The sequence below is a fragment of the Pteropus vampyrus genome, unplaced genomic scaffold (genome assembly GCF_000151845.1).
Source record: "Pteropus vampyrus isolate Shadow unplaced genomic scaffold, Pvam_2.0 Scaffold300, whole genome shotgun sequence".
Taxonomy (NCBI): Eukaryota; Metazoa; Chordata; class Mammalia; order Chiroptera; family Pteropodidae; genus Pteropus; species Pteropus vampyrus.
The window spans coordinates 2,144,059-2,211,081 of NW_011889081.1; the positions used below are offsets into that span (position 1 = coordinate 2,144,059).

The window sequence follows — 67,023 nt, forward strand, 5'->3', positions numbered from 1 at the left end:
TTCCCCTTGAGGACCGGGAGTCTGAAAAGGTTCTGGCTACAGGAGAAGAAAGCCCCAGCCAGGAAGCCTGGTTATTCCTACTGACCCCTCCTGGCCTCGGGGTCTGGAGAGGCCTCTCCTGGCATCTGAGTGGGCCCCAGTTCTGCACAGCAGACCCATTTTCTCAGGAACTGGAGTCAGGAGGCATAAAAGGGGCACCCAGCACCCATGCTCAGCTACCCTAGCTTAAATGGAGAAATGCCAGACAATTTAGGTCAGAGACAAAGGCCCATCAACCCCCAACTCTGTGATTGGGATCAGAAAACTCTTTCCAGATTGGGATCCCCCAAAATTCCCACCAAAGCCTCAGTCCTTGCCTGTATTAGCCATGTCTTTTATTTTCTGTATTCTGATGTTTTGACTGCCTCTCCCAGGGTTGGCTAGTTGTGGAGATAGCAAACAACTTCTCCATTAGCAGGTATTTCAGATGCAAACCAACCAATCCAGAGTCCACAGACCCCAACCAGCTCTTTTATCTGGCTCTCACACTCCAGGCCACTGTCCACCTGCCAGACTCACTCCGAGGCCAGGAAACAGACAACTCAGGACAGCACCTATGCCCCGGAGACCTCCGAAATTTTGTGAACTAGCCATTTTAAACCTGTTTAAACCTGTTTCACCTTCAGTGAAACTACAATAAAGTCTCGGGGCCCCGGTGTTCCCCTCATTCCTTCTGCCTCCTGACTGACCCTGGTGCTAGCCCTGCGGCCCCCTGGTGAAGCGCATCCCCCAAGCCATCATACCTGAAAAATAAATACTGTTGTTATTCCAGTGTGGAGAAAAGAGAATCTGTGTCTGGGGCAGCAACTCAGGAGGCGGGTGGAAACCCAACGCCCTTGGCAACTACTCCAGCACTGAGGAATGCTCAGTTTCCACTGTGGTTCCCGTCCAGCTCCTCAAACTTCATCAGTACTCCCATGTCAAGTTACATGGTCACCCCAGATCCTGCAACTGTCTGGCACACACAGATCTTCCTACCTGCTACCAGAGACCTGTATAGCCGAAGGGTTTGCCTCCCTTCTCGGGTTCCGTTTCCTCAGCTCCAGGAGGAAGCCTCGGGCTTGGAGAGGGCAAGGACTGTCCATGACCCAGGCAGGGAAGGCGACAGTTGGTACATTGGCCTGAGTGCAGCAGGGCAGGCAGCAAGAAACAGCCAGGCAGCAAGAAATAGCTAGTTGCTGGGGACTCTGTGGAGTCCTGGGGCGGGTAACCTGAAAGTTGGAGTCTGAGAGTCTGAGCTGTTCGGAAATTTGAACCCAGGACTCTCTCGCACCCGAAAATAGACCCATAACCTGCAATCCAACCTAGACAGTGCTAGCCTCGGAGTGCTAGCCTGACGTTTATGGTTGGAGGCCTGCTCCCTCGGCTTCCGGGTCTCTGGAGAGGTGTAGAAGGAGAGAAAGGTGCAGGAAGAGGGCGAGGTGGGGTTGGGGTTGATTCCGATTTTAGAAGGGGAGGGGGAAGTGCGGCGCTGCGGCAACCTGCAGAAATGAGGAGCAGCGGCCCATCCAGCCCCCGGGCCCGCAGAGCCTGACTGCCCCCCCGACCCCGCCAAGGACACTAGCCTTAAGCAGCTAAAGGAGGGGGAAGGTGACAAGGCAGAGGAAGAAAGGTTGCGTGGCCTGGGTGAGCGTGGAGGTCTCTCATAGTGGACCCCAACGTGGGACACAAGTCCAGGCCCCTAAGAATGAGGCTCTGACGCCCCCAACCTGCCTGCCCCGGCGATCCTTGATCATCTCAGGGTTCCGCATTGACCCCGGGGCTCCTCAGACAAGCCCCCTCTTGGCCTGGCCTTGGCCCCAGAAGACCCTCGCAGCTCTGGAACTCCCATGCAGGGCTCAGGGCTGGGGTCGGGACGCACTTCTTTTCCAATGGGCAGCTGCTCCAACGCCCCAAACTTTTCTTCCATCTTGCTCTGGCAAAGGACCCAGCATCCATCTGGGAAGAAAGGTCTCACTGTCTTGTCCCCGCGGCGAGGCCCTGAGCTTTCCTGATTTTGCTTCATGTTGCACGCCCTTAACAAAGCCGAGAATTTGAAAATAAGGGATTGTCTGTATTTGGAATCTGGCACTTCTCACACCCTAAGCAAGGATCCCACTACGTTCCTTACTGGGTCATCTCTAGCGACATTCATCCTGGTGCCCTTCTTTGCCCTCGACTTTCCAGCTCCCTCGAGTTGTTGGGGTCACAAAGACCCACGACAGAGAGCAGACAGGGGCCTGGTGGCGCCCGCGCTCCACCCGGGAATTCAGAGCTCCAAAGCCCGGGACGCAGCATGCCCAGAATCCAGGGCATGTCCTAATAGTTTTAGGACAGCGAAGTTCTAGATAACTCCAATTAGTTTATGGCCTGATGTTCCCCAAGGTAAGGCCCGGCTAGCTCAGTCGGTAGAGCATGAGACTCTTAATCTCAGGGTCGTGGGTTCGAGCCCCACGTTGGGCGCTGCTTTTGCCTCGTTGGCTAGAGGAGAATAGACCCATATAAACTAAATCTCTCTGAAGAAGATTCTGTTGCTGTTCCACGAAGGCCGGCACGGGGGAGCTGACCTCTAATCTCACCAGAGGAAGTTTCTTTCGATTGATTAGTGGTTTATTATCTACATTTTGTAATTTAAGAAGTTGATGTTGACCCAAAAGTTCCAGATACAGCACATTGAGCAGCGGGGACTTTTGCGTAGTCAGTTCATGACGAGAACACTCTCAGGAGAAACGCGTAGGGAAGTGGGAGAAGCAGGATAGGGCTGTTGCACCAGTTATTACACTCCTACCTCTATGCTTCAAATCCTTCCTTCTAGACCTTCCTGAGACTGCTTTGCCAACTGATTCGTGTAGGTTTTGTGAAGAAGATGAGCTAGAGATTATGAAAGGCTGCAGGAGGAAGAAGGAACTGTTTCCTGCTTCCTGTTCCTTCTGCCTCCTTCTCACTTTTTTAAAAATCCATGCAGCAACAATTCATTCCAGAAATCACAGCTGAATCCAGGTTGAAGTTTTCCCAACACTCACAGAATCAGCCACATTATGGCTCATTAGAGACACTGGCACAAACTTGTAACTTTTAATAATCTCACCTCTTCCCTTATTAAAAGAAGTTTGGAAAGGACCTTAGGGAGCTTGAAAGCAGACCTTTGAAAAAGAAGTGGCACTCAGCTTTCATTGGTGCCTCTAAGCTCAAAGGAAGGACCCAGGAATCCATTCTCCTTAGGCCAGGGATGATGGTGGGAGATACTGTATTGAGATAAGATCTCTGATTTCAGAGGGGATGATGGGGCCCCAGATGTTTCCATAAGTGGGAGAAGTAATGCCAGAGCTGGAGGAACAGAGGAATCCCATTCATGGGTTTTGAAGGCAAAGAGAGCTATGTTTTTATATGTCTGTATGACAAAGCTCCAGTGGTCATCCCCTCTACAGGCATGTGGTCTACTTAGGAGGCTTCTGATCTTACTGTACACCAAGTCCTGTAGTTTGGGAGACTTACTTTGAGGATGAAGACATGGATTGCATGGATTTCAAAAAAGAGAAAAACGTTATCATGGACTATTTCAAACACGCACTAAAGCAGAGAAAATAATGTATTGTGCCCTCATGTTCCCCAGCTTCAGCCATTATCAACTGATGATAAGCTTGTTTTATCAGCCCATTATATTTTTTCCAGCTTTATTGCGGTATAATTGACAAATAAAAATTATATGCATGGAAGCAATACAACATGATGATTTAATATACATATACATTGTGAAATAGTTACCACAGTCAAGTTAATGAACACATTCATCAGCTCACAGTTACTTTGTGTGTGTGTGTGTGGTGAGAATGCTTAAGATCTACTCACATAGCAAATTTCAACTATACAATACAGTATCATTAACTATAGTCACCACCTGTAACTACCCTACTAACCCATTATTGTAAAGCAAACCAGTTGTCATAATTTAATCTCTAAATAATTAGGTGTGTTTATAAAAGATAAGGACTTTTTAAAATATATGTAACCACAAAACAATTAACACACCTAGAAAAGTGAACAATTATTCCTTTATGTTCAAGTAGAATGGATGGTTATTAAAACGGAGTAAAAGACGCCAACACTCTTTTCGGAATTGAAAACGCATACCCTTTGTAAGAAAACAGGGCTTCGCTGACTTAGGCTGAGGGCTGCGTCTGGCTAATCTAAGTAAGGAAGGCTTACTTTGCTTTTTCAAGTTTTCCCCTCTTGGAAGGGGGTCTAAAATTCTGACTGTTCTACCCCGGGTGGGACTCGAACCCACAATCCCTGGCTTAGGAGGCCAATGCCTTATCCATTAGGCCACCGGGGCAGACAATGAAATTACTTCCCTGATCCCCGACCAATCTTTCAATCACCTCCCGGTGGTTCCTGCAGGTTACATACAGCCTCCCGGTTCCATTCCGGCCTTTTTCCCGTTCCTCCACACCGGTATTCCGTCCGCATTACCTCTCAGATCTCGCCTGCTCCTGAGCATCCTCGGACCAGGAAAGATAGTGCTTGCGCAGACAGAATTCAAAGACCGGGAGCCTTAGGTGTTAACTCGGTCCAGGATGCGATCTTCGTTTAGGGTGAAGGAGATCGGGGAATCAAATCCCGGGCGAGCCCTTTCTCCATCTTGTTAGAAGAATCCCGGTCTGGGAATAACTAGCAGCATGAAGGCGTTTGCTAAGCAACATGTGGGAGCGGAGGTGAATGGGGCCCCGGCCGAACGCTTGGGGAAAGTGCGGGTCCCTGCCTCCAACCGCCTCCCAGCGTTGCCCCTTAGACCCAAAGTGTTACCTGGGCCCAGGTCTCCGCGGGTTTTTAGCAGAAGCCAATGGCCTTAGGTTTTTGTCCTTAGGACCCTCTATAATGGCTCTATATCTGCCCCGCTAGCTCAATCGCAGAACTTGAGACTAATATCATCAGAGAACTCAGTGTTTCCTTTCCTACTATAAGATGGCTCTTCTTGCCCATCTTTACCATGAAGTTTTTCTTCTTTATGTTTATGAGCCCTCAATAAACCATTGAAATGTCACCAAAACGATAAAGGAGAAAGTGACACTCCTCATGACCCCAGGTGATCTGCGCCCACCATCCATGGTGCACACTCCAGCTGCCATTCCCCCAGCCTTTACCGTAGTGGAGGGATGTCCCATCCCCTTGTTTATTCGCTTAGCCAGAATCCTTTTGAGAGAATTCCGTTCCGCAGGCAGAGATTTTTTTTTTCTAGGTAAAATGATAACTCAATCTTGGGCATGCTCTTCATATTTAAATTTTAATATATACATTCACTATATATTTAATATATACGGTCATTTAAGGGTACATTCTCAGTGCAAATTCTTGAAATAATCTATTAGATTTGTAAAAACATTTTTATTATGGCAAATAACCATTATCGCTATTTCCGAACCTTTTTCATCACAATAATCTGTATTTTTTAAGTGCACCCCGGGCAACTACCCTACTTCCCCCGGCCCCTCAAAAAAGCCCAACACTTCATCTATTACAATTTTCTTCGTCTGAACTGTATTTCATGTAACTAGTTCCCAGCAGGCTCCCAGTGGACTCCCGGAACGCGGGGCCGGTGACTTCAGGGTCCGCAGTCCTCCCGGGTCCAGCCAGCATCAGTACCGCCGGTAGGGCCCTGGTAGTCGCAACTAGCGCCATCCTGAACCTGGGTCCCGAGCTCCGCGGTTGTAGTGGCAGGGATGACTGACAGTGGCCGGAGGGCGTGTAAATGGTACTGGGTCTTACAGCTGCGTAGGGAGCAGTCCTGAAAGGGAGAAAATTACCAGCGAAGGGAGGAAAACCGAGCTCTGCCGCGACCACGAAGGGACTTGAACCCTCAATCTTCTGATCCGGAATCAGACGCCTTATCCATTAGGCCACGCGGCCTTGCGACAAAGAGAAAACCAGTTTTTCTCATAAAGCTTCTTCAGGAGCCCACGAAATATGCACTGATGCGCATGTTCAGACTGGAGGGGAACCCCGCCCCCTCGAATTCTGTGTGGGCGGGGCTCTGAGCTGAGCTATTGCGCTGAACTGAACACAGACTGCTGCAGGAGGACCGCCCTCTGGCGTCTGCGATTACGAATTCGAGCCCCAGTGAGGACGTCCAGGCCCCTCCCTCTCCGAGAGGCTCCTTAAGATCTCTTTTCCCACGTGCTCCCAACCTGCGTTGAGTCTGGAGCTGCCCACTGCTCCCTCAGCCCCAGCGCGTCCACCATCCAGCACTGCTAAACCTGCAATGCTTTGTTGCAGATCTGTGTCAAGGCAGAGGCTGCATCTCTTGCATTTCCATGGCCCAGCACGGGCACAGGTGGGGGTCGTGTGCTGAAAGAGCGATGTGAATCCCGGGCTGCCCCTTCTCAGAACATCTAGCCCACCCTAGCCCATATTGGGTTCCTTAATCTTGGATGCTGTTCCCCCATCCCCTGCAGGCCCAACCTCTGGTCCTCAAGGGCACAAAAGTACCCTTATAAATTCCAGGCACTTTGCATACTATATCTCACTTATTGTTGCACCTCCCTGAGAGCAGACACTATTCACGGGTGCAACGATCATCGATGGAAGTTTATTGCATGGCAACTGAGCCCAGCGCCCTGCTGTGATGCCCCGTTTACAAGTGAGGTAACAGAAGCGGATGGAGTCAGTCAGTGGCGGCACTGGGGTGTGGCTGCCCATTGTCAGCACTAACCGAGTGGCTGGAGGAAAAGTCAGGCCTGCAGGCAGAGCCGGTGCCTCAGCGAACTGTGGATCTCCAGGCACGCCTTGCGGCGCTCATCGCAGTCAGGACCCAGCACATCCAGCTCACACACCCGACGATTGACCTGTGAGAACCATACTCAGTCTGTGCCGAGGACTCCCAGGTCTCCTGGGGTCCAGCCTGGCACCAAGTGTATTAAAAGGCCTAAAATTTCAAGTACTGCCTTGGCATCTTTGGGACTCACGGGTCCCCAGAAAACTAAGCATGAGCCCCCCTGCTCTCGTTAGAATGCCCTCCACCCAGCAGGAAAGGCTCCCCACCTAACTAGTTCCCCCACCAGCCAGACCAGCTGCACCCCACCTGTTCTCAATCTGAAGGGTTTAAATTCCCTGCCAGCCTGCAAAACTATTCAAACAAGTCAATCACCTCCTCCTGCAACACCCCGTTACTACAAAGCCTACAGCCCATTGCCCCTGCTTTACCCTGTTGCCAAGTGCACCTCCTAAGTGGCCCTGCCTGGTGTACGGTGTCCTCTCCCCAGGCTGTGAGTACACATGACTCAACTGCTGTGGGTGTCATGTGTTCAGCCACCTTATACTAGTGAGGGCAAGGGATCCCTCCCTCACCAACAGGGTGCACAGGAGGCAATCAGAACACCAGGGCAGGGGAGAAGGAGGAATCTCTCCCCCGGTTGCCAATCCACATCTCCCAACACACCTCAGTCAGCAGTTCCAGGAGGTCTCCCTGGGGGGCAGTTCTGAGGACCTCCACCAGCGTCTGGATAAAGTCTGAGCCCTTCTCATCCCGATAGGCTACACAGCCTAGGCCAGGGGACCAAGGCAAGAGCATCAGACTCTGGCTGACCAGCTGCCTTCCAATCCACAGGGGCCTATTGGAAGTGAGGGGCAAGTAGATAGGAACTCGGGGGGTCAGGCAAAGGGATGAGGCAGGTATTGGAAACATCTTGCTTCTGGAACAAGTCATTGCTTGATATTTGCGGAGTGATTACAGGATGGATTCAATAGTGGTCAAACATTCAATGTGAACCGACTAGGTGCCAGGCACTAGGCAGGGCCCTGAGGCAGACAGAACTGCTCTGCTCTCATGGCACTTACAACCTGCAGGGAATGATACAGGTACAATACTTGGCAAAGTCAGCCACAATGCATGCTCACCGGTATTACTATTAATATAAATAATAAACGTGGAAAGAAGATGGCCTAACTGCAACCAGACTGGTGCCCCTGTGACCCAAATGCCAAACCCTGGCTGCTCCTAGAGCCACTCCAGATCTCCAGCCAGGGGGCTGGGCCCTGTGTAACAGGGTTTCTTTATGGCCTGTCCTCTTACCCTCGGCAGCTGCATAGACAGTCAGGATGTCTGCCTGGTTAGAGCTCCCTGGAGTGAGGTCCCTGGAGGAGCTGCCTGAAAGAGGGATCAACTCTATTTACCCAACATCCAAGCACTCCACCAGCCCCAGGGGGCTCCCCGAAGTCTAGCTCAAGGGCAGCACAGGGCAGTGGAAAGAGTGCAGGGCAGGAAAGACAGATCAGAGTTTAAATCTCATCCCCGCTACTTACCAGCTGTGAGACCTCAGAAAAGCTATTTCACTTTCCTGACTCCAGAGTTGTTTCGAGGCTCAAGTAGGGGAGAAGCCCTTGATTTTTCAAAGGCCCTTATAGCTTAAGACAGTTTCCTTTCCCATCTTCTTGGAAAAGAAAGGATAGATGTGGCAGCAGGACTCCAGCTTAGAACTCTGGAAATGTGCTCCAGACAGCTACCCCCACCAAGCCTGCCCAAGCCGAGGCTCCAGAAGGAAATTAGAGACACCTTGGTGATTCACATAGATCTGGAGGATATCGGCGTGAGAGGGAATGGCTGGTGGTGCCTGTAGCCAACGCCAGAACCAGGGGAGAGCTGTGGGTCCCATGCCGGCATCCCTGTGTCCTGGTGAGGGAGGGGACAGGCAGGTTATTTTACTTAGCAGACACCTAAGGGTGCCTCCAGGTGTCCAGACCCCAGCCTTCAGAATTTCTGGACAAGCTTGCCAAGCTGGAAACATTCAGAGTGCCAAATGACATGTGCTGAAGATAAAGTGCTCAAGTTCATGGACTTGATTTCTAGGGGATGCTGGGAGAGGGAGTGGGGAAAGGGCTAGTGCTCAGGCTTCCTGGAGAAGGTGGACAGCAAGTTCTGGGAGGCTGAGGGCTGGGTGAGGACATCTAGGGCAAGCGGATCCAGGCTAGAGGCCAGGACCTGGCTCGGCTTCCAGAGAAGGCCCCACACCCCACTCACCCCCACGACAAGCCTGAAGTAGGAAGATCTTGGGGCAGCCCCGCAGGGCTCTGCAATGACTCAGCTCTTGCACCAGTGCTTCTGGCTTCACTTCTTGCCCATCAGCCCCCAGCAGCTGCCCTTGAGGCCCCCCATGAGCCATCAGAGCCACAAGGGCACAGCTTACAGGGCCCCTGTGGGTATCCAGCTGCTCCCGGAACTGAGCCAGCTCCTCCTGGAAAGCCTGGAGTAGGGACAAGATTGAGGCCTGAGCCAGGGCCACTGCCTCACCAGTACCTGGAAGCCCTCCAGGCAGGCTTCTGCAGCCTCCACGCACCCTACTTCCCATCTCCTGCCAGCATTAGTCTCAAAGAGGAAGTCCTTCAAATCCTCCTGCAGCAAGGCCTGACATGGCCTCATTGGAGGTGACATGTGGCTCTAGCCTCCTGCAACTAGTTCTCCAGCACCAAAATATTAAGAGGCATGACGGGAGGGCAGTGAGCTGACCAGTGTCAGGGAAGAAACAGGAGATCCTTCCAGGAAAAGCCTGAGGGTCCAGCTGGGGCCTTGAGCAGGATAGCAGAGAAATGGCCAGTGTGAGAGGCCATAGGAGTCCTGGAGACCAACCTTCCAGAGGCAGGGAAGTGGGTTCCCAATGCTTGCAGAAGGGAGGATGGAGGCTGGACTTGAGGGTTGCACTTCCTGCCCTGCCCACCATAGGTGAGAGGCCTAGGACAGAGTCCCCAGGATCCTGCGGGGGTGCCTTCCTTTAGAGCAGGGGTCCCCAACCCCTGGGTGGGGACTGTGGCCTGTTAGGAACCAGGCCTCTCAGCAAGAGGTGGGTGGCGGCCAAGCAAAGAAGCAAAGAAGCTTCATCTGTATTTGCAGCCGCTCCCCAGTGCTAGTATCACCACCTCAGCTCCACCTCAGATCATCAGGCATTAGATTCTCATAGGACCACCAGTCGCTGGTGCCAAAAGGTTGGGGACTGCTGCTTTAGAGCACCACCAGAAGTTCTGGGCTTCTTCTCACCTGGGCTGTAGGGTTTGTCCTCAGGGTAGTCTTGAAGCCCAGGGCCTGGCACAGGCCACCCAGTGCCTTCACGTCATGCTGTGCCCCAGACCGGTCCCGGATCACCGCTAGGAGGAGGGCGGCCTTGGCCCCAGATAGGTCGTACTGAGTGCTAGGGCTGGGTTCTGGCTATAGACAAGTTAAGGTACATTAATAATGGTCTAAGGACCTCCCAGCTCCTCACCTCCCCTACTCTGGGTCTCCCTGAGCCTCTGTCTCACTTGCTGCTGCCACAGGGTTGGACATCTCTTTCTGTCCCACTCACCTCAGGTCCCCAGGGCTCCACATCCCCTAGGCACAATGCCCCCCGCAAGGAACTCCGAAGGACTGGGCAGTAGGTAGCCCCTGCATACTCTTCAGCCGTCCTGCAGAAGACCTAGGGAGGGTAGGACCACAGGACCCTCAGGGGGCTATTCCATGGGAACATGGTGGGGCACTGGCTCCGAAGAATGGCTTGGCCAGACTCATAGCTACTACTCTCTTTGGGGTCCCCTGCTAGATCAAAGAAGGAAGAGACAGATGAAAGAGGGAGAGGGTACAAGGGGGAATCTATTTCAAATTATAGGCTTCCTTGGACGTGGATGACACAGTGATCACATCATTAACCATTGCCTTTCAGGGGAAGGCACCAGGCTAGGGAAAGTAGTGGAGCAGAGCCAGGGTCCACTGCTCACCTGCAGGATCACCCAGGGCCACCCAAGTGTCCAGTGAGACCTTTGGACATCGGGACCAGACCTGAATCATTCCCAACCCTGGCATCCAGGGAATTGCAGTCTGATGGAACAGTCATCACCTGAGTGAGTATGAACAGGAGTGGGCAGAAGTATAAACGTTGATTCTGGGAGCGCGAGGAAGGACATCGCTAATAGCCTGGAAGAAACTCTATAAGGCTGGCTGGTATGACAGGGAGGGCAAAGCAAGCAAAGGGGAGTAGGTGGGACAAAGGCATGGAGTTGTGAAGATGTTGGAGTGTCTTGGGGATCCTCAGTGGGTGTGAGGAAGGGCATGGGGTGGGGGGTGGGAGGTGAGGCCCTGAGGCTGACACCACCCATGTAAACAATGAATTGAAGAATGGTATTATAGAATGAATGGACAGGAAGCATGTGAATGAATTTAACTGTACAAGGGGCTCAGGGAAGGCAACCAGTACAGCCCCCTCCCTGAGATACCCCATTTGAGGCCCCCACCTCTGTCAGCAGCTGCAGCAGGGACCAGTGAGGACAGCGGCCACAGAGTTCATTCAGGCCAGTGAGAAAGGCTCCAGGCTTGGGGGCAGCTGGGTGGAGAATCAGAGTGTTGGAGGTTCTCAGCCTCATGCCCACCCCACCCTGCTTTGCCCTATCCCACACCAGGATCCCTGTCCAGCCACTCACCCCCAGGAATGCTTGAGAGTAGTAGGAAGACTTTAGGGCAGCCCTGCAGGGCCCCACAGTGGCTCAGCTCCCAGACCAGTGGCCGGAGCTGCTGTAGCTGCCCGCTGGGGGCCACCAAGGCCACTAGGGCACAGCCTACAGGGCCCCTGTGAGCATCCAGCTGCTCCCGGAACCCAGTCAGCTCCCCATGGAAGTCCTAGAGTAAGAGTAAAGGGCAGGCCTGGGTCCAGGGAGGCACCAGGTGGGGCTGAGGGTGGAGGTAGTGGAGGTAGGAGGTAGCTGGGGCTCACCTGGACGGAGGCCTTCCTTCTCTGGCAGCTCTGAAAGCCCAGGGTCTGGAACACACTCTCCAGGACAGCCACTGTAGAGGCCGATACCTCAGGACTGCTGAGAGTCAGAGCCACCCTTGGACCCTGCAGGTTGTACTTCCCCTGGGGAGGCAAGGTCAGAGTTGGGCCAGGTAAGACTCAGCTGGAAGCCAGGAGAGGACTGGGCCAGGCAGTGCCTCCTACTACCTTTCTTCGCAGGCTCTCTCGAGCATCGGCCATCTGCGCAGCCACCTGCAGTGTCCCAGACACCAGGAAGGCCATGGAGGCCAGGTGTGTGCTTCCTCTGAGCACAGAGCTCACCTCCTGGCCCGTGTCAATACCCTGGGTCCCGACCCTTGCCCTCTCTCTGTGCCCCAACCTATCAGCTCTGTTTATGAGCTAAGCCGGACTCTGTCCCCTTCCCTGGATCCCCGCTCTCCCAGTCCCTGCTCAGCTCTCAGGGTGCAGCAGGCTATTTCTTGGCACGCACGGACAAGCCTCCATCTGAGCCAGGAGCCTATTCTTAGCTCCTGGGCTACTTCTTATCTGATCTCGTTACACCCGAGTGTCTCCCTTCTTAGCCAGCCACCAGCACTAAAAAAGTCTGTGCACTGCTCCTGCTACCCGTCACTACACTCTCATGCAAGGTGCTCACACATGTGTACACAGCAGCCTCAAGCAGGAAGACACAGGGAGTAAAGGGTATTGCTCCAGAGGCAGAAGCCCCCAGTTGAAGTCAGCTGTCCACGATGAGACCCTAGTTGCTTTATATGGGAAGTGGGGTATGTCACAGCAACCTTGGGAGATCAAGTATTAAATGGGAGGCTGTCTGAGGAAAGGCCCAGGGGGCAGAGAGGCTGGCATGCATACCAAGGGACAGCACATCTTATCTCAGCCAGCCCCGTCACCCCTCAGGGAAGCCACCACCAGGTAAACTGGGAAAAGCTCAGCTCTAACCAGGCATCCAGCAGCTTTATGCAGGCCCCAGGCTGGGGCCTGGGCAGGAGAGGGGTCAGATGTCAAGGGCTACATGGGGAGTAGGGACAGGGCCCATTTTGATTCAGTAGCCCTCTCTCCCTAAGAGATTTGAGCACAAGGATCAACATGAGCACACCACCGCCCTGACCAGTCACCCCATCTCTGAACCTGTTTCCTCATTTCACCAATGGGGAGAAAAGGAGTGGCCTGGCAAAGACTCTAAGTCCTGCTCAACATCCCCATTCTGCTGGGGTAGGAAAGGATGCTACCTGCTCTCCCATCTTGAGCTGCCCCCAGACCAAGCTGACATAGGAGGATTAGTTTTGAGGCTCAGGGTACCCCTTGGAGCCCAGTTCAACTGGTGACCACCCAACACCATATGCCACTAGGACTACCAGATCAAGAGGCCAGAGAGTGTGAATCTCAGGTCCCTCCACCTGGCAGCCACCTAAAGAACAAAATAGCCTGGAAGAATTTTCCACATTTATTCAAACTCTTCTGCTGCCCTTTTGAGGCACAATGGGTGGAGCTCCTTTGGAGAGCCTGTGGTGTGTCCCTGTGAATGCCAATCTGCAGATGATGCAATCCCATGGAATGCAGTGCCTAAGGAGTCAGTGAGAAGCGCTGACAGTGCTAGTGTTAAGTACCATAAACCCCATGCCTCTGCAGGAGAGGAGCATGGGAGCCAGCCCTGCTCCTGGTCTGTATGGCCGGCCTCTGTCCTGGAGCCACCACTACCCTCATCAAGGGGTGGTTCTGAAGACTCATGCAGGGGCATGTTAGCAGAGTGTGGCAGCAGGCAACTTCCTTTGGTGTCACCAGGTCAGGGCACAGTGGTCATGGCCTGGAAATGGGAAGGGCTGGATGCCAGAAAGCCCTTCTGGCCACACCCAGGACCCAGATCCTCACAGGTGTGGGTTGACTGTGCCTCCCAGAGCCTGGCAGCCCCTGGTGATCAAGGCCTGTCCTCCACCCCTGAAGGCAGGCACAGGTTGGCAGGGCAGAGAGCCTGGCTCATGGGCCCAGCTAAGAAGGTAGGGAACAAAAAGCCATGGGGCAAGCAAGACTGAGAAGCGGGGGTTCCTTGAATGGGGGACCCCAGGCCCTGCTGGAGTTTTCACACTTCCTTGCTGCCCCAGTCTTTCCCCCATGCTAAGGTCATGGGCCAGGAATGTGCTAGGGCTCCAGGAAGCCAGAGGGCAAGAGAAACCCTCAGAGTAGGAAGAATGGTAATGAGGTCACAGGGGATTTCCATTCCTTCGAAGTGCTGGCCAGGTCCTGGGGCACAGAAAGGCAGGGCAAGCAGCAAGGTGGTGGCTACAGATAGTGGCAGTGGAAGAAGGTGGCTATGCTGCTGCTTCATCCTAGGGGAGATCCCTCCAATCCTCACCGCACCCCTCATCCCATGGGCTGGGCCATCTTGGCATGCAGGCTCTGGTGGGCAATGAGGTGGGCGCGTTGCTTGAAGCTCTTATCACACTCTCCACAGCCAAAGGGCCGTTCGCCGGTGTGCACACGCCGGTGGTCCAGCAGGTAAGAGCGCAGCGAGAAGCTCTTGCCACAGTCGCTGCAGCCAAAGGGCTTCTCGCCCGTGTGGATGCGCTGGTGGTCCGCTAGGTAGGCGCTGCGGCTGAAGCTCTTTCCGCACTCTGAGCAGGAGAACGGCTTCTGGCCCGTGTGCACGCCCTGGTGACGCACCAGGTCTGAGGAGCTGCGGAAACTCTTCTCGCACTCCTGACACTTGTGCGGCTTCTCGCCTGTGTGCGTGCGCTGGTGGCGCGCCAGGTCTGAGCCCCAGCGGAAGCGCTTGCCGCACTGGCCGCAGCTGTGCGGCTTCTCAGCCGCCAGATCACGGAACTGCCGCCTGCGTGTTGGTGGCCGCCCCCGCCGCACGCCCGCTGCCCGGCCCATGGGTGCCCCCAGCCGGGCCTCACTCTCCCAGGCCTTGGCCTCCTCAGGGTTCCAGGCCACAGTCACATCAACGCCAGTCTGGCCTGGGAGCGCTGTCACTGCTTCCTCCAGCTGGGATCGCTGGCTTTGGCTCTTGAGCCCCAAACCTGTAAGCAGAGAGGAAGCGGCCTCTTCAGTCCTATCACGTTCTGGAGTCAGTGCTGAGGCAAGGCAGAAATTGGGCTCAGGGGCAAGTGCCTTGGCTGTTAGGTTCAGAAAGTCCTGGGCTGGACAGACCGGAACCTGTTGCCTCATCCATCAAATGGGGACGTGATAAAAGGCTGGCAGAGAAACAGTTCAGAGGCAGAGGCAAGGAGTCCAGCTGATCCTGCTGTAGAGGCACTTACTTATTATACACCTACCCAATCTATGCCTCCCTTCCACACAGGGATCCAACATCCCACTTTCTGAACCCTGGCTATTCAAACTCCAAAACTGAGTAGATTCAGCTAAAGTTCATAAATGATCCAAACTCTCACTATTCATTATCAGAAACTGAGGAACCACATGGGTTTAGCCGCAGTGGTTCCTCTCACTCATTACACAAGCTCTTGTCAAAACTCAAGAACGAACAGGGTTGGACCTGGAGAACTTCTAGCCCACTCCATCGGGTCATGTGAATTAAATGAGATGATCCTTAAATTGTGCTCAGAAAGGCCCTGGCTTGGAGAGGGACCCTGGGAGTGTGACTTCTAATGTACAGGGCCCAAGCCCTGGCACACAGTAAATGTCAGCATCTCTTCACAGGGCAGGCTGGAGGCCTCACAACCGCTATCTGCACTGAGTCCCAGCTCTGTCCCTTTGGCATCCATTGACCTCACTGAGTCTTAGGTCCCTCATCTGTAAAATGGGGACAGCACTTCTATGCACTGGGTTGTGAGAATCACATGAGAAAATGTACATAGGAGCGCTCGACACAGTGCTGGTATGTTGCAAGCACCCGTCGTACATTAATACATGCTCACAGAGAAAAATGAACATTAGCACACAAAAAGAAATCAGTGGGGCTCGAGAGAGCCAAGGAAAGCCCATTTTGAAACTAGCTGAGGAGAGGGTGGGAAGGAAGACTGCGGATTCCAGCAGGACATGCAGGGAAGTGTGGCCTGCCTAAGCCCTCTCTGCTGCTGGAACCTGCAAGGAGACTGCCAAGGACCTCAAGGATTCTGGCTCCATCCACTGCTTACCCAGGGCAACATTCCGGGAATTCTCTCGCTTTATGTCCCAGAAGAGATCCCGCTGAGCAAGGTCCAGGGACCCCCATTCTTCCTGGGAAAAATAGAAGGGAATGTCTCCAAATGTCACAGGTCCCTGGAATGAGGTGAGAAATCCTGCTCAGGGCTGCCTTGCTCAGGACGCCCTAGGCAGCCCTGGGCGGGGACAGGAAGTAGGTTGGGATGGGGAATAGGATGGGCCCAGGCAGCAGCAGGATAGATGGAAGAGGCCTCATGGAGAAGGCAAGGCCCATTTTAGGGACTCATCAACACTGGGGGCCTCAAAGGGGACAAAAGGACTGATAACTCACATGGACCCCAGAGGCAAAGCAGGTATTCGTCATCTGTTTGGTACTCCCCTCTTTAAGAAGAGCACGAGGCTGGGCTGAAAGAAAAGAATGAAGCCTCAGAGAGGACAGCCCTAGCCAGGAGTGAGATGCTACACATTCTCCTGTGCATGCACCCACACACATGCCTAAGCTTCATAGAGCAAATATCCTTCCTGCTACCCTTAGTGCAATGCCCTGAAAGGAGCCAGGCCCCTGCCCAGCCATTCTTCAGCCTATAACCTTACTCACCACCATGGCTGTGATGCTCCCAGGGTACAGGCGGCCGGCTTCGTGCCCCTATCTTCGGGGGAGGCCTCTTGGCCTGGGATCCCTGGACTGTGGCCTCAGGTTCCACCTCCTCTGAGGGCACATCCTGTGCAGGAACCACAACATGCTCATCAGCATCGCGACCAGATGGGGGAGACAGAGTTTAATCCCTGGGAAGGAGACACAGGACAAGTCCCTCAGGAGGCTGGGGTTTGGGGAAGGAGGTTAATATGAGGCCCCAGGAAAGTCCAGAAAAGAATGTTACACCAAGCAGTGCCATGTGCCCAGGGACACTCCTAGGTCAAGCACAAGGCAAGAACCAGACCCCAAAGGATAGAATCACAGTGCCACTTAGAAAGGGTGAGAGGGGGAGACCTTCTTGTGAAGGACAGAAACCCATACCCCAGCCACTTATTAGCACCTCTACAGATGCTTCCAGTGTCAAAGACCCAACACCCCACAAGACAGCAGAGTTCACACGGACAGCTCTACCTTCTCATGCCCTCTCTGGTGCTCTCACTACGCACATCACTGTATCCCCAGGGCCTGGCCTAGAGCAGAACACGAATAAATGTTTGCAGAACCTGTGTGGAGCTAAAACCTGCCTTCCTAGAACGTGCCCACTTTGGTCCTATTGCTGCTGTCCAAAGCTACCAAAAAGAAACGAGATTCATTTGGACAGTATCTCTCAGAAAGGTAATACTTGCTATGACATGCTCCGATGGATGCTCTGTCTGGCTCTGCATCCCCACCACCCCTGGAAGACTTGTTTTTATGGAGATGGCCACCTCTTTTCAGCTCTAGTGCCAAACAGGTGCCCCTGGACATGCGAGGGGCTCCTCACCTTTGGCCATGCTCTCACTGGCTGCTTCCGCAGGTCCTCCACCAAGGCAACAGCTTCCTCACCACTCCGTGGGCACTGCTCTCGCACCCAGTCCCGGACACCCCCAGGCAGCACGCTCAGGAATTGCTCCAGCACCAGTAGCTCCAAGATCTGCTCCTTGGTGCGCAGCTCAGGGCGCAGCCAGCGACAGCAGAGCTCCCAGAGCTGGCTGAAGGCCTCGTGGGGTCCACCTGTATCACTGTAGCAGAACTGCCGAAAGCGCTGGCGGCAGGCCTCGGAATCCCTGCTATCCTCTTGCTGGGCAGAGTCCTGATCCCAGGAGGAATCTTCCACTTTCACGATTAGAAGCCCTTCTCCCTCCCCAGGGGCCTGGTCCTGAGGCTCTGGGGGGGCTGCCATTCTCCTGGCCTAAGGCTCAGGGATGGTCGGCCTCAACCTGGGCCTGGTGCCTGTCTTTCAGTCTCCCTGTGGCCGCCAGGCCAGCATCTGAACACACTCCTGGGAAAAGAGCAAAGCAGCGAGGAGGGAGTGGTGGGGGCAGGAGGCAGTACATAAGCAAACACCAGCCTGAAGAGCTATCCAGGGACTTCAGCTCCCATCCTTTCCTGTTCCTGAAGATTTTTTTAGGTTCCCCTTTAATGCCTTGCTCATGTAACATTCTCTTACCAACACAGGTCTAGAGCCTGCAATCTTCAGCTCTGACATCTCAAACTCCCAGGTTTTCACCACCTGGCCTAATGATAACAGCAAATCTGTAATCTTCATTTATCCCACCTAATGTAAATATTCAAATGTTATACAACATAAATATTAATGTATTTGATCAGTTTGTAAAAATTCATCAAGCAGTTCTTACCATGCATATTTTTGTGTGTATTATATATTCTTCAGTAAAAAATTAACACGTTTGATTGAGTGTTGCTCTTTTCTGTTGTCAGGTTACTGTATATCTTTCTCAAATTTGAAAAATTCTAAATTCTAAAATATGTGGCCCCAGGGTGTCAGCAAAGGGATCAGACACCACCCTAAGCCATTTATCCAAGGTACATATAAATACCTTACACTGCTACTCTTCACAAAAGTCCTGAAAAATGTGTATTTTGGAATTCTGTGGTTTGTTTGTTTCGATAAGAAACACCAAGTCTCTTGCAATCGTTAATAAATTGTAATTAAAAAGTGGGATTTACACATAGAAGAGAAACTGACTTCCACATTGTAGTGCACCCTCCCATTAAGTTTGACATATAACCTCCGAGACCTTTCCCTGTGCATTTACTAAAAATATATCTATAGAAAAGAAAAAGTGTTTTATGTGTGTTTTCACAAAAATGAAGTCTTACTGCACAAACTATTTTGTAATTTGCTTTTCCACCTAACAATACTTCTGGGAGATTTCTCAGTATGTGCTCCAGTTTCGTAACCAATATCCGAGTGAGACATTCAGATTGGTTCCAGTCCTTCTCTACTATACACTAGGTACTTTATTCTTGTACTCCTCACAACAACCCTGAAAGGTACGCACTCCAGTCTCATCCTCTAGTGACAGAGAAGGAGACTCCGCTCGGATAGGGCCAGGGACTCACCACTGTCACTAGGCTGGACCCAGAAGGCGGGAAGGCGGGAACGCGGACCCGGCAGGAGGCCAATGCTCCGTCCCCCAGCAGCTTCGCCTGCGCGGAGCTGAGAAGCGGCGGGGCAGGCAGCAAGGGCAGGTGCCCCGGGCTCTGCCCAGCACTTCCTATAAGTCCGCGCCCCCTTTGGCCTCTGCCTCAGGGCGCGGGCCCCGCCCGCCCAGCGTCCCGCGCCCGACTTCAGAGCACCGGAGCCCTAGTCACCGGTCCCACCCCCGCCTCCGCCCCCGCCCGCTACACACCGCCACACCCACTCAGGCGTTCCCAGTTCCGCCGCCAGGTCCTGGGACCGGAAGTTCGCGCGGAGTTCGCCGGGAAACGGCGCGGCACAGGCGCTGCAAGCGCTCGGAACTACACCCCCCAGAAGGCCGTTCGCCCATGGACCCTGACTCCGCTCTAATCGATGGGGAGTGGACGGGGAGAATGGGATGCGCTTGGGACGGACTCGTTTCTCCGTCTCCGGCTCTTTCCACTGCAGAATGGGTTGAGGACCCAGGGGACCACGGCCCAGGAGCTGGAGCTCAACCGCAGGAGATCGGTTTCCAGCCTCTAGGATCCCGCCCTCGACCGCCTTAAGCTGCTCCAAGCTGGGCGCGGAGCTTCTTGGGAAATGCAGTCCAGTGAGAGGCGGAGCCTCTTGCGGCGATTCTCCTTCCTTCAGCGTCGGCTGGGGTCACTCATCATTACGCAGCAGGCGGGGACGCTAGCCGCTGGGTAGTCCTACACTCTCCCACCACCAACTTCGTCTAAGGGGCGGCAGGGGTCCCGGGGGCCTGGGAGAATCTAGAGCCGGCGGGCTATGTCCGGGAAGCTCTGGGTTCTCCTTTCCACATATTTGGATCTGTTCCCACCCTCTCTACTAAATCCTAGACCTGGAGATCTGAGGCTTCAGATCTTTTTCTGAAATAGAGCTTTCTTGTTTTGATTATGCAAGTATTGCACGCTTAGTGTCAAAAAGAAAATGTGGAAAATTATAAAGGTATCGATATCCACAAGGCTAGCTCCCTCTGCTCAAATGTCACTCCCTTAAAGTGGCTTTTCTTGTGTAAACAGCGTGCGCGCACAAACACACCTACACCTGCCATGGCTTTGCCCTTATTTTTCTTCCTAAATTTTATCAGTACCTGACATTTGTGTAATATTTGTCTCTTACTACTCAACTAAAAGCTCCATGAAGTCAGACCGAAAGTTTTCACTGCTCTAATCCCAGCAGAATTTTTCTGGCACAATGGCCTAATAAGGCCATTCAGAAATAAGCACGATTAATATTTTAGCCTGTTTTAACAGTTCTACATCTGTGAATATTTGTAATATAAACCTGGAATTATTTTATGTAAGTAATGTTTTGTTGACTCAAAAGTCTATCAGGGGACCTGAACAGACACTTCTCCAAGACATACAAATAGCAGGCAGATATATGAAAAGATGCTCAACTTCTTTAGCCTCTAAGGAAGTGCAAATCAAAACCGCAATGAGATACCACCTAATACCTGTTAGAATGCTATTACCAACAAGACAAGTAGTAAGTGCTGGAGAGGTTGTGGGTAAAAACGAATCCTCATACGTTGCTCGTGGGAATGTAAATTGGTATAGCCACTATGGAAAAACAGTATGGAGGTTCCTAAAAAAAATTAAGAATAGTATTACCATATGACCCAGCAATCCCTCTTCTGGGTATCTATCCCTAAAATTTGAAAACGTTTATCCACAAAAATATATGTACCCCTATATTCATTGCAGCATTTTTCACAGTGGCCAAAATAAGGAAACGACCAAAGTGTCCTTCGATAGATGATTGGATAAAGATGTGGTACACATACACAATAGAGTATTACTCAGCCAGAAGGTGAAATACTTCCATTTGTAACAACATGGATGGGTCTTGAGAATATCATCCTAAACGAAATGTCAAATAGAAAAAGTCAAGAACCATATGACTTTACTCTTGTGGAATATAAAACTGAAAGCAATGAATGAACAAGACAAAAACTCATAGACACAGACAACAATTTAGTGGTTACCAGAGGGAAAGAGGGGAGGTAGAAAAGGTAAAGGAAGTCAAATATATGGTGACAGACGTAGGTTTGGGTGTGAACACAATGCAATACGTAGATAATGTATTATAGAATTGTATACTTGAAACCTATATAATTTTATCAACTAATATCACTCCAATAAATTTAATTTAAAAAGTCTATCAGGAATATTTTTCCATATCATTATATTTTTCCATTATATGGAAAAATTATAAACAAAATTCATGTTTTGCGAGCTGCATTGTATTACATAGCATGGAAGTTCTGTATTTAAAGTCCCTTACTCTTGAACACTTAGATTGTTTCCATTGTATGTATTTCTACATATACCTTCTTGCATTTGCTTGAGCAATCTGCTGGAGGGCATGAGCCAAGACTGTTCTATGAAGACTTACTGAAGTGGATGCTACTGGGCCCCTCTCCTCCCTCTACTGGCCCCAGTAGAAAAACACACTGGGGGAAGAAGGAACTTGAAAGTCCCTTTTTTCAAGTGTGGCCTTAATAGTACTCTTCTGACGCCCTCTATTGGCAAAGACGAACATCAAATTGACTAGCAAAGGAGAAATGTCCACAGGGTCCAGCTTCGTTATCACAAAGTGGGACAAAAATAAAAATGTAGTGGGGGCTGAGACAAACTAATAATTGGCACACCTATCATATATTGGACATTGCTGGTAGACGATAAATTATTTGTATATAAGTATATTAAAATTGACAATCTAATTGCACTTTCATTTCCTTCTGATGGTGTTTTATTTTTCTAGCTAGAAAATAATCTACAAATAATAAAAGTAAACATTTGCTTTCCAAAAAATTTATATTCATTTCCAGAATTAATTCTCATCATTTTCTTAGTCTTATATTATTGTCCAGAACTTCCTAAACAATGTCAGGACAGCAAGCATCACTGTCTTGGTTAATGAAAATATCTTTAATGATTTATGATTAAGTGTCTACTGTCTCTGATATGTATATCCATGCTCATATTAAGAAGCATCTATTCTCATTTACGACAGAAACACTGCTAGTTGTTTGCCAGTATCAGTTTTCTCCTTCTATAGTAGGAATTTTTCAATGGGCACATGGCCATTCAGAATAAAGAGCATATTTTCCCAGCCTCTCCTGCAGCTAAGTATGGCCATGTAATTAAATTGAAGCCAATGAGATGTGAGCAGATATGATATATGCATCTTACTAGAAAGGGATGGTTCATGGCTTCCTATTATCTTTTCACCATACCATGGTCCATGGTATGGACCATGCAGATGAGAGTCACACCCATGGTCTCAAAGCAATCAGATGCAAAGTGCCTAGCTTCCTGACGACCGGAGAGCCACCAAACTAGCCCTGGATTTATACCCAGGCAGGTGATATGACAGAGAAATAGATACCGTGTTTAAGTCACTGTTGTTTTGGATCTCTACTACAACCAGAATGTATACCCTATCTAGCACTACTGCCTACTAAGAGTTCATTCATTAAAAAGAAAAATAGAAAAAATTTTTTTTATAATTTCTCCTGTGGGATATTGAATATTCAGAATTTCTATGTCTTCTTGACAGTTTTTGTTTTTTCTAGGAAATCATCCCTTTCATCTATAATTTCAAATTTATTAACAAAGTTATACATAGTGTTCTCATTTAATTTAAAAAAATTTTAAATGTCATGTATGGTTAAATCCTACTCAATTTGGGATCCTGAGCAGGCACTTTTAAAAGTAGTGGAGCAGCAGGCTAGGACTCTGGATCTCTGTTGCCATAGGCTGCCTACCTCTGGCCTACCTCTAGACATTTTCTTGAGAAATACACTTCCATCTTGTTTAAGACCCTGTTATTTTGGGTCTCTGTTATTTGGGGTTGAACTGAATCCTAACTGATTCACTACCTCATAGGGCTGTTATAAAGATTAAATAAATGAGACGATACACAAAGACCACTTAGCCCAGTATTAACTCTTAAGACACAATAAGAGCTCAGTAAAGAGTGGTTAGTTCCAGGGAATTACAATCACAAGGAATCTGTCATATGGGTATGCCCATAGGAACATAGGGTACATAAGAGATTGCAGGAGTTAGGCCCTCCAGGCATCTTTTCCACTTTGCCCTGAATATTTCAGCACAAATTGTGCTGGTCAGTGGCCTGTATGATTGTATTAATCTTCATGGCTGGCCTGGAGCTTTGTTAGTTGAGAAAAGAAAAAATGGTGGGCCCTAGGACGTGACTGAGACACAGGCCATGGAGTGCTGCATCTGCAACCCATGCCTGTCTGACCAGACCTCACAGGTTGGACCATGAGCATGAGCATGAGCATGAATGAGCAAGGTTAGATCATCCTCATAACTTCTCATTCTCTACTCTCCATGGAACATCAAGGAGAAACCTCAGGCCACAGCCCTTCGCAAGTGTCACTTCTTTAGCCTCCTTTCCTTCCCACCAGGGTTGTCATTACAGCTCCTGGGACACCAATTTCTTCCTCATGACAAGGCCTTTATTCATTTTGTTTTCCTAGCTTGGAAGGTTCTGCCCCCAAATCCTTATAAAATGGCCTGTCATTCTTCAAGTTTCAGCTTAAACGTTCCCTCCTTGCAGGGGCGTTCTCTAAAGGTAAAAGGTAAAGGAGGTAAAGGAGGTCAATCAGTTCTTAATAGCCTTCATTGCTTCACCCCAGTTCTTTCTTTCTGGCATTTGTCACTACTTTAAATTATGTGTCGTTTATCTGCTTGCAGTCTCACTAGGGGGCAAGGATCGTGTCTGGCTTTTTCAAGACTTATTCCTCAACATTTAGCAAAGAACGTGGAATGCATTCATTTCGTATTTGAAAAATGAATAAACGAATGCAGCAAAGCCTCTATTTAACGTTTCCCTACCCTGTACCACCGACCAATGCACCACCCAAAGCCACGCTACACCCCCACCCCACCCTCCGCACTGGCCGCCTCAGTTTACCCGGCTCCTCTAGAAGAGGACCGCGGTCTCCCTCCAAGCCGTTGCCGCACTCGCGCCCAGCTCTCCCTAGCAGCACCGTCAGGCCCTGCTCCGGGCTCAAAAGTTGCTAGAGTGCCCGCGGGAGGTGTCTGGGATGAGGCCGGGACGCCCCCAGCGCCGCTCACCGCCCGGCCACCGTAAGGGATCGTATTACCCGGGTCTCGGTGTCCGTAACTACACGCCCGAGCTCCGTGCGCGAAGCCGGATGTGGCCCTGGCCTTCCGTCTGCATCCTCTCTAGGCCAGCAGGAGGCTTCGCATCTCGGTGGTAGGCCCAGGGCCGACTCTGAAGGGTCAGGGGCTGGTGACGAAGCCGAGTCCAGCCCGGGTGGTAGGTTCCTCCCGCAGTCGACGCGAGAGTAAGGGAAAAAACCAAAGTTTCAAAGCCGGGAGCATCTGACAGTTGCCCCGGCAATAGTGCGTCTTGGGGGCGTGGAAGAGCCCGCTCCGAGAACTCCAGCCATAATTGGCCAGTTTTGCTGGAGCCCGCCCCTCTCCGCCGGGACACTAGACTGGCTAAGGGCAGCAGGGGGACGGGGCCTTCCGGAACCGATCCTCCAGGCTGCGGGGTGACCTCGTGTGGCTGGTCCCCAGAGAAGACCCTGGCAGGTTTCCAGACCTTACCGCTTGGCTTGGTCACTCGAACTCGCGAGGAACTGTCCGGAATAGCGCTGTGCTCAGGCCTACGTCTCCGCATGGGGAGGGCAGCGCGGCCATCTGGGCCCAGAGCGCTTTCAGCCAGCACCTGGGCCAAGCCTTCAGCCACACGGGAAAGGTGTATGAAGCTTAGTGGGAATATTCCCCGCTCCGCCCTCACCCTCCTTCGAACGTGCAGGTTTACCATAAGCAACCTGGTTATGTTCTCCAGTGCCCTGAAGCTGGGATGTCAAGTGTGAGAAGCCAGGAGAAAGCAGGCCACACTTCTGAGCCTCAACTCCTACCCAGAGACACCAACAGTGTGGTATCCGCCTGCTACCTCTCAGTGATGCTCCATCACTCACCAAATAATGAACACCCTCCACCGTGACATTCCAGGCCCTTCCACAACGCCCCAGCCAAGTTCCACTCTTAAAATGCTTTTGCTAGGTCTGTCCCAAAATGGACTCTGGATGGAGATCTAGGAAGCAGAGACCTATGGGGTTCTTGGAACCACATTCCTCTTCACTGTGCTATGAAAAGGAGAAACAGTTTCTCCTGGATACTGTGATCTCTGATCTCAGAGGGCAGAGTGAAGTTTTTAAATGACTCCTTGGCTCACATATCACCAAGTCACTCAAGCCCCAACGTGCTGGCAATGCAGCCCAAGGAAGCAAATAGCCACTGTTCAAATGAGTACTCTGTGCTAAGCTTGGGCCAAGTGATGACAACCTCCAGTGTTGTTTTAACAAGTCTTCTTCCTGCCTCTTTTTTTAGGAAACAAGCTCCTGGGAACAGCAAGCCTGCTTTACGTGCATAAGCTCCCCCCAGCCCCTCACACTGAGCCAAGCAGAGAAATTCCATTTATAGCTGTGATCAGAGGCAGGAAAACAAGCTGAGAGAGGAAACTGCTTGCTTTCTTGCCTCTTTGTGAAAGAACCATCTAATTCAACCAGTCCTGTCAGCAGGCTAACCCTAAATCCCACTGAGACCTCCCAGATACCACCAAGTCCTGCCTGGGCTCCCACTAGTAAGTATTTCAGCTGAGTCCAGAATCCAGAATGTCAAATCTACTCTTACTCTTTTTAGACAGCCCTGCCTCATAATATCATGCACTAGACAGTCAATAGCTGTTGGGGTGCATGGAAATGGAGATATTTTTAACATGGTAAAATCCATGGCCCTGAACCCCAGCTTCTAGCTCTCTGGGTGTATGACTTTGGGCAAGTTATTGAACTTCTCAGCTTCAGCTTCCCCATCTATAAAACTGGGATAAAACCCACTGCTCAGCATTGGGAAGAGTAGAGGTGACATATATATGGTGCTTAGCCCCACACCTGGCAGGGCAGCTGGCAGCTATTATACTATCATCAGTCTGCTATCTTGTTCAAGACACTTTGTACTTTAGGAGCTGGGAGCCAACTAGGGCTGCAGCCATACTGCTGGCCTCATGATCCACAGAGCCAGGTGGGATCTCAATGGCCTTCCTGATGCAGATGTCCTCAAGGTTAGAAATGCATATTATCTTGGGAGCTGAGCTGAAAATCTTGGATAATAAGCATGCTGAGTCCACCCCTCCCAGAAAAAATAGTAGAGAATAAGAAATAGAAAGTACAGAGACAAAAAAAAACAAAAGCCAGGAGTAAAGCAGCCAGGCAGGGGTAGATAGGGCAAATCACAAAGGACATGTACGAAGAGGCCATGTAGCAGAAGGAGATGGCAGCAGCCTCAGAAAGGACCAGGAGGGACAGTGGTCCCTGGTAAGTGAGCAATTCTCACTGGATTACAGTTGGCCCCCAGTGGAAGCAGATGGAAAAAGGCCAGTTACAAAACTCGGCCCCAGTGCCCGAGAAGAAGACAGGGCAGACAGGAGACAATGAGCATGAGTCCTCAAGCTGGCTCTGCCCAGCTCCCAGCTCCTAAAGAACAGAGGGAGGGTCCAGGGCTCAATGGGCAATGGCCCTGGGATGAGAGTGATGACAGCAGCAGACCACCAGCCAGAGGGCCCACAATTCCAGAAGAGGCTGGTTGGCTTCAGGTCTTGAAACTTCTCTGTGCTAAGAAGCCTTTGTCTGGAGACTTATGATCCCAGCCATCTCTTTGTCTGGATTGAGCCCTAAGGCAGATCAAGGCTGGGAAAGAGGGTGCCCAAGCCCTGAGAGTGATGACTCAGGGGTACCTGAGTGAGGACATATGGTTGACCCAAGAGCCTCCCAGTCTGGGGTCAGCCACCAGGGCCCCCCAAGACAGAGAAATAGGCCGTGGCTTGAATTCCAAGGCCTTTAATTTGCAGCTAGCGTGCCTGTTCCTTGCCTTAGTTCTTCCCGTTGCCATGCCCCATCCCAATGCCAGCACCTCCCCAACACCCTTCCCTTGCCCTTGTTCCTCCTTGGGGGCCTGGACCCACCTTCCTCGCCTCCTAGGTGGGAGCCGGTGGGGGTGCCGCCAGAGCTCCTGCTGCCCCCAGCATCAGCATGGCCAGGGCCTTAGGCCCCGTGGTGTGGATCTTCTCATGCCGGTGTAGGTTGGAACGCCGGCTGAAGCTCTTGCCACAGAGGGGGCAGGAATAGGGCCGGACGCCACGGTGGGTGCGCTGATGGGCCGTGAGGTGTGAGCTGTGGCTGAAGCTCTTGCCACAGTCGAGGCAGTGGTAGGGCTTCTCGCCAGTGTGTGTGCGGTTGTGCGCGATGAGGTTGGAGCGCTGGCTGAAGCACTTGCCGCACTCGGGGCATGGGTAGGGTTTGACCCCTGTGTGGGTGCGCTGGTGGGTGACCAGGGCCGAGCTCTGAGTGAAGCACTTGCTGCAGATGGGACACTTGTGGGGTTTGGCACCTGTGTGCGTGCCCTGGTGGGTGACCAGGTCCGAACGACGGGTGAAGCGCTTGGCACAGCGGTCACACACGTAGGGCTTCTCACCTGTGTGAATGCGCTGGTGCTGGATCAGTGTCGAGTGGTGGCTGAAGCTCTTCCAGCAGGAGGGGCAGGTGTAGGGCTTCTCGCCCGTGTGAATGATCTGGTGCTGGATGAGGTGTGAGCTGCGACCGAAGCGCTTGCCGCAGTCTGTGCAGGCATAGGGCTTCTCGCCTGTGTGCGTGCGCCGGTGTGTCACCAGGTGGGAGTGCCAACTGAAGCCCTTGCCACACTGCTCACACTTGTAGGTCTTCTTACTGGCGTCACCATCGCCATCAGGGGCCAGGCCCTCCTCACTGCTCTCAGGGGCCCCGGTTTCCTCCTCACTGGATTTCTCTGGGAGACCGGTGTCGAGTGGAGCTGGTTCTGGCTGTCTCTCCTCCAGGGGACTGGGCTGCCCATCATCTTTGGCTGGCCCAGGGCTCTGGCCTCTAGCTGCTTGCTGCCCACACTGCAGGCTGTCCCCATGGGCTCTCTCTGCCCTGGTCCTGAAGGACTTCACATCCCCATGGGATGCCGGGCATGGCATAGGCTCCTCCTTTCCCACCTCCACCGCTCCTGGAGAAAGGGTTTCCAGCCAGAGAGGCTTTTGTGAGGGATCCAGGGGAATTCCAGAGATGGAGACAAGGGAAAGGACCTGATGGGAGCCCTTCCCCCAGGAAGGGCCATGGGTCTGCACCCCATGGGAAACAGAGCCTGCACTGACAAGGGGCACCCGGGAGTGACAGTGATGACCCCACTGCCCACCCATCACCTCTGCACGCACCTCTCTTATCCTCATCTCCTGTCTGCTGGCACGAGCTTGAGGCCTTACCCTTGCCCTGAACTTGGGAGGCCCAAAAAGTTCTGCTGAAGGGAAAACCTGCCCAAAAAGAGATTCTGCACTCAGTCATGGACCTTCTGGACTTCCCAGCAGGAGACACACACCCCCAAAAACTAACAGAGCAAAAGGGGAGCAGGTGCAGCTCTGGAAACGGGAGATAAAACCAGGTGAGCACAAAAATTGCTTAGGGTCAGGTGTCCACCCTCTCTAAGAAGCACGTTCCATGGTCACCACCAGACACACTTTTGGGGCTGAGTTGAGGCTCTGTCTTGTTTCCCTGAATGAGCAACAGAAGTAAAAGTTGGGCCAGGTAAGCTGCCAGAAACCCCCATCCTCGCATAGCCCAGCGGTGGGCCTGGCAACTCTGGAAACCAAACAATCTCTCACTCTTGCACCTATACCTTCCTAGGGCCATCGGCAAAAAGGGTTCCTGTGGGAGGGCCAGAGGCAAAGAGATGCCAAGTGGGAAGGCCTGGGAGAAGAGGGCCAGGGACACTGAACACCCAGAAGTCAAGGTCCATTTGCCAAGTCCCCAGGTGAAGGCCCAGGAATTCTCGTCAAGTCAGTAAGGTAGCAGAGGGCCTGGCCTCCATGACCTGATCCAAGCTCTATGGGAAAAAAGGAATGTGTTGGACCAACCAGGTGGTTTACAGCATCTATGAGGCCTGCCACAGGGCTGCAAATGGGTGCTAGGGTCCCTCTAGATCTAAGACTTGTCTCAGACCTGCTGGTCTGAGCCTTGGGAGTGTTAACAACGGGTGGTAAGCAAACCTGAGATAATCAAAGAAGTGAGCAAGATGGCTGTGATCCTGGGGTCCTCCAAGACAGTGAAGGTCTTGGCCCACTACTGAAGTCAAAAGGTGGCATTACCAAGGCCCCAGCTTCATCTGGACTAGTAGATGTGCAACAGATGTGTGTTGACAAACTGAATGAATGGATGACAATGAATGAACACTGGGTTTTCCATAAGATCCCATAAAAATCTGCCAAGAAAACTAGAGTCTGAAATTGAGGAGTCAAAGCCCCAGGACTTAACTACTTACTGTGAGAAAAATCGAGGGAGCCAAGGGTTCTCTGAGAAGAGGACACGCCTGTTGGGGCATATGTGAAAGCTCAGAGTCCATGGGTCTGCAGAGTCAGCTGGCACTATGCTTCCCCCACCATGGTCATGCAGCCCTGACCCCAGGGCCAAGCTTTCTGTTCACACACTTTTAAAGCTGGACTTCATGGAAAAAGAGGATGAACTACAGGAATAAGATGAACTACGGAAGAACCAAAGAGAAGCAGAAACTCTAAGTTGGCACTGTCTAGTACAGCAGCCAACTAGCCACGTGTGGCTATTTCAGTTCAAATTTCATTTGATTAAAATGAAATAAAACTAAATACTCAGTTGCTCTAACCACATTTCTAGTGCTCAACAGCCACATTTGGCTTGTGGCTACCATCTCAGCCAAGATACGGAGCACGTCTATCACTAGGAAGTTTCTACAGAACAGCGCGGTCTAGATCAGGGGTCCCCAACCCCTGGGCCGTGGACTGGTACCAGTCCATGGCCTGTTAGGAACTGGGCTGCACAGTAGGAGGTGAGTGGCCAGCGAGCGGACAAAGCTTCATCTGTATTTGTGGCCGCTCCCCAGCGCTAGCATCACCGCCTCAGCTCCACCTCAGATCATCAGGCATTAGATTCTCATAGGAGCACCAGTCCCTGGTTCCAAAAAGGTTGGGGACCACTGGTCTAGATGAAATGAGGGGTTTTAATCCCTGGGAAACAGGGAGGTGGCATTGGGATGAGCCCCACCTCTGACATCAAGGGCCTCAGGAAGCTGCCGCCCCAGTGTAAGCGCCAGCCCTTACCCAAGGCCAGCCTATTCCGCTTCTGTAGGACATCATGGTAGAAGCTCTGCTGAGTGTGGTCCAGCCGTCCCCATTCCTCCCGGGAGAGGTACAAAGCCACATCCTCAAAGGTCACTGGCATCTGAAACAACACAAAACACCCACTCTGTAGGACATACCAGGACATATAGAAAGGCCTGATGGTGCCGAGATGAAGCTGAGACCCCAGACTCCCAACCTGCTGCTCTGAATGAAGCCTCCCCTCAGGTCTGATGGTGAAGCAAGAGCTCCCCACGGATGGCTTTTCTGGGGCAAGAACAAGGCATTTGTGTACAGCAGAAGACAGTAGGCAAAAGCAAGGGAGGCCTTCTTTTCTGACATCACAGCCAAAGCTCAGGATCTCCAGTACGTTCCTTTCCAGCCCCCACCCTCAGGTCCGGTGCTCAGATCTGAAGGACAATTCAGTCAGAGACACTGTCCCTCCACATCTTTCTATTTCTCCTATAGCCTTAGACAGGGACACTCACCTGGGACCAGGCGGTGAGGAGTGCCGCAGCCATCTGCCGGTCTCTGGTCCTCCCCTCATGGGAAAGCACAGGGAACTGGGGGGAGGGGAGGGCTGAGAGAGGAGAGAGGTCCTCAGGGCGGCCACCTCATCCTGCTGGGTCCTGCTGCTACCCGCTAAATGGGTTCATGCCTGGTACATCCATGGCTGCCTTAAACCCCGCCCTTCAACCCACCCCAGAAGAGGGGCAATAGGTTCTGAGGCTATGAGGGGCGGCTTCCAAGAGGTGAGTGGGCAGACATCCAGGCATCTCCCGTGACCATGGCAGGGATCTCTCCACTCCCGGGCTGTGAGCTTCCACCCCACAGCTGCCGCTCAGGAAAGTGCTTCTCTCCACATCCTTCTCCTCACCTCTGCCAGGCAGGAAAAGAGCTTTCTCTGCAGATCCCTGGCTTAGGGGTGTCCAGCCCCAAGCTCCTTGATCCCTATCCTCCTGTGATGCCCCCTCGGGGTGCAGTTCTTGAGGCTCTGTCTTGATGTGGGGTGACTCCTGAGTGGCTCCCAAAGGCACCATCTCCTTTGACTGGGAAAGCATTTCTTGACAAGGATGCCCATGACCTGGAACCTAGGGAATGGCAGCCCCCATCAGCACTGGCACGGAGAGTGGGAGACAGCCAAGTTCCATGCCCTCCATGCCCAGGAGGTCCCTGCAGGGGAAGACACCTAAGGTCGCCGAACACACAACCAAATGCAAGACACAGCTTAAAGGACTAGCCTTGCTTCTTTGTCCACTCCCTAGGGACCTGTGCATCTTATGCTCACCCCCGAAAGGAAAAGCAGGCAGGCTATTGAAGGCCCTGCCAGGTGCAGCCTGGACAGCTGCGTAAAGGGCAGCTGCCTCTTCTCAATCCAAGCCTTACACCTTCCACAGCAGTATGCATTGTTATTTTTAATATATGAAGAAACCAAGTGTAATGAGTTGAATTGTGTCCCCCCCACAATTCATGTCTGCTGGGAAACCTGGAATGTGACATTATTGAGAAAAAAGGTCTTTGCAGATGTAATTAGTTAAGGATCTTGAGATGAACTCACCCTGGATTTTGGTTGGACCCTAAATCGAATGACTACTGTCCCTATTAAAGGCACAGAAACATGGTGAAAAAGATCATGCAAAGACAGAAGCAGAGATTAGAGTGATGCTGTCACAGCCAAGGGACACCTGGAGCCCCACAAAGCTGGAAGAGGCAGGAAGGATCCTCCCCTAGATCCTTGAGAGAGAGGCCTGTCGACATCTTGATTTTGGGTTTATGGCTTCCAGAACTGTGAGAGAATAAATTCCAGTTATTTTAAGCCACCCAGTTTGTGGCCTTTGTTACAGCAGCCCCAGGACACTCATACACGGGCTCAGAGGTTAGACAACAGCTCAAGATCAAGGAGCTTGTGAGTGGCTCAGTAAGGATTTGAACTCAAGTATATTGAACTCTCAAGTCACCATGTCTTGAAGGTGACAGGGAGGCATCATGTGGCCTTGGGCTGTTTCTGGCCTGACTCATTAGGGTTGGAGTAGTTGGAATTTTTTGGTTTGGAGAAAAAAAGCCCAAGGGTGCCACTAAGCGTGCTGAGGCGTGGTGTCCACCTTGGTCTAACAGAGGAGAAATCCTCTCCTGCTCACCCCCTCAGTACTGGCCCCCATAGTGGGACTTCAGGGTCCTCCCAGCTCGTCCCCTCTTTGTTACACTAGTCTTACCCTAGCCCTCTGGGAGAGTGAGGAGCAAGTTTCAGTCAGTCGACCAGGGCTCAAATCCAGAGCCAATCCTCACTAGCTGTTCAACTCCGAGCAGGTGCCACCTCCCCACAAAGCCTCAGGGAAGTCACTTCCCTTGCACTGTGAGGCCCCTGACGAAACCTCATTGTCATCCACAGCACAGAGACTGGCCAGCCTTCTGCTGGGAACTCATGCTTATCCCTCCCCCACTATCCCCCATCTCCATCTGCATTAGGGTCTCTAAGGGAAAGACCCAAGGCCATGAGTCAGAGTGCCTGGGAACAACAAGGGTGGGGTGAAGCAGCCTCAGAAACTCAGCAACTCTGCCTCCCACACAGATAACAAGTGAGAAAGTGCTGCCCGCTCTGGAAAGTTCTAGATGAACACAGAACGGTGCCTGTAATTATTATTATTACTCTACTGTGTGGGCTAACAGAACCCAACATCAGCAGAGAATGCTGTGAATGTATGAGGCCTGTCTGTTACAAAGGCATTGTGGAAGGGAAACCAAACAGTGGTAACAATGACCTGTGCTTCTATAGTGGAAAAATAATAATACTTGATTTGTATTTGTACTCAGAACCACTGAAATTACTAGGTGAGGGGACACAGTCTCTCTGACCTAGGTTCCAGCTGCTGTGGGTGTTCTTGTTTTATATGTTAAAATAATGATCTCCTGTGGATTGACAAACTGCTTACAGAGGACTCTTGTGCCCATTATTTCCTCCGAGCCAACCACCTGTGTGAGATGGATGGGAACAATAGGCACATGATCCACATTTTATCGGTCACACACTTGGTTGCCAGAGGACTTGCTCAAGGTCACACATCTGACTATGGCTGACTCATATTCCTCTGATTTCAAGCCTAGTGACTCTGGTTAATTACACACACACATGAGCAATAGGTACAGGAAGGCTTAGGTGCTCAGATCCAGAGAGAGAAGAGATGGGGTCCCATGCTGAGGGCAGTAGAGGGTAGACTGAGGCTTCTCTGTGTGCTCTGGGTGCTGTTCAGAGAGCCAACCTCACCAGTAGAAACCGCAACAGCTTCCCAGCTGCCTCACGTGGCCTTTGGTCTGGTGACTACGGAATTTACCAGGCCAAGCAATGCCGTTCCACAGAAGTTGATTCCCAGGTGGAAGGCATTTCCCATCACACTACCTTTTCTTCAATATCCCCCTTAACCCCCATCCACCAGCCCTCTTGCCCCAGTGAGTCCAACTCTTTTCCATTGGTCCAGATGCCCTGCCCTGAAGATCCCATCCTGCTCTGGTTCTTTCTAGGGCATGGCTCCCCCACCCAGAGCCCCATCCATACCTCTTGGGCTCTCTCCTTGTCCTGGGTAGCAGGGTTACCTCCACCGTCTGCAGACATTTTCTATCTCAGAGCTAAAAGCACAGTTTCCTCTTATGGGCTGAGCCCCTTCCAGCTCTGGCCAGGAACCTGGAAGAGCAAAAGGAAATCAGCGAGTGTTTCCTGGACACCTCTGAAATGCCCTGAAAATCCCCACACAGGACCAGACCCACCTCTGTTCCCAATCAGAAATAAAGCCTCCCCGATGCCATCAAACAGCCTCTCTCTCTCTGTTTTTCAGTCCCTCACTTTGACAGAATGCTATTTTGTATTGTCCCTTTTGTTACTGAAACATGAGCCCTGAATCTCAGAGCAACTAGCTCAGAGAAAGCCAGGGCTGACTAGGAATCTGTATCTCCTGTCATCAGGAGCCAAAAAGTCTGTAGAGATCCTACAAAACAGGAGCTGGGTGGGGCCCCGCCTGCCACAGCTAGCTCAACTGTGTGTCCTGCCATCTCCCTGGCCCAAGACACACATATGCCCTTTGCTCGGCCTGACTCGGCCTGCCTCGGCCTGCCAAGGAACCAGAAATTGAGCCGCCAGCTCTCAGCAGCCCTCCCTGTGACTGCAACCACCCGCCTGGGCCCAGGATTCCATCCTGCTCACATTCCCAGATGATGTCCTTCCCCTTCCCCAACCAGAGTCCCGGCCCTTCTCTCCAAGATGTCCACCTCTGACCCCGTTTCCTCTTGCCAGCAGCCACCCAGAAGAGTCTCAGGGTCCAGGGGACCTCCCAAGCCCCCCTCTTACTGAGGTGGAGGTGGAGGGGGCACCTTGGGAAGCAGGGCCCCCTCCCCTGGGAAAGGAGTCTCTGCAGCCAGCAACGGGAGCCGGGTGGAGACTGGGATTAAGGACAACAGGAAGTCCCTCCCAAATCCTGTTCCCCGTGCAGCTGCAGTCCTACAGGGTTCCTGGCTTCGAGGGTTCCGGGTCTGGGGGTCCCGAGGCGAGCTGCACCTGCTCTTGGCAGAGAGGTGACTTCCAGATCTGCATTGCCAGCTCATGATCACTTTACCAGGCTCATACATACTTGTGATACCAGCCAAGCAGGGGCTCCAAAATGGGAAAATATATTTTGTGGGAGGATTTTGATATCTGATGTTTCAAAGAGAGCATTGCAACTGTCCTCAAAAGAGGAAGGACACTGCTGGGTGGAGGGGCATGATGGTCCTTTTCAGCACCCTTCAGTGCTTCTGAAGGTCTATGGTGTCTCTGTGGAGATGTCCCTGGATTTCATTTAAGGTCCCCAGGCTGGTCAGCAGGTCCTCTGGGTTCCTCCTAAGAGCAGGACAGAGTTCAGAGTTCTCTCTTTATAAGGGCAAACTTAGGAAACAAAAAGGCCTGAGGCCCCTCACCTCCTGATGCTCTACACCTCAAAAAGATGTGGGATCAATTTGATTTTTCTAGATTCCCCACCCCTACCCCCAGCTCCTTCTCAAGACTGGGGATAGAGGGGATAAAGAGGTCTGACCCAGCTGTCTATGGGGTCCCAGACCTTCAGAGATCCCTGGCTTCATAGTCCACCTCTCAATCAGGAAAGGGGTAGGGGCCAGCCCTGAGTGAGAGTCCAAGAAGGTTTCTCCAGGAAATGTTCCCATGCCCACTGCCTTTGACCCATCAGAGTCCCATGCGATGCATCCACTTAACCCAGGCAGGCATGAGTGGCCCCTGTACCAGCTCATGGGCATGATATGAAGGCTCACAAGGGTTTAATTTTTTAAAAAACTTAATTTCCAACATTTAAAACTTAGAAGAATTATCATAAAATTGATTTTCTTGAAAAATCAGAACATCTGGCAACCCTGGACCTGTATTCCTCACATTTGGTCCCCACTTGGCCCCTGCAGCATTCTGAGTTTGTAACTCTCCTTTGGAGTTAAAATGTTTTAGGAATCTTAGAATTCTGCTCCATTCTACTGTCACTCTGCTGAAAGAAAAATTACCCCTGGGATTTGTCTCTGGTCGGTATTTCCAGGTGTTTTAAAACTCAAGGTAAAAAGAGATGTAGAAAAGTGTAGCAAAAATTAATATTGTTTTCAAGCCAGAGAGAGCTACAAAAAGAAAAAGCCACAGAGATCCCTGGAAGGATGAACTGCTCAATCTGTGAGCACATCTCCATTGAGGAGCACAGCCAATGTCTAGAGTAGGGAACTCACTCCTGAGGTGGACCATTTCAGCCCACAGCAATCCCAGGAGTGCACCGAGTCCAAAAAGAGTAGGTGTGTCCTGCTTCCTGGGCAAAGTTGCTCTACTAGACAAAAGGGACACTGGAGCGATACTGGGGAAGCCCAGAGGTTCGGATCCCATCAGGGGATTGCCTAACTACACCAAATGAAGTTTCAACAGTTATTTGACTGTTAAAAAATATTTATTGAGCACCTACTATATGACAGACATTAGCCCCTTCTTGGGAATAAGAGGAAATCTTTCCAGGGCTGGCTCTAGGACTAAGCAGGTCTAGGAGGAAGGGCTCTCAGATTTGTTGTGTAGGAATTTCAGTCCCTGAAAGAGTTCAGAAAGGCACCTGGGCAGGGAGTCACTAAGTAAAGCAGAAATCAAAACCTAAATGCATCTGGCAGTCAGGCAGTACCACAAATGATCAGTGCCTTGAGTGTAAGACCAGAGTGGAGCAGGGCTTCAGGGGCCTCAAGAAACCATATTTTGTTTAAAGGGGACAGTTGGGGGCCCAATATTGCAAAAGCTTGAGGATTTTTCAAGAGAAGCCAAATATAATCAGATTTCTATGTGAAATATTCTGATTTTTAAATGTTGACGATTAAAATTAAAAAACAAAAACAAAAACAAAAAAACTCCATACAACTCCAACAGAAAACACCGCTGTCCAGCTCACAAGTCACTAGTTCAAGGCTGTACTCACCTCAGGAGCCTGTCATAGGGATAGCTATCATGGATGAAGTTGCTTATCGGAGCTTCAGGCACGGCAAACACAAATGCCAACTCTGGTATCAGGCAGCTTCACTGCGCTTGAGTAAGGAGAAGACGCCACCTTTAGGAAATAAATCACGGTCTACCCTCAGAGATTGGCCTGGGAGCTTACTCAGGTCTTAAAGATGACCTTACAAAAAACACCCGGAATAAGAACTAGAAAAAAAGAAGCATCTGAAGTAACAAAAACAACAATAACCAGGTACTAATTAAGCCAGGCTGGAGACAGGACAATTCAGAGATCTAGCCTTAGAAAGGAAAAATCATAGGAAAAAATAAAGGAATGTGGGAGAGGCCAAGAAAAACAGGAATAATTGAGTAAACAGAAAAGCGAATGTTAACCGTCGAAAGAGAAGAAAACCAGTGTGTTAAATGGGGGTCCCAGGAATAAACGTTTTTTAAAGTAGAAAAAACTAAGAACCCCCAGGGCCACTGAAGACCAAGTCGTGGGAGTTCACGCGGCCCGCGGCCCATTCAACCCCAGATTCGAGGAGACGCCCCAGCGGCTCTGTCCCCTAGGGCGAAGCGGCCGCAGAGGAAGCGTTGGGAGCCGCAGGAGCCCCAGGAGCCCCAGGAGCCCAGCGCGCACCAGTCGGCACCGCCCAGCTCCGCAGACCACCGAACACAAACGCCGGGATCACGTCGTCCAGGCAACGACGCTGCTCCGCCCCCGCACCGCCCAAGGGAGACGTCGGTGACTGGTTGAAGACCCTGTGACCCCGCCCCTCCACGGCACCGCCCCGCCGCCCTCACCTGCGCGCTCCCGTCCGCGCCCCCGAGGGGCAGCCCCACGGAATGGGGAGAGTCACCCTAGAGCCGCCCAGCCGTGACCGGTGTGCCCGCATTTCCCGTCCGGCTGCCTCACTCCGACTTCCGGTTTTCCCGGCTCTCTCGCAATTGCCAGCCTGTGGGCCCCAGGCGCGGAGGCATCCGGGGTAGTGAGAACCGCAGGGCATATTCCGGTGTCCTCGAGTCGGCGTCCGCCGTGGGGAAACTGAGCCTATCTGCGCGAGGTCCCCTGCCCAAGAGCGCTGGTGCCCGGTCTCCATGTTAGGGACTTGGAGCACAAATTCCAGCCTAGCGCTGAGTCCAGCCTCCTTGGGCAAAGGTCTCCCCCTACGCTCACCTGTTTTGAATTGTTTTGTTTCAAAAATGGGAATATACCGTATGTTGCTGACCAGCTCCCTCTGTGTGTGTGACACATATCTTAAGAGATTGTTCAATATAAAATATATATTTTATATATATAGAAAAATATATATTTTATATATATATAGAAAAAAATAGAGAGAGAGAGAGAGAGAAACCCATGCACCGTGTCAAAGACCACAACAGCCAGACATTAGTTAAAGCGATGGGAAAGATATTTTATTCAGTAAATACAGACAGTAAAGAGCGGAGCGCCATCCCCTTAGACTGGGTCTTTTAAAGGAAGAATGAGGGAGGAGAACGGGGTTGAGTCAGAGAAGTGAAAAATTCCAAAAAGCTGGTCAGTGTAGATGTGATTAGGCTAGGTGTGTCTGTTAGCCCTGAGATGTGGAAATCAGGAGTCTGTCCCCCAACGGAGCAGGGAGACAGACGCCCTGTCCTTCTTGATTAGTACTTTTCAAAGGAATGGCTCTCAGATTCATGACAGGTGCCTCTGGGTTTTAAGAGACACAATCATAAACCCTTTAGCAAATGCTCTAAGAAAGGGAGGTCAGGAACCAATCATATGTTGGCCAGAGCAAACAGTAAATTTTCCTGGCAGCAGCGTTGAGCTTTCTCAGGCAGGCATTTTAATGGGGGCTGGGGTTATCTGAGCCTTACGCTGCTAGGAGCCATGCCAGTTTGGTCCTCTTAGTGCAGGTTTGAATAGAGTGGTTGTGTGCTGAGTTCTGCAGTTCTCAGGCGGCGCCTTGCTGTTTTTTTGTTTGTTTGTTTTTGTTGTTGTTTGTTTGGCACGTTTCCTTGTATGGCTATATCAGTTTTTTTAACCAGGTCCGTACTCACCACCCAATTCTCAATGCCCTTTTCTTGCAGCAACTGGAACTACCCAGCAGCTAATCATGGAGCCTTTGTTCCTTCCTAGTGAGTGAGCAAAACTAACATCTGATCCTGCAAACAGGGCAGGCAGAGAGGCTGCCAACCCTAATCCTGGCTCCTGGATCCCAGCCATGATACAGGCCTGGCAGCCTGCCCATCGCAGTCACCTTTTCCTGCCATGGGCAAGCTCCAGGAGGACAGGAAGCTCCTCCCTATTCAGCAATACCAAGCACTTCCTTCCTTGCTTGTCAAGGCTAGCATACTTAGCCTCAGCCAGGTAAGCCACCAAGCTTAATAGGGTAGACTGGATATGTTCGCCAAACGCCCACATTCCACCTTCCTGAACACTGTCTGGGAGCTAAAAACAACTTAAAGTACAGGCAGAGAAGGGACACTATTAAAAATTAGCTTAATAGTCACTCAGCTGGCCCTTTGGGGTGGAAATTAGAGTAAATTAGGTGACTTTCTCTTTAAAGGTTGATGTATTTTTTGGACACTGTCATCATCTCAAAATACTCCTCGTTGCTCCTCACCACTTCCTACTCTCTGATACTTTGTGTCCCCCAATCTTGGGTGGAGTTTCAGGCTATATTCATTCATATAAGCCAAAGACACTGAAGCAGGTGGGGATGGGGACACTCAGGAGGCATTCTGACTGGCTTAGCTTCAGAAGGCCCCTATCGAAGGTCCCTATTGAAGGCCCCCTCATGGGAGCAGATGGCAATGGCACCCAGGCACCAATGTTTGATGTCCTTTTAAGCTGACTTTAACCCTTCATCCTACTGCAATCTCTGTCCCCGACTCACGCCTCTACATGTGATCTTTCACAAGAATCTTTTATGTTCCTTTTACTCCACTGGATGTGAAAAAATGTAGATATTCCATATGTTTTTACTTTATCTCATCCTTTTAAAAATTCTATCCGTGTGGATGCTTTATAATGTGAAAAAAATCAGCTAATGATAGAAATCGGGGTTCTTCGAAGAAATGGCTGATCCTAGGACTGGGGCAAGAAATGCACTAGATGAGTTTGCAGATGGTGGGAGGGGAAATGTTTTAAGTTTTTTAAACAAGTGTGTGGCAGAACCTTCTAAAGCTGAACATCCACATACCCTGTGACATAGCAATTCACTCCTGGGTACAAATCCAGCAATAGCTTACATATGTGGTCACCAGAGACATGCAAGAACTACTTGATGTAGCCTCAAACTGAAAACTACCCCTTATCTAGAATTAATAAATAACACAATAGAATTAATAAATAACACAATGGGAAATACTATTCAGGGAACAAGCAACACATGGATGAGTCCTCTGTTGTGGAGTAAGACTAGAAGAAGTGTTCCAATAATATGACTTCACTTACAGGAAGTTCAAAAACAAACCAAATGGACTTCAGATTGAAGTCAGGATCGTGATGGAGGAGAGGAAGCGACCAGAAGGGGGCACCAGAGTAGCCTCAGGAGTGTTGTTAAATTCTGATTCTATAGGAATGGTAGCTAAAGGGCTGTTTTCACTAGCTAGAAATCCATCGTGCTCTTTATTTTTTATTTGTGTGCATTTCTATATGTTACATTTAAAAGTTTACTTTAAAAAAAGCGAATGAAGAGAAACTAGTTTGCCTATTGCTGTGGCCTTGGACTTGGGTGACGGCAAGTAGAGGTAGAAAAACAGGCAGATTTGAAAACTATTTAGGATATCAGACCTATGGAACTTAGAGATTGATGATATGTGAGAATGAGATAAAGTGAGGGGGTCAAGGATATATCCCAATTTCTGGCTTGAGTGATTGAATAGATTATACTACATTTGCCTACATAGAGAATACCAGAAAAGACAGGTTTGATGTGGAATATTAATTCAATCTACATTTAGTGAGGATTTACTATGTGCTGGGCACTGGGAATATAGCAGTGAATGGCAACAAAGCCACTCTCGTAGAGCTTGCATTTAAGTGGCTGGATTAGTGGTTTTGAACATGAAGACTTTGAGGCATTTATGAGACAACCAAGTATCAATGTCAAGTGAACGAAAGAGTTGAGAAGCAAAATATAAATACAAGGCTATTGGCACTAAGAATTGTTACTGAGGCCACAGTGGCTATGAAACCACCAAGGGAGGTATATTAGTTATCTCTTGCTGCATAACACACGATCCTAAAACATTGCAGCTTAAAACAAATACTTGTTACCTCAAGATTTCTGCACCAAATAGGGTTTAACTGGGTGCCTCTAGCTCAAAGTCAAGAGTTATATAGTCAGGTTGTCAGCTGGGGTTGTGGTCTCATTTTAAGACTTGACTTGGGGGAGGAGAATCCATATTGGCTGGCCTTGGGCCACTCCACAGACTCGGCTCCCCAGAGTGAAGCAAGCAAGAGAGTGAGAAGGTGCTTATGAAAGCCCCCAAGAGAAACCACAATCTGTTTACAACCTAATGATGATACCCCAGAAATGATGATACCCCATCACTAAACAGACTGAATTCTGTTTATTAGAAGCAATCACTAAATCCAGCCTACACTCAAGGGGAGTGGATTCCACAAAGGTGTGAATAACGAGAGGCAGGAATCACTGGAAGCCAGGATGAAATGGAATAAGAAGAGGCCCCCTAGGCCAGAGCCCTTGCAGGTTGCCAATAAAGTTAATGATCAGGTAAAGAAAGATAAGTTGGTGAAGAAGACTGACAGACACTGGAGAAGTAGAGAAAGAAAAACAAGAAATAGAAGAGTGTGGGTCCCAGAAGCCAATAGAGTCCTAAGGAAGATAATAGTTCAAATCCACTGAGAGGTCAAGATGGGAACCAGTGAACCAAAGAGATGTGGTTGTAGATTATCCCCAGTGGGGGGAGACAAAAGTCAAGTAAAAAAAAAAGTAGTAAATGAATTACAGATTGATAAGTGCTATGAAGGAAACAATAGTGCACACAGAGAGAGAATGCTTTTTAAAGGATGGACAGAAGCGGTTGTCCCTAGGGAAATGAAATTTAAGACTGAAGAGGAAACGGGGGTCGAGGTGAAAGCATCCATTCCAGGTCAGGCCGGTAAGGTGGGATCAGACTGGCTTGTTCAGGAATTGAAAGGTAGTGACTGGAACATGGCAGGCAAAGGAAAAGAGGGCATTAGACGAGATCTGTGGTAGGAAAGGGCCACCGGGGTGAGCCATTTGGGTTTAGTTCTAAGTGCAATGAGAAGACACAGAAGAGCTTAGAGCAGCAGAGTGAAAGGACTCGATTAAATAACTTGCTGAAATCACACAGATAGCAGCAAATAGCAAAGCTGAGACTGCAATTCAGGCCTTCAGAGCCTCAAACCTCCTGCCAGTAAGACAGACAAGGAGATAAAAAGCTTGGAGACAGACAGTGAAGAAAGACTGTGACAGGCCAAGGCTCACCTCACGTTCTCGTCAACATCCCCAGTGCTTCTGTACCAGGGCTGGCCCTCAGTAAGGGAACCTCAGTGAAGTTCCTCAGTGAGGGGTCTGCCTGTGCCATAAACACCCTCCAATTGCTCCTTCAAGATTGTGACAGCCAGAGGGAAATGATGAGGTTACAGCTGCAGGAAAAGATGTTACTAATGCAGTTTAGAGAGAGGCACTTAAGCCAATGGATTACCTAGAGGCTATTCAAGGGATCATAGTACTTTTAATGATAATTCTTCCCAGAGCTGGAGAAGGATTTCTCCCTTTGCCCTGAATTATTCTAAATAGAGAAATCCTGTGGAAATTGAAAATACAGGGAAATTCATTTTTCTTTTGCAATCTCTAAAGGGATGAAAGATGAAGACCCCATCAGTCAGCACTGTCAGGTGCTTTTGCTTACCTGGCTGATACTAGACTTAATTTTTTTTCGCATTTAATAAATAAATGGTAAGTTGAGTGTTTTGTTATTTTTTGAGACCACCAATTACTTCCAAATAAAAATCTAAGGTAATAAGTAGAATAGTTTAAGTTTGCATTTTCAAGATAATTTTACGAGATACTGAAATATACTCCATATAGGTAGATTAATGTTAAAAATCCTTTGGGGACATGTTTATCACTTACTAAATGTTACGAAATAAGTAACAATTCAGCTATTTCAGAAGAATTTTTGTCTGTGGATAATACTCTGGGAGAGGGGAGTGTTTTTTCAAACATCAGGAAGAATTTGAAGAAATTCAATGTTCATTAAGTGCCCCCCCACCCCTTTTTTCCTGCAAAGTATCTAGTTAATGAGAAGTCAAAAGGAATCTCTGCTTCAGGGACCTGGTCCTATCCAGACTGTGAGCCTCATGGGGGCAGCACTTGTCCATTCCACTCAGCCCACGTCCATTCAGCACATTTCCAGAATGAATGAATGAATGAATGAATGAATGAATGGTGCGTGCACGCGGTGAGCCAGGAGCAGGGATATTAGGCAAAGCCCATTCGGCAGGCTGAGGTTTAGGAACAAAGCAGGCCAAAAGCTACTGTTGGTCTTATCTCACTCCAGGCACCTACTTTTCCGCCTGAATGTTGTTCTGGTAGTTGGGTCAAGCGGGAAAGGTGTACTCCTGATTCGAAGGCCCTGGAAATCCGTGTTAACAGAGAACCCGGAATCTTCCTGCTGCGCTAACCCTGTCTTTCACTCGGTACGCTCCAGGCCGAACGCCCAGAGACAACCAGATAAGATCCTTACCCAGACAGGCAGTTCTCCCCGTCCAGCCTCCCCGACTCTGAAGGGTCAGGTATGAGATCGCGTCCTCGAAGGCCACAGCCATGGGAGCGCACGTCAGTCCTGGAGCAAAGGTGGGGGCAGTGGTAGCAGCGCCTGAGGAGGGTGGGAAGGCCCAGGACTGGGCGTCCTGGAGTCGCCTCCGCCCAGCCCCGCCCATGGGCGGGCTGCAGCAGCCCGGGGCTGAAAACCTCGGGGGAGAAGTCCGCGCGGTTGATCGCTGGTTGGGGAGCACTCGGTAAACTTCGGAAGACGGTGGGACCTACCTGGCTGCTCCTCACTCGTTTCGTCCGTCCTGAAACGTGCCAGGCGCTGGACTAGGCGCAGAGGACGCGGAGCAGACAAGGGAAACACCACTGTCTGCAGGGAGCTTGTGGTCCAGTGAATCCCACAATAGACAAAGGAACAAGATAAGCCCTGGTGCTAAGCGCAGGAAGACAGAGACCCTTCAGAGGAGCCAGAAGGAGCTCAGGGTCTGGCCCAGACGGGCCTAGGACGAGGGGCTGCTAGCCCCAAGCCTCTGGCTGCTGTGCAGGTGGCCTCGGGTCCCCAAAACAAGTCGTGCTGTGGGGGTGTCCACGGGCCCTGAATGCCCAGGGGGCACTGCAGAATCCAGAAAAAAGCGCCCTCAGGGCTGCCGCCAAGAGCACAACCGAAAAAGGCCTCTTAGAGCAAAAGGAAAGGATTGACTTTCGAGTCAAGAGTCAGTGGTGAGGTCACTTCCCCTCCCGGGAGACCCTGCTTTGTTATTGGTAAAGCTGGGAACAAAAGCCTCCTGACAGGATTCTTGGGAGGATTTTAGGTGGCAACGTTGATGGCGCCCTCTCTAACCCCATTACATGGTCCTGTTCTGTTTCCTTCTTAGCGCCCACCACTGTACCCTGGTTTGTAAGCCCCTGGGCTCTCCTTTCTGTTTACCTGTGTCTTCAGCACATACAGTTGGAACTGGCACAAGGCAGGCCCTTGGCAAGGATTTGTTGCATGAATGAATGCCTAGCAAAGAATCTGGCACAGCAGGCATTTTTAAATGGCAGCTCTTGTGCCCCTCCCACTCCCTCCACCCCCCCCCCAAAATACCGGCGGACAGACCCCCTAGGGGCACAGGGCCAGTCCTTGTTAAGAGTGAGATAGTTCTTACATGAAGGAGTAATTAGACTCAAGCAGTTGGAGGTTGGAATTTGGATTAGCTGCTTTGTCTTTATTTCTTTGGCCCCGCCCTACATTCTCCCCACCCCAATCCCAAACTGGGAGGTTAAGGGTTAACTCTAGGAAGCCCCCACATCACCTGGATGGGACTGGGGCAGGCAACTTCCTGTTCCATTTTCCCGGAGTCCTCCAGGCTGGCCCAGCCTGACTCTGGTCCTGCGGCTCTCAGAGAACCCCAGCACCTCCGCCTCTGGAGTGGGAACCCGGAGTGGTGAGTTCCAGGGAGGCCTAAGGTGCAGGCTGCCAGAACAGACATAAGGGGTCACAGCAGCTTGAAGAGAGAATTGGAGGGAGGAAGGGGACGTTCCAGGCCTCGATGGTCAGGTGAGGGATTCAGTGGCTGGAAGAAAGTCTTGGGAGGGTGTGGGTGGTCTGTGCTGGAGAGGAGCCCAGTGCCAGCCAACTTGGCCAACATCAGGGAGGTGGTAAGACTTCCTATGACATGGGCTTGCTGTACCCACCGGGGAGAGGAAGACAGGCTCCATGTGCCCCCAGGTGGACTAACTGGCCTCAACTCAGCCCAGCACTGGGAGGAGAGCCTGGTCGACAAAGACAAGCAAGCCTGTTCTGCCAACTGTGTCCAAAGAGAAAGGGAAAGTTCCTAGCCAGAGACCCCAGCTCTGGGCTCTCCTGTTGTCTGAGCGGGTTTCCTAGCAGCACCTCCACCCTGGGCTGGTCTAGCCTATGCCTCCCCCATCTCTCTGGGCTCCAAATTAGGTTGGTCAAATATTAGAGTCTGGTTGTAGAGTCTCCCCACCCCCTACCTCAGCCCACCCCCCACAGATATGCATACTAACAGCTTTTGTCCCGGGGACCTGGGGGTGGGGTAGGGAGGAAGAGATTCTAAGGCCAGCTTCCCTGGAATTCTACCTCTTTCAAACCTTTCGGTGAGATCTCACTTGGAGGTTCCGGCGCCCCTTCTATCTAGGCCTAATAAGGGAAATTTGGAACCCCCTTATTATTTTCTGATTCACGCTCTAATTGCCAGCTAAGACGAGGCAAATTACACGGGGCCGGAGGAAAACTTTCTTTTCTGTTTCTGAGCTTTTGCAAGGTGATCAAGATTAGCATTCTCAATTTAAAGCAGATATCTTTGGCGTGATCTTCAACAAGTTACCCATCCTCTATGAGTGTGTTCTTTGCACTTGGCAAATGGAGAAATTACAATTTACCCTGTGGGCTGGAGTGGAATTAAGCAACCCAGATGAGCACGCAGTACCTGCCAGCTGTTAATACAACGTTTCTGATTGCACATGATTGGTTCTCTAATTATTTTGCTCTTGCTACCAAAACACGATGAAACATAAACCTGTTTTCTTGAACATGTAGCTGACCTTTTCTGAACCACTTTTGTATGCATTCCTCAAAAATTACAACTGCCAGGTAGCCATTCTCATTCTCTTACTTCTACTAACAAACATCTAAGTCACTGTAAGTACTGGGTGAACAGTTATTGAAGGAGACCCAGTTCCCACTCACAGACCTAGGGGAGAAATACGCTCAACAGAGAGTGATACTGGAAGGGGAGAGACAGGTGGCTGGTGTGTTGTGGAGTCAGAAGTGAGGTGACAATGGGTGGAAGAAGTCAATGGTAAAAGGAAAATCTCCACATATGGTTAGGTGCCAAAGTGCAGGAAAGAATGGAGTTGGACTGGCTTGAGGGAGACAGGAGATGCTGTAAGGGGTGGGGAGAGGCTGGAGAAGTGCTGGAGGGAGGAGGGGGAAAGAAAGGAAGATTACGGAAGGAAGGGTTAGACTTGAGAGTGGCAGGAAAGTGGAGGAGGGGAGGGAAGCTGGGAAGATGCTGGAGGAAGGCTGGAGAGATGGGGGGCGGCCTAATCTGGTGGTCAGGTGGTCAGGATGTAGGCCTGGGTCTTTGTTTTAGCATCTTGACCCTCCTCTGAGGCAGGATGTGCTAGGATCAAACTTAAAGAAAACAAACAAACAGGTTTTCTCTGTTTGACCACTTCACACCCCACTCACTTCACCTGAAAAGGAGATTCAGAGAACACTCAGCCCCAGCCCCGCAGCCTCATATCAGGAGGGTTCAGCAAACTGTCCAAAGCTCTAGACTAGGCTGGTTTCTCCCTGGCTCCATTGTCAAGGCTGGGTTACCTTCTTGGGCAAACGTCTGTACCTCTGAGCGTTGGTGTCCTCAGTTATAAAATGGGACCAAATGTTAGTTATGCTCACTTGTGTTATTACTCAGTAACAATGAGAACAATCATAGCTCTTATGCACACTCACCATCTACTCCCTTTAGGTGTTGGGAAGTGATACGGGATGCTTTCTTTTTATCCCCGTGCCTGGGGTATCCATGGGGTGGGGGTGAAGGAATGGGTTTGGGAGTAGCTCATTTGTAACCTTGAGGCTGGAGAGCAGGGGGGCAGAGAGATGTTGCGATTTTGGTTTCTGTATTCATAAAATTCCTGCCTGAAATAAAATATAAAATTGCCCCTAACGCCCTGGAACAAAAGTATAGGCCAATTCAGAAAAAGGTAAGCCTACTGGTTGTGCTGAAGGACTGAACTGAGTAGCCTGTGAGTGGGGCTGAACCTGGGGCAGCTCCCACTTTGGTAGCTGGGCTACCCCCCAAAAAGGGAGGAGTAGCCCCATACAACCATTTGGGGTGAGGGGCTGAGTGGGCTTAGGAGGGGAGGTAGGGGAAGTTGTCAGTCACATGGATCCAGTGCCCCCTGGTGGCCAGATAGAAACACTTGTTAGCTAGACTCAGATGGAATACCTCCCAGAGAGGTAGACAAAGAGGAAGAATCCAGAATTTAAAAAAAAATTTAGCAAAGAAAAGGAAATGATTGCCTCTCCTGTCTATTACCCATGGGCACATCCACTAGAAGCCTCTGAAATAGGTAAGGCAGATTTAGCTTGCCTTGGGTACATATCTGTCATGAACTTCTGCAAGCTATATGCCTCAACCTCTCACCTGGAGACCCATCCACCCATCCCAGCTCCTCAGCTCGTCCTGGCCTCAGAATGAAACCCAGGAAAGTGAGGAGACTGGAACACCAAGTGGGAGCTCAGCCCTGCACTAGTCAGCTGAGTGGCTTTGGCCTTGACTGCTGAGAGCCACCCCCAGAGCCATAAAGTGAAGGTCAGGCTATCTAGTCAAAGAGAGATCGTATGCATGAGCTTTCCTCCTAACCTTTCATCTTTAAATTTTTTAAACTTCTAGAGCAGTTTAAAGAGCAGTGCAATAAACATCCATATGCCCATCTCCCAGATTCCACAGTTGCTGTAATTTTGCCACATGGGCCCTGTCGGACCATAAATATGGCTGGACCTTCATGCCCCTTCACTTCCAAATCCTTCAACATTTAAAAATAAAGACATTTCCTACATACCACAAAACCAAAATTTCATCTCAGAAATTCATCTCCATTATCATCTAGTGCTCTATGTATATTCAAATTTCCCCAACTGACCCAAGAATAATTTAGAACTTTTTTTTTAACCCAGGATTCAATCAAGTTCCTTCATTTGGTTGTAAGGAGTGTTAGTCTCCTCTGGAGCAATGTGCCGCCTACAGGCACTTATTTTTAATAAACTAAAGAACCTGGGCCAGCTGTTTTGGGGAATGTGCTGTCTTTAGGATTTGTTTGATAATTTCCTTGAGGGATCGTTTGACTTGTTCTTATTCCCTAAAATGCCCTTTAAACTGGAAGTTGGGTCTAAAGGCTAAATTGAATTATGATGGAACATTTTTGGCAAGGACTCATCTTTGGTGGTGCCATGTACTTCCCATGGCAAAACATTAAGAGACAGGGAAAGCCAGATTGTCCTCTATTGGGGGTGCTAAGCTTGATTGCTGGGGTAAAGTGAGGAGAGGTTCTAACTGCTGCAGGAGTGGACAATAATACAGAACTGTCCATTTTCTCTGGCTTTGGGGCACTGGTCCGGCTGAGCTATTACCCATGACCGGTGCAAGAAATTATTCCTCTGGATACTATATCTTTTGGCATCTCTTAACACCACAGGTGTGGGAGCAGAGAAGGAGAGAGACTCGAGAGTGGAAGCAGCTGTGCTGAGGTGTCTCCTAAGGTGAAGGATGCTTGTAGAAATTGTCCCGGCTGCACAGGAACCAGAGCAACTTGGAGCAGTCAAACTGGAGGAAGATGAGGTTTCCGGCCAGGATGATCCCAGGCGGCCAGAGATCAGGCTCCGGCCAGAGGTGGCTCACCAGCTCTTCAGATGCTTCCAGTATCAGGAGGACATGGGGCCTAGGGCATCACTGAGCCGGCTTCGGGAGCTCTGCAGCTATTGGCTGCGGCCGGCGCTGCATACCAAGAAGCAGATCCTGGAACTACTGGTGCTGGAGCAATTTCTGAGCGTGCTGCCCCCATACCTCCTGGCCCGGCTACAGGGCCAGCAGCTCAGGGATGGCGAGGAGGTGGTGCTGCTGCTGGAGGGTGTCCAGAGGGAGTCCATTGATGTGGGGCCACTGGTAAGAGGGTGGCAACCAGGTGGGCTGGACAGCAGATGGGAAAGACAAGGCCTTTATTGCTCTATTAAGAAATCACTGAACACTCCACTTTCCTCCCTCCAACAATTCTTTCTTAACTTCCTAACTCCTTTCCTGTCTGACTCTCACCTTTCCTCTGTCCCATTTCCCTTGGAACATAGATTACCCTGTCTGTTACCTAACATGGATGTGTTTTGAACAGGATTTTAGTTTTAATGCTGGCAAGAATTATCCCCGTGCAGACATCACCTTGGAGGAACAGGGAGGCCCTTCCCAGGTCTCTAGCCATAGCCCCAAAAAAGAAGTGCCCCCAGATGGGCCTCCAGCCCTGGAGCCATCAAAGGAACTCCTGCCATCTCAGCCAGAGCCCTCCAACCCTACTGAGCAGGGGGCTTGGAGATGTCTCCCAAGTTCAAAGCAGCCACTGAGCCCAGATCCCAAGAGGACATTCCAGGCCCTGCAAGAAAGTGGTGAGGATCTGGTGCCTAAGGAAGGTGGGAAGCCAGGTAGGGAGAGAAGTGGGCAGCCTTCCTGGTTGAAAGGAATGGGGAAGCCAAGATGTCTCTCAAGGGACCCTGGTGGTGGGTGCATGTCCTCATAGCCTCACGATGGATAAGGCTGGCTTCTCACAGCTCTTTCTTTCCCTCTCAATGCTTGTCAGCTCCCCAGGGCCCAAAGCTGTGGCCTGAGGAGAACTCCCATGATCAAGAGCTGGCAGCTGTGCTGGTGAGTTGTACTGTTCTCCTCGTACCAGGTCATTTTACCCAAAACTTTCTCTGCCTCTGCAGTTTTAGAAAATCCATGTCTTCCTGAATTTAAGCCTCAAAAGCTCTTCATTCTCCTCAGGTCCCAGAGCCCTGTCCTGACTCACCAAGAGTCTCTTCCCCTCCTTTTGTTACAGGAGTCCCTTACCTTTGAAGATGGCCCAGCAAAGAAGGCAAGGCCTGAGCACCCTCTGGGTAAGAGCCCCTTCTGGACTTATGATCACTTTCTTTTCATGCAGGGATTGGTTCCTGAAGCTCTAGACTCTTCCTGACACTTTGGTCTCTTTGGCTAAAAATGTGGTACTTTGATGATGAGATATTTATATTCAAAGACTTCATGTGTCTGGTCTAATCATCAATCTCTTTAACTCTGAGTTTTTAAACTACATGGTCAAGGAAGTGCTTGCCAATGGGTATGGAGTTTCCATTTGTGGAAATGACCAAGATCTGGCATTGGTTATAATGGTGACAGTCGCACAACATTGCAAATGTATCTAATGGACCTCAATTGTACACTATAAAAGTTATGCAGATCAATTGCATGTTATTTGATTTTTACCCCACCCACTCACCAGCTTTGCAAGTTCCTAGGTTTCTTTCTGCTTCCAGGCAATGAGGTTCCAGCAATTCCTAGGATCCTCTCGGAATCAAACTGGCTGTCCTACTTTCTACTTTCACAGGTTTTGAAAGCAGAACCCCAAACGAGGAGGGTAAAGAAGATCCCAAAGGGGCTACCTGTCCTGCTACCATCTCGGCAGCGTCTCAGGCAGGTAGTCCCAGAGTGGTAGAAGATCCCCAAGTACAATCACTTGGACAGAGCTCTGGGGTGAGCAGCTCCCTTAAAAAAAGGTCCCCCACAGGCAAGAGTGAGGTTCTAGAGGTCAAAGTGGCCGAGAAGCCCCCCACGCCCGAGCCAGAGATGAAGTTCATCTGCACAGAGTGCGGGGTGTGCTTCCCAAAGCTGGCCCGCCTGGAGGGGCACCAGCTGCGTTCTCACCCAGGCTCGCGGTCCTTCCCGTGCCTAAGCTGCGGGAAGATCTTTGGCCGCAACTCCATCCTTAAGCTGCACATGCGCACGCACACGGACGAGAGGCCACATGCCTGCCACCTCTGCAGCCACCGCTTTCGTCAGAGCTCACATCTGAACAAGCACCTGCAGACGCACTCTGAGCCTGCCTTCCTGTGCGCTGAGTGTGGCCAGGGCTTCCAGAGGCGGGCCAGCCTCCTGCAGCACCTGCTGGCGCATGCTCGGGACCAGAAGGCCCCCTGCACTCAGGAGACCAAGACCAAAGCTCAGGAGCTGGCCATGGTGCTGTGCTCCCACTGTGGCCAAACCTTCCAGCGGCGCTCCAGCCTCAAGCGCCACCTGCGAATTCATGCCAAAGACAAGGGCCGCCAGCGCTCCGAGCACAGGCCCTACGTGTGCAGCGACTGTGGCAAGGCTTTCCGGCGCAGCGAGCACCTGGGGGCCCATCTGCGTGTGCATACAGGCGAGCGGCCCTTTTCCTGCCAGGTCTGCGGCCGCAAATTCAGCCAGAGCTCCCAGCTGGTCTGCCACCAGCGAGTGCACACGGGAGAGAAGCCGTACAGCTGCCCACAATGCGGGAAGTGTTTCGTGCGCCGGGCGGGCCTCGCCCGCCATCTCCTGACCCACGGCGGCCCGAGGCCTCACCGCTGCGCCCAGTGCGGCAAGAGCTTCAGCCAGATGCAGGATCTGGCCCGCCACCGGCACAGCCACACCGGCGAGAAGCCCTGCCGCTGCAGCGAGTGCGGCGAGGGTTTCAGCCAGAGTGCACACCTGGCGCGCCACCAGCGCATCCACACTGGGGAGAAGCCCCACGCCTGTGACACCTGCGGCCATCGCTTCCGCAACAGCTCCAACCTGGCCCGCCACCGGCGCAGCCACACGGGTGAGCGGCCCTACGGCTGCCAGACTTGCGGTCGGAGCTTCCGGCGCAACGCCCACCTGCAGCGACACCTGGCCACCCACGGAGGGGCAGGAGACCAGGCAACGTCTGGGCAGGTTGAGCCACCCCAGGAGTGCCTACAGTGCGGCAAGAGTTTCAGCCGCAGCTGCAACCTGCTGCGTCACATGCTGGTGCACACGGGGGCCAGGCCCTACTCGTGTGTGCAGTGTGGCCGCAGCTTCAGCCGCAACTCCCACCTGCTGCGCCACCTGAGAACCCATGCCCGAGAGACCTTGTACTAGCTTCACCCGAGTTCTACCAGGCCTACCCTGCCTGCCTCTTCCTGGCCAGGTCCAGGTCCCTGTCCCCCAGCCCCAACCCTGGCCCACCCTACCTCCCTCTGGAGCTCCCTCAACCCTGCATGTTTGTTCTTCTCCAGAGGCATCTCTTCTTGACCTCAGAAATGTATTTCAAAATTCCCTAAGTAAAACAGCCTTCTTGAAAGTGGTCCCTCTTTCGCTTTTTTTAAGCTCATCCAAATACCATTTGTAACCCTCCTCACCATGTCACACTGTGATGTCTTTCTCCCTCCCCAATACCTTCAATAACAGGCTGGATGGAAACAGATCTGGGGAGAGGTTCTCCCATCCCAGAAAGGCGCAGAGTGGCGGGATAGGTGTGTGAGGGGGTGGCCATCTATCACAGCCAGTTGTGGGTAAGGCCAAGGAATCTCACCCTGGACTGTCTTCTTCTTTGGAGTCCACCCTAATTTGTGCTGTCCAATACAGTATCTTTTAGCCATATGTGGCTGTTTAAATTAATTAAAATTGAATAAAATTTTAAATCCCAGAGTCAGGATGATTATGGGAAACCTGTCATTTTGAAATGTTGGCAACTAATTCAAACAGACAATGTTAACAGATGAAATGAAACCCGTCTGCAGCCAAGTCGGGTTGTTAGTTGGGGACCCCTAACCACCCCATAATTCTCTGAATCCAAAGCTGGATCGTTGGTGTGCCCCACCTTCTTTTTCCTACACATCAGGCATTCTTGGCCTGCTTCATCCTCATGTGGACAAACTTTTCTTTTTTCTTTTTTTCTTTTTTTTTGATGGAAGCCAAAACTTGTACTTCACGAGAGTTAAAGTTCACACATTAACCAGCTACTAGAGCTTAATAACTGATTTATTCGGTGTTGCAATATTAGCGGTCTTCTCGCAATCAGAAGTAAAACCGAAAACAGAAGAGAAAAATATTCGATCAAAAGAGACAACTAGATAAATGTCTACTTGTAACCAGAAGTGCCTACGGAAAAAAATTAAAGGCGTGATGCAGAAGGAATTTAGGAATAAAAGGAATTAAATTAACTTTCTTGATGATAATGCTGGAGAGGAAAATCGAAGTCATTTCTGATTGATAATGGAGATTGAAAGAAGTGAGGAATCTCAAAAAACATCCAAAACATTGAAATGGCTTTCTATTTCCCTTAGATTCTGACTCAAGACTAGGAACTAACAGGGTAAGGAATGTGACTCATGCGAAAGCTTATCTTCAAAGTGAAAGCTCTGGTTTAGATAGCAAATGCAACACCCTCCCACTAGCCTGCCTCTCCAGCACCTGGGCAAGCAACTGATCAGGGGATTTCCTTGCTGAGACCAGATTGAGCCTGGTGACCCTTCTCTACACTGCCAGGCAGCCATTATTCATTAACCCCTTTATTGCCCAAATTGCAACCAATTTGCTCTTCTCAGTTTTGATGTTAAATAGTATGCCCTCCAGGGTTAGAGTTCTATATATTCCTATAACCAATAGGAGTATTCCAAGAATATAATTTTGAAATGTTTCCTTTGGAAAATTTTTACCTTTTTTGAAAAATATAAATGCTGATAGGATCGATAGAAATCACTTAAAATTTCAATACAGTCAAAGGTAAATTCTCAATTAAATCTTATGGTCAGCATTATCAGTTCAAAGTTAAAACCTACAGAAATTCTAAGGCACACTTTGTGAGCTAGTCTATTATTTGTAATGCGGATTATGAAATTATGCATTTCCACATAATTAAGTCCATGGAAAACTTTAAAATAGTGAAACATTACCAACATAAACAACTGATTACGATCCCAAATTGTATTGGATAATACATATTACACAAGCTAATGTATTACTTTTAAAATGTAATCGTGTCTATGGCCATGCCACCCTAAACAAGTTGGAGATCCCATTCTGATCTCAGAAGCTAAGCAGGGTCAGGCCTGGTTAGTTCTTGGATGGGAGACCACCTAGAAAGACCAGGTGCTGTGTAGGAGTAAAAAATAAAAAATAAGGGATTGTAAGCTGACAATGTCCTTGCAATCTGTGAGGTCAACCAAGGGTTGCCTCGCCTAAAAAATAAATAAGTAAATAAAATAAAATGAAATAAAATGTAATCGTAAACCAAGACAAACTACAAACCCCTTGAGTGAACTCTAGTGAACCACTCAAACATTTGAGTAACTAAGAACACGACATTAGTGACCAGATGGTTTTATGGAGTCATTTTCCTGTTTTTCATAGAGCTGAATCATTACATTTCTAAAAATCTTTATATTTTTTAAATTAGAACATTGCCCACTACCTCAGTGCTTGATCTTGAAAATATACTGGAAATGGTGGTACTATATCTTCTTGGCACAAGAAATTTTGTTAACAGGAAGAAGGAACTAAAAAACATACCTTCTTGAAGAATTCTTTGATAAGTTTTTGTTGTTGTTTTTATAACAGATGAGAATATGAGATTCATGAGAGAAACAGATCTTAAATCATGTGACTTCTGCTAAAAACATGAGAAAAACAGCCCATTGCAGTTCCAGGGCACACCCAAAGATGTCTGTGGCCTTAGTCTGTGGCTTTTCACCCACTAAGATACTGTGAATTCCCTTGGTCCCTCCACCCACCTGACACATAACTGCTCTTTAACAAATTTTTGTGCAAAGAAAGAGAACTGATCCGCCAGGGCTCAACAGACTGAGGGAGATGAGTGGGCAAGTTCTGAGCCTGGGGAAGGTCAGTGCTTCGGCGGTTGGGAAGTATGTTGGGGTACAGAGAGTCATGAGATGTCACAGGACAAATCTGACTCGTGGGAGAAACAAATTTGACCTCAGGGAAGAACATTTCAAGGAAGAAAGATGGGTCAACTAAGAGACCAAGAGGAGAACCCACAACACTGAAAGCTTATTATTTCTTGAGCACCTACTATGTGCCAGAGAATGTGCTGGTCTATTGAGAGGGATAAGACCAGCAATAGAAGGGAGAGGCAGCCTCAGGAGAGTAGGGAAGGGCAACTCAGACAGAGGGAACAGCATGGGCAAAGGTCTTGAGATGAGAAGAATTTGGCAGTCAGTTGGAGAATGTTGTCCAGGAGGGGAGATCTGCAGGGACCTGATGCCACAGACAGGGCCTTACAGGCCAGGTCAGGCTTCATTCACTGTGGGAAGATGGGAGGTTCTTAGGCAGAAAGTTATTTTAAACAATAAATCATTTAGGCCTTTGCTGCTGGATGGAAATAGTTTGAAAGAGGCATGATTAGGGAAATGAGCTAAGAGGGCATTACAGTTGTTCAGGCTCCCCGTGACAGTGATTTCAAGTGACCACAACACCCCTGGTGGCTTCAGCACAGGGGGAGGGTTTTCTCTAAGAGTCAAGTGAGAGGACATGAGAGGTCAGTGGAGGTTTGACATAGGGTTGGTTACTTGAGAAATGCAGGGGTGGCGTCTGAAAGAACTTGAATGGTGACTGGGAGGTGAGGTAAGGATATGGCCAAGGGTAGGTGAAGGCTGGTCAGCACATGCAGTGGGCAACTCCCTTCCCCTGGAGCTGGGGAAATCAGAACAGAGATGGGCTTCCCAGTGTAAAGGCATGTCAGAGGGATCTCCTGGAAGTGAAGGAGGGGTAGGATACAGGCCTAAGTGGGGCTCTGCTAAAAGGAACTCTCAGATTGGACTGGCTTTTTCCTGAGGAAGGAAGGGGCCAAGGCCAAGAGGAATAAAGACTTTTACCCCTAGTCCCCTCCCCTGCGAGGTAGGGCAGTGTCCCTCAAAATTATCAGGGCCACCAAGAATTTATTGTCAGGGTCTAGCCTCCTCCTGCAATACTGACAGTTGGCCCCTACAGGGCAGTCTTTGTAGGAATTAAGAGTTCATTCCTACCATCCAAAAGGGTGTGAAGAAGCTGGCAGATAAGAGTGCAGGATACTGACCCACAGAAATGTCCCTATCCTTCAGGCCTTCCTGGCTTCCAACCCCCTCCCCCACCCCCCTCTGCTGGTGTGTTTCCTCTTCACCAGGCCCATTTCCTCCCCTTCTTTCTTGCTCTATACTTCAGGCCCCACCCTCATCTTCATCTCAGCGGCTTCTGTTTGCTGCCAATCTCACCTGAATGCAAAGCTGGTCTACATGCATGGGCCCGGGGCAGGAAGTCAAGGCTGGGGGGTGAGGGGAGTGGTCAGGGAATTTGGCCTCAGAAATAATCAGCAGTGCTGGCCCTCTTATGCCTTGCTCCTGGCTCCCCCAATCTCTGCTTTGCAGGCCCAGGTGAGGCCACAGACCGAAAGATCAGACTGCTGCCCGCTCTCTACTCTGTCTTCCTGCCTGGCCCACATAGGGGTATGTGCTATACTCTCTTCCCTGCAACACTGCCTCAGTACACAGGCCTCTGATCTTTGGAGAAAGTTGAAAGATTTCAGAAGCCCCAGCCCAATTTGAGCGATGAAGGCCCAAGAGGAGGCTCAGGAGAAGAAAAGGAGGTCAAACTCAGGCCCAAGCTCCCTGATGCCCAGGAGTGGGCAACTATTGAGCATTAACTATGCATCGGGCACTGTGATAAGCGATGTACAGGCTGAAATCTTCAAACCCTCATCACAAGTCCACGGCCAGTGCTCCATTTACAGATTAGAGAAGTCAGGTGTCTTATCTTTGCTCACCAGAGCTAGACCCTGGCCTGGGTCCAATTGATACACTGGGCCCTCGGCATCCCATCCCGAAAGACAGTCAATTTGGTTCAATTAACTTTTATTAAAATGCCGCAGCGAAAGTAACAGGTCAGACCTGGAGAAGGTAACCAGGGCAGGCAGGGTGGAGAGGCTGCACACAGGAAAAAGGCCAGGGAAGTTGTCAAGGATGGGTCAAGGGTGAACAGGAGGGCAAAGGTCACTTCAAAAGGTTATTGAGAAGCAGAGAATCAAAGGGCTAGGTGTGGCTGCGATCTTCCTGGACTGCGCAGAGCTCCTTTAGGCCTGTAAGGGACTCAGGAATAACTGTTCCATAGAAGAGAAGAAACTCTTAACCTCATTCCAGATAGCCTTCACTGCATCGCACAAGTGAGCTGCCTTCTCCTTCACCCAGGTCAGCACATCCTGCCATATCTTCTGCAGGCGCTGCAGCATTTTTTGGAAGCACCTCAATAACCTGTCGTAGAAGCTCTCCCCAGGCTGTTGGACCCCTGGACCCTCACTTTCCAGGGTGGGCCTCTGGACTCTGCGACGTAGTTCCTGCTGCTCTTTCAAAAGTAAGGGAGTAGATGCCTGTGGGGTTTGGGGGTGTTCGGTGTCACGCGGCAGGGTGGGAGGGAGGATGCAGCCCCAGGTCCCAACCCTGGCAGAGGCCTCCCAGCCTTTCTGAGAGTCTGGGAGATAGAAGCCTATACATGGAAACTGCCTGCTTTCCTGCCAAAAGCTCCACAGACACAAGGACTTCTCCCAGAGGTTCAGTCCCACAATTTCCCTCAGTGAATAAACCACAATGGTTGTACCTGCTTGTTGGCTGACTGGCCTCTGAGGCCAGCACCAGGCCCAGGCAGTTGATCATCATGCATGGAATTGAGGGCAGGGCTCTGGTTGCTGTGCTGGGCTGCCACCTCCTGAGCTCTCCAGTGGCATCCTTCCATCTACACCTAGCCTACCCACCCCAACTCAGGAGGGCTGTATGTACCATGGCAGCACCAAAATCAAGAGAGAGCAGGGATGAATGGGAAAGCATGGAGGCCTGTGACTGGCACCTTAAACTCACCTGGTCGTCGTTCTGATAGAGAGCATGCATACTGTCAAGCATGTCCTCTTCAATTCTGTCCTGGAGAGAACAGGGTAGGAGGCTGCAGACCTGCTCTTGACTGCTGCTGTCTGCAGCCCCACTCTGACCTCCAGGGTCCAGGTAAGGCACAAGGGAGTCAATAATCTGGCCTAGCCCAACTCCTTGGAATTAAGCTTTGGGGCAGGGGCAAGGCCAAAACTCACCTCCAGCTCTTCTAGTGCTAACTCAACCTGCTGGGAAAGAAATCACTTTGTTTATCATTTATTTATTTATTTATTTACTTACTTACTTATTTATTTACTTATTTATTTATTTTTAGGCGAGTCAACCCTTGGTTGACGTCACAGATTGCAAGGATCTTGTCAGTTTACAATCTCTTATTTTTTATCTTTTATGCCTACAACACCTGGTCTTCCTAGGTGGTCTCCCATCCAAGTGCTAACCAGGCCCAACCCTGCTTAGCTTCCGAGATCAGACAGGATCGGGTTTGTTCAGGGTGGCATGGCCGTAGACAGAAATCACTTGGTGTGAATTCTTCCTGCCTCCCTCACTTTGTCTTAACCTCTGTCCTCAGCTTACCACCTCCCACAGCTGAGTCCAGCTAGGTGCCTGGGGACCAGGTATCTGGCATCTCTTCTCTGTCAACAGTATGTCCTGTGATTTAGACACCTCCCTCAGCTTTCCTGACCTCTGCATCTCCCACCTGTGCACTCACCTGCTACACAGGTGTAAATTTTGTCCATTGAAAGGAATGAGACAACCTGAGGTGGTACCTTCATCATCATCATCATCATCATCATCATCATCATCATCATCATGAAACCATGTCATTACACCCAAATTGTGTAGAGCACAGCAGTGGGGACACTGACTTACCTGGTCTTCACTCGCATTCATCACATGATTACAGAATACGTCTACATTCTCGTGCTGTGAAGAGAGATAGAATTGGGGGAAAGAGGCTTGATCCTGCTCCCTCCTGGGTCACCACATGGGCCAGAACATTCTCAGCCTCTCACAGTAGAACCCAGGCCCCACTCATGCCCCAGCCCCTCACCCATACATGTGGAAGACCTTCTTACCATATGAACCCTCAGCTGCTCAATTTTTGAGGGGTCTACCTGTGGAAGTAACAGTGATACTCAGGTCTTATATGACCCTCCAACTCCCGCTCCTGTTAGATACATACACACGCGCATATGCACACACACACACACACACACACACAAACAAGACAATCAAACATACAAGTATAAATGTTGTTCTGGAGTGTGCTGGGTAATTTGGTTCCCAGGTACCTGACTCTCTATGGTCTTTGGTGAGAGTTGGCTGATGAAGGAATTGTCAGTGACCACCCCTCTCTGAGGCAACAACAGAGACACAGGGGTCCTTACATCTAGTTGCTCTTCCTGACTGCTGACCTGGCAGGCCCACAGCACCCTAGGCCCATTCTCATACCCAGACATTTGGCTCAACTAGAGAGGTAGGACGTATCCCACTTCTCATGAGTCTCCACCTTATGGCCCCATCTTGGCCACTGAGCCCTGGATAATTCCACGCCATCATTCCACAATCCCATTGTCACAAGTCCCAGAGTGCTCTGGAGGATCTGGTCAACCTTACAATTGAGGTTGGGAGAGTGGTAGGGTGGGAAGGTTGGAAGGGAGGAATAGACAATGAGGTCGATGCCATGCACCTGAGAGGAATTTTAAGTTTCCAGAAAAACACTGCCCACTCCCCACCCCAGGTTTTTAAGGTATAAAGGATCTACTAGGATCGGTGTTTCTTCTGACTTCAGGACCCTCCATTTTCCAGCTTCCCCCACAAACATGTCGGGTCCAATTCCTAAAGTCACACCTTGTCCCATAATACTCATTGTCCCTGACACACACATGACATACATTTCTTCTCACACATACACAGAGCTGTCCCCACAATTTCCCTCCTAGACAGGAATTCTGCCCCACAACAAGGACCTGCTACATGAAGTGAAGGGCTCAGCACAAAATGAAACTATGGAACCCTTTGTCAATAAATTATTTAGAATTTCAGGACAGTGACAGAAGAACATTGGACCAACCAGGCTCAGGTCCACCATGAGACTGGAGCCCTTTTGACCATACAGTCATATTCCCATGACCCCCTGCTTCCCCAGGGGCCTCCCTATGGCCCAGGGAGGATGAGACAGAGACAGGTGCATGGGAAGGGATCAGCAGGGTGGTGGCTGTGTTGGTGGGAGAGGGAGACATGCAGTGGGAAATAGGACTCCAGGGCCCACTGTCCCCCCATCACTTGCTCTCACTTACCTTGTTGTAGCACATGGTTGCTCAGATTTGGGGGCTGTAGCCTGGTGGGGAGGAACAAGTATGAGGAGAAGTGTTTTAGAAAGGCAGCCTCTCCCTCCACCCTCACAAAGTCCCTTTGGCAGCAGCTCCCTCCGGGGCCTCCACTGAGCCAGTTACCTTCTCTCAGATCCTCCCGGCACAGAGCAAGCTGAGGCTTCTGCACCAGGGGGAGGTCCTGCTGATTTAAGAGCAAGGAAGTGGCGGAGGGGGGTGAGGGGGTGGGCGGGGGGCGGGGTGAGTAGGGGGTGGGGGTGGTGCCTGTCCTAGAACAGGATAAAGGGCTGACTGACTGACTGCGTGTATTTGAGGGATAGATGTGAAACAAAAACAGAGACAGAAGGACAAACAGAAGAAGGAAAGACAAGGAAAGGGAAGCCTGAGAGGCCTGGGAAGGGAGGGTGTATCCTTTATACCCTGGGTCCCTAGCTGTAACTCCTCCACCTTCTGAACTGGGATGTGAATCTCTGAGCCTGAGATGGAGGAGGGGCAGAGGGAAAGTCCAGACTTGAGAAAGCAGGTTGGATCATTTCCCAGAGCTTCCAAAAATAATTATCCAGTTGGAGGCTAGAGTATACGTCATGTCCAATGTCCAGAGAAGGTTCTGTAGCAGCTCCAGGCTCAGGACAGGGCAGGAAGTGCAGCCACCTTAGGTGGCTTTGTTTCACGCCACCTGGCTCACCTCCCAGCTCTTCCCTATTACCCCACTCTGGGCCAAAGCCCCACATGGCTCAGCACTGCCATTGTATTGCCCTCTGTATTAGTGTCCCATGGCTGCCAGGACAAAGCACCACAAACTGGGTAGCTAAACAACACAAATTTATTCTCTCACAGTTTTGGAGGCTAGAAGTCAAAATCAAGCTGTTGGCAGAGTTGGTTCCTTCTGAGGGCCCTGAGGGAAGGATTTGTTCCAGGCTCAAGCCTAGGCTTGTAGATGGCATTCTTCACGTTCACATGGTGGTCTCCATGTATACATGTCTGTCTCCTGACTTCCCACTTCTATAAGGACACAGGTCATGTTGGAATAGACCTCATTTAACTTGATTCCCTCTGTGAAGATACTATCTCCTATTAAGGTCACATTCTGAGATACTGGGGTTAGGACTTCAGCATACGAATTTGGGGAGAATCACAATTTAACTCCTATCATCCTCAAAGACACTTTGGCTCCTGAGGGGCCACCCATGTGAGCCCCACAGGGACAGACCTACAAATCACTCTTCCTTGGTGAAAGGCTCACTTCGATTAACTAGACTTCAGCTGGCATCTCCCTTAAGAGTCCATTCAATTGTCTAAAATTCCCCTTGCGCACCCAGAAAGTTCATACCCTTCCCTGAGCCGTCTTCGAATTCCAGGGTGGGAGAGATAGAAGTTTGCTGCTCCTGCTTTAGGCACAATATTATTTCTGGGCTTCATCTCTAGGAGCCTGGCTCCGTGACCCACGTGACACTCAGCCCTTCCATGACTATCTCACAAAGGCCACCATCCATCTGAAGACGTTTTGTGTTTTACTGTGGATTATACCATTTTTTTTTATAGCTTTAGTGAGATATAATTCACATTCAATACAATTCACCCAGTAAAGTGTGCAAGTCAATGCCCAGAACTGTTTGACTATCACAATTGATTTCAGAACATTTCACCACCTCAAAAAGAATTTCTGCACCCTTTAGCCATCATCCCCAAATTCTCACATTCCCACTCCCCACCAGGCTTAGGCAACCACTAATCTACTTTTTGTCTCTATAGATTTTTCTATTCTGGACATTTCATATAAGTGAAATCGTACAATATGTCACCTTTCTGCGTCTCGTTTCTTTCACTTAGCATAATATTTTCAGGATTCATCTAGGCCACGTGTCAGAGTTTCATTCCTTTTTATGGCTGAATAATATTCCGCTGTATAAATAGACTGAATTGTATCTATTCATCTACTGATGAACATTTGGGTTGTTTCCAGCTCTTGGCAAGTATGGATAATGCTATGAACATTCATATACAAGTTTCTGTGTGGACATATGTTTTTTCTCTTGAGTATATACATAGGAGTAGAATTGCCAGGTTATATGGTAACTACGTTTTTAAGTTTTTGAGGTACCACCAGACTCCTCCAAAATTCCTGCACCATTTTACACTCTCAGCAGCAGTGTATGAAAGTTCCAATTTCTCCACATCCTCAGCAATACTTATTATCGTCTTTTTGATTGTAGGCATTCTAGTGGGTGTGAAAAGGAATCCCATAATGGTTTTGATTTGCATTTCCCTAGTGATTAATGATGTTGAGCATCTTTTCATCTGCTTATTGGCCATTTATATATCTTCCTTGAAGAAATATATACTCTGATTCTTTGCCCATTTTAAAATTGGGTTATTTATCTTTTTATTAAGTTGCATTCTGGTTACAAGTTCCTTATCACATATATTATTTGCAAATACTTTTTCCCATTCTGTGGGTTGTTTTTACTTTTTGATAGTGTCCTTTCAAGAACAAAAGTTTTAAATTTTGATTATGGAACTGTACCACTTAAAAATAACTTTAATCAATTCAACATGATATTTTTGTGTAGTAGACTTAATAAATTCTTAAAGTCTGGAGAAGTTTCCATGTAGCACTGAAAGCAGCCTCAAACTGTACATTGGACATCCCTCAACCAACTTTTGGGTTCCTCTCTCTGCTTCCTCCTCTCACTCATTCTCCTTCCATTCCCCACCTGCCACCCATCAACTCTGGATTCAAGTCTGTCAAGTTCCTGCTACCAAAGGTCCATCTGTGCTCAGAAGAAATGAAGGACTTTCTCAGTCATTTTTATTGTTTTTGTGGGTGGGGCTGATAAGCTTTTAAAATACAAGTCCCCCACCCACCCCCTCATATTTCAAAAAGATCCTAACAGTGTACCAGATGGTTTTCTGGTGGCTTAGAATCCTCAGATCATGGACTAGTTGAATATACCTGGCTGTTGCCATCATAATGTTCTGCTTATTCTGGCCAATGGCTGGCATGGTCCCAGCTCGCTGGGACTGTAGACCACAGTCTCAACTCCAGGCAGCACTGTGGGGCCATGAGGCTGGATGGCAACTGAAGAAGTGGCTGCTAACTGACTCCACCCATGGGATTGACCTCTATCAACCAAGGCCATCAGCTTGTCTTAAAGAGAACATGAAGAGGTTGGCTCCTGGGAGAAAATGACAGAGACATAGAAAAACCAGGAGACAGAGATGACAGCTGCTGGCCCAGCCCCCTTACCCATTTAAATGAAGACTCTTGGCCCCACCGTGAGTGACGATTCAGAATGAGGGCAAGGGATTTACATTTTTAAGTTCTCTAGCTGATTCTGATATGAAACATTCCAAAAGCACAGTTCCAGAGGCAGTTTTATATCCTGAATTCCGTGGAGAGAGTAGGGGGGAAGGTGGGAGAGAGGGAGTGGGGAGTGAATAAGGCTCCACCCACTATTACCCAGGAGTGCTGAGGAGACGGTGACCAGGATTAAGAGAGTACTCAGTCCACTGTCTTTCCACCAGCTGACCCAAGGAGTTCTTGAGGGAATTGCGGACACTCCAGTGTGTAGGCAGAAATTGGTTTTTAGGGGTAGGAGGGTGTCCTATTGAATGAGAGCAGTTCTGGGTCCAGGGTGGTGACCAGCAAGGAGGTCCACAGGCCGCATCGTGGAGGGTCGACCTCCTGGCCACTGTTGTCACCCAGGAAGTGTAGCACTGGTGCTCAAGGGTGGTCTCAGGGCTGGGTCCCAGGTCCCCATTCATGTGGAGTTGACTGGGATGTGGTGGAAGCAGAACAGGATGAGAAACTTGTGGAAAACTCAGAGCAGAGGGGATGTGAGGGTGTGGGGATGGGGCTGGCTTTCAATCTCTCAATCAGGCTTGTCTTCTAAAAACCCAGATTGAGCGGACGTTGCTGGGCGGGGCAAGGGCTACAGGGAGTCCGCAGGCTGCTTTCCGAGAAAAGCCAGCTATTTCTGGAAAGGAAAGTCCCCCCGGGGACAACACACCACTGCAGCGGTTTCTGTAGATGGAGTGGCGGTGGGCAAAGCCAAACACTTCCGGTGTTCATTCCAAGGACCAACCTTTGTCCACCTGTCCCCAGGAATTAACTCCACCCTCATCCCGCGCTGAGCCAGCTCCTGAGAACAGAGGATGGGGCTCTGCAGAGATCACAACCCCCAACAGGCCCGCGGTGGGAGACCCTGACCCCTCCAAGTAGGGCCCGTACCCCCTCAGCGGGAGGCGACGCCCGCCACCAGCAGGGGCAGAAGGGGCAGCAGGAGAGGCACCGACCGCCGTCCTGCAGCCTGGTTGATTTCGCACTGACAGTTGCAGGTTCCGGGCTTGAGCGTCGCTTTGGGGGGCTTGGGGTTGCCAGGGCCAGCGCTGGGGGCTGGGCAGTCCAGCCACTCGGGGCCCATGGGTTGTGGGGAGTCCGGCTCGGCCTTGACGCTGCCCTTGGGAAAGCGCCAATAGTGGGCGCCCTTGAAGAAGTAGGTGTCACCTGCGGGGCGGGCGGAGACGCTGCAGGGCTGGTCCAGACTGCCCCAAGACCCGCTCCTCCCGAGGGCTCCCGGAAATCCCCCAGGATAGCCTCTAGCCCAATCGCCCAGGGCCAGTAGCTTGCAGTCCCGGAGTCCCAGACCCTCCGCGCGTGCTCTCCTACCTGTGTTGCTGACAGTAACATCGTCAGGGGAGTGAGGCGCCCCCTCCCAGAGACTCAGGTCGCGCGGGTAGCCGGGGTCTGGGCGTGCAGCCGCGTCGTCGTACCGCCAATAGCGCTGGCCCCTGACCAGGTAGGTCTTCCCGTTCAGTGGCCACGAAAACACAGCGTCCACTTCTTCCCCCGGAGGCAGCCCCAGCTGGGCCAGCGGCCGCGCGGCGCCCTCCAGCTGCCGATCCTGGAACACCCAGAACTGGGGCCCTGCAGGGAAGAGGCTTGGTGAGCAGCTGCTCCCCATGCCCCACCCTCCCGCCCCGGGCCGCGGGTCCCACTCACCGCTGAAGAGGAGGATTCGGCCATCGGGGTACCGGGAGTAGGCAGCCTGGATGACCTTCACCTGGGAGGGCAGCCCCTCCCAGAAGCGGTGGAGTCGAGCAGGCCGGGGAGACACCAGCTGTCCCGAGGGCTGGAGGCGCCAGAACCAGGGGCCTGTGGGGAGAAAGGGTGGGCATGGGGCATGAGATGGCAAGAGGTCCTTGTCCCCCAGAGTATGTGGCTAGACGCAGTGCTGGGGTCCCCCTCCCACGGCTGAGTGGGGAGGTCCATGTGGAAATCAAGAGTGCAGTGACTCTAAGGTGACCAGCTGGCCCAGGGCTTTCCTTCTACCACCACCCCAACCCCCACCCTCCCCCCTCCACCACCTCTGCACTGAAAGTCTCTGCATCTGGTGGAAACCTCACTGACCCAGTAGGTCACCCTAAATGGGTAAGAAGCCAGCTCTATGGGGTCAGGGGAGATCTCAAGTGACCCACCTTTGAAGAAGAAGGTTTCCCCACGGATGTTGGCGATGGCGTCAAAATTGCCATCACATCGATCAGGGACAGGGAAGGAGGGGCTGGGGAGGAAAGAAGAAATGAGAAGAAAGGAATAAGGGCTTCTCCTCTCTTCACCTTGATGACAGTCCTATGGGGTAAGGACTCTTACCATGCCCATCTCACAGAGGAGGACATCAAGATTAGGGAGCTCACCCAAGGTCACACAGATGGAGAAGGACTCACCTATCTGGGGGCAGGGCAGGAGGTGCAGGAGGAGGAGCCAGGGGTTTCCTTGTGGGCTCATCATATGGGGTTCGGGGCGCTTTCCCTGTAGAGAGAGTCAGAGAAGTGTGGGCTCCCTCCCTGCTGCAGAGGCCACAGAGAGAGCCCCCCCACCATTCCCTGTACCGTAGAGCTGCTGAAGGCCTTCACGGTCATCCTGGGATAAGCGGTACTTGGTGGGGTCGCCCACTGGGCCCTGGTAAAAAGGCCTCATGATGGAGTCAGGTGCTGAGGAGTGGCCCAGGCCCAGGGCATGGCCAAACTCATGAACAGCCACAGCAAACAAGTCAGTCCCTTCACCATCTGGAAGGGAAAGTGAGCTGGAGCTGTGGCTGCAGGAACCAGGAAAGGGGGCAGCCAGGAAGCCCCCGGGAGAAGGGCTTGCTGACAGACAGGAACACCTCCAGAGGTGGCCACAGCCTCCTCTGCCCAGAACCCTTCCTGAGCCATTTCGTCTTTCCTATATGTGTACATTTACTCAGTAAATATTTTTATTTGGCACTGCTAGACATGGGGACAACAGGCTAAAAATGATCCATCCATAGAACAGGTTAGGGAAAAGGCAGGAGGAGACAGTGTGGACACAAGAAGGGGTGAACTTATACTGATATAGCCCCTGCCCCCAGGAAAGGAAGACTGCACACAGAAATATTTGGAGGAAACAAGATTTGGCGGGGAGGTGCATGCAGTTCTCTCAGGGAAGCCTCAGTCCTTGGAGTTTCCCCTCTCCCAGCTCCAGTCTGTTGTCAGCGGTCCCCACCCCTCCCCATCCTTCTCACTCCCACCCTTGAAGAGTGTTGCTTAGTCTCCTTGGACTCTGCTTCCAAGACCCTCGCCCCACTCCCACCCCCATGGTCGTTCCATCCTCCCCCTCCTTCCATACCCATCCCTCTAGTGCCGGCATCTTCTCAATCCTCTATCCCCCTCCCCCATTTCCCCATCCCACAGCCTCCACCCCTCCCCACCTTCTGGCCTCTCCTCCCCACCACTATAGCCTTCATCCATCTCCTCGGAACCTGAAGCTCCAG

General features: G+C 50.6%; 5 protein-coding genes and 4 non-coding genes across 27 annotated transcripts in view; 2 read left to right on the forward strand and 7 right to left on the reverse strand.

Moving 5' to 3' along the window:
* The first annotated feature begins 2,408 nt into the window (after positions 1 to 2,408).
* On the forward strand, positions 2,409 to 2,481 carry TRNAK-CUU. The gene has a single exon. It is a non-coding gene; the product is annotated as a tRNA-Lys (tRNA).
* Positions 2,482 to 4,278: 1,797 nt separating this feature from the next.
* TRNAR-CCU lies at positions 4,279 to 4,351 on the reverse strand. Its single transcript has one exon. It is a non-coding gene; the product is annotated as a tRNA-Arg (tRNA).
* Positions 4,352 to 5,849: 1,498 nt separating this feature from the next.
* Positions 5,850 to 5,922, reverse strand: TRNAR-CCG. Its single transcript has one exon. It is a non-coding gene; the product is annotated as a tRNA-Arg (tRNA).
* A 723-nt stretch (positions 5,923 to 6,645) lies between these two features.
* LOC105303159 (putative caspase-16) lies at positions 6,646 to 11,547 on the reverse strand. Its single transcript, XM_023521253.1, has 9 exons — positions 11,452 to 11,547; positions 11,266 to 11,354; positions 10,344 to 10,454; positions 10,040 to 10,207; positions 9,029 to 9,251; positions 8,564 to 8,680; positions 8,084 to 8,158; positions 7,451 to 7,554; positions 6,646 to 6,857 (listed from the first exon to the last, which is right to left on the reverse strand). The coding sequence occupies exons 5-9, from the start codon at positions 9,168 to 9,170 to the stop codon at positions 6,744 to 6,746; spliced, it is 552 nt and encodes a 183-aa protein (XP_023377021.1). The 5' UTR covers positions 9,171 to 9,251; positions 10,040 to 10,207; positions 10,344 to 10,454; positions 11,266 to 11,354; positions 11,452 to 11,547; the 3' UTR covers positions 6,646 to 6,743.
* A 1,661-nt stretch (positions 11,548 to 13,208) lies between these two features.
* On the reverse strand, positions 13,209 to 17,753 carry ZNF213 (zinc finger protein 213). 2 transcript variants are annotated; one of them, XM_011376562.2, is made up of 5 exons: positions 17,339 to 17,753; positions 16,477 to 16,600; positions 16,210 to 16,283; positions 15,872 to 15,953; positions 13,209 to 14,794 (listed from the first exon to the last, which is right to left on the reverse strand). In XM_011376562.2, exons 1-5 carry the CDS (start codon positions 17,735 to 17,737, stop codon positions 14,136 to 14,138), a joined length of 1,338 nt encoding a protein of 445 aa, XP_011374864.1. In that variant the 5' UTR covers positions 17,738 to 17,753; the 3' UTR covers positions 13,209 to 14,135. The 2 variants fall into 2 exon arrangements, with proteins under 2 accessions (XP_011374864.1, XP_011374863.1); XM_011376561.2 differs by having other exon boundaries at positions 15,872 to 15,995.
* A 5,717-nt stretch (positions 17,754 to 23,470) lies between these two features.
* Positions 23,471 to 37,599, reverse strand: ZNF205 (zinc finger protein 205). 13 transcript variants are annotated; one of them, XM_011376556.2, is made up of 10 exons: positions 36,694 to 37,326; positions 34,422 to 35,093; positions 33,780 to 33,905; positions 31,107 to 31,320; positions 30,718 to 30,809; positions 30,212 to 30,332; positions 29,401 to 29,448; positions 28,301 to 28,396; positions 23,951 to 28,092; positions 23,471 to 23,602 (listed from the first exon to the last, which is right to left on the reverse strand). In XM_011376556.2, exons 3-9 carry the CDS (start codon positions 33,834 to 33,836, stop codon positions 27,044 to 27,046), a joined length of 1,677 nt encoding a protein of 558 aa, XP_011374858.1. In that variant the 5' UTR covers positions 33,837 to 33,905; positions 34,422 to 35,093; positions 36,694 to 37,326; the 3' UTR covers positions 23,471 to 23,602; positions 23,951 to 27,043. The 13 variants fall into 13 exon arrangements, with proteins under 13 accessions (XP_011374858.1, XP_011374854.1, XP_011374851.1 ...); XM_011376552.2 differs by lacking the exon at positions 29,401 to 29,448 and adding an exon at positions 37,515 to 37,599 and having other exon boundaries at positions 23,951 to 28,396; positions 30,156 to 30,332; positions 36,694 to 36,822; XM_011376549.2 differs by lacking the exon at positions 29,401 to 29,448 and adding an exon at positions 37,351 to 37,477 and having other exon boundaries at positions 23,951 to 28,396; positions 30,156 to 30,332; positions 36,694 to 36,822.
* A 7,247-nt stretch (positions 37,600 to 44,846) lies between these two features.
* Positions 44,847 to 52,597, forward strand: ZSCAN10 (zinc finger and SCAN domain containing 10). The gene is made up of 6 exons (XM_011376564.2): positions 44,847 to 44,892; positions 48,674 to 49,140; positions 49,361 to 49,628; positions 49,820 to 49,884; positions 50,060 to 50,117; positions 50,603 to 52,597. The coding sequence occupies exons 2-6, from the start codon at positions 48,745 to 48,747 to the stop codon at positions 52,129 to 52,131; spliced, it is 2,316 nt and encodes a 771-aa protein (XP_011374866.1). The 5' UTR covers positions 44,847 to 44,892; positions 48,674 to 48,744; the 3' UTR covers positions 52,132 to 52,597.
* A 5,690-nt stretch (positions 52,598 to 58,287) lies between these two features.
* Positions 58,288 to 58,406, reverse strand: LOC111730088. The gene has a single exon (XR_002776553.1). It is a non-coding gene; the product is annotated as a 5S ribosomal RNA (ribosomal RNA).
* Positions 58,407 to 60,225: 1,819 nt separating this feature from the next.
* Positions 60,226 to 67,023, reverse strand: part of MMP25 (matrix metallopeptidase 25) — a 13,792-nt gene continuing 6,994 nt past the window's right edge. The window contains exons 5-13 of one of the 6 annotated variants that reach the window (XM_023521241.1): positions 66,122 to 66,298; positions 65,957 to 66,041; positions 65,711 to 65,793; positions 65,235 to 65,387; positions 64,902 to 65,159; positions 64,464 to 64,739; positions 60,652 to 63,380; positions 60,356 to 60,413; positions 60,226 to 60,240 (exon numbers count right to left, since the gene is read on the reverse strand). In XM_023521241.1, the coding sequence (XP_023377009.1) occupies positions 64,468 to 64,739; positions 64,902 to 65,159; positions 65,235 to 65,387; positions 65,711 to 65,793; positions 65,957 to 66,041; positions 66,122 to 66,298 (1,028 nt within the window). In that variant the 3' untranslated portion in view covers positions 60,226 to 60,240; positions 60,356 to 60,413; positions 60,652 to 63,380; positions 64,464 to 64,467. Of the gene's footprint in view, positions 60,241 to 60,355; positions 60,414 to 60,651; positions 64,740 to 64,901; positions 65,160 to 65,234; positions 65,388 to 65,710; positions 65,794 to 65,956; positions 66,042 to 66,121; positions 66,299 to 67,023 lie in introns of all 6 variants that reach the window. The other 5 variants (XM_023521239.1, XM_023521240.1, XM_011376569.2 and 2 more) reach the window with 5 other exon arrangements.

What these genes read in the sequence shown, in the direction of transcription:
- ZSCAN10 (XM_011376564.2), top strand. Translation starts at nt 48,745, where the DNA reads ATGCTTGTAGAAATTGTCCCGGCTGCACAGGAACCAGAGCAACTTGGA. An exon ending in AAGAGCTGGCAGCTGTGCTG is followed by an intron (nt 49,885 to 50,059) that starts GTGAGTTGTACT and finishes CTTTTGTTACAG; the next exon opens with GAGTCCCTTACCTTTGAAGA. An exon ending in AAGGCCTGAGCACCCTCTGG is followed by an intron (nt 50,118 to 50,602) that starts GTAAGAGCCCCT and finishes CTACTTTCACAG; the next exon opens with GTTTTGAAAGCAGAACCCCA.
- LOC105303159 (XM_023521253.1), bottom strand. Translation starts at nt 9,170, where the DNA reads ATGGCTCATGGGGGGCCTCAAGGGCAGCTGCTGGGGGCTGATGGGCAA. An exon ending in ACTTCAGGCTTGTCGTGGGG is followed by an intron (nt 8,681 to 9,028) that starts GTGAGTGGGGTG and finishes CTCCCTCACCAG; the next exon opens with GACACAGGGATGCCGGCATG. An exon ending in TGTCTATGCAGCTGCCGAGG is followed by an intron (nt 7,555 to 8,083) that starts GTAAGAGGACAG and finishes CCCCTGGCCTAG; the next exon opens with GCTGTGTAGCCTATCGGGAT.
- ZNF205 (XM_011376552.2), bottom strand. Translation starts at nt 33,836, where the DNA reads ATGTCTGCAGACGGTGGAGGTAACCCTGCTACCCAGGACAAGGAGAGA. An exon ending in ACAAGGAGAGAGCCCAAGAG is followed by an intron (nt 31,321 to 33,779) that starts GTATGGATGGGG and finishes GCCATTCCCTAG; the next exon opens with GTTCCAGGTCATGGGCATCC. An exon ending in TCTTTTCCTGCCTGGCAGAG is followed by an intron (nt 30,810 to 31,106) that starts GTGAGGAGAAGG and finishes CTCCTCTCTCAG; the next exon opens with CCCTCCCCTCCCCCCAGTTC.
- ZNF213 (XM_011376561.2), bottom strand. Translation starts at nt 17,737, where the DNA reads ATGGCAGCCCCCCCAGAGCCTCAGGACCAGGCCCCTGGGGAGGGAGAA. An exon ending in CAGTGAGAGCATGGCCAAAG is followed by an intron (nt 16,601 to 17,338) that starts GTGAGGAGCCCC and finishes GTTCCTGCACAG; the next exon opens with GATGTGCCCTCAGAGGAGGT. An exon ending in GGAGCATCACAGCCATGGTG is followed by an intron (nt 16,284 to 16,476) that starts GTGAGTAAGGTT and finishes CTTTTCTTTCAG; the next exon opens with CCCAGCCTCGTGCTCTTCTT.